The sequence below is a fragment of the Tamandua tetradactyla genome, chromosome 21 (genome assembly GCF_023851605.1).
Source record: "Tamandua tetradactyla isolate mTamTet1 chromosome 21, mTamTet1.pri, whole genome shotgun sequence".
NCBI lineage: Eukaryota > Metazoa > Chordata > Mammalia > Pilosa > Myrmecophagidae > Tamandua > Tamandua tetradactyla.
The window spans coordinates 17,266,227-17,338,315 of NC_135347.1; the positions used below are offsets into that span (position 1 = coordinate 17,266,227).

The 72,089-nt window shown below is 39.6% G+C and overlaps 1 protein-coding gene and 1 long non-coding RNA gene across 2 annotated transcripts; both read left to right on the forward strand.

Moving 5' to 3' along the window:
* The first annotated feature begins 10,411 nt into the window (after positions 1-10,411).
* LOC143665292 (uncharacterized) lies at positions 10,412-38,745 on the forward strand. Its single transcript, XR_013166840.1, has 3 exons — positions 10,412-10,613; positions 32,648-32,703; positions 38,544-38,745. It is a non-coding gene; the product is annotated as an uncharacterized LOC143665292 (long non-coding RNA).
* LOC143665755 (translationally-controlled tumor protein-like) lies at positions 36,432-37,005 on the forward strand. The gene has a single exon (XM_077139529.1). The coding sequence runs from the start codon at positions 36,481-36,483 to the stop codon at positions 37,003-37,005; it is 525 nt and encodes a 174-aa protein (XP_076995644.1). The 5' UTR covers positions 36,432-36,480.
* Positions 38,746-72,089: the final 33,344 nt, after the last annotated feature.

A 72,089-nucleotide genomic window follows, 5' to 3' on the forward strand; every position in this document is an offset into this window, starting at 1 on the left:
TTTCGTTTTATTTCTTTTTCTATTGTCTTTTTATTTCTTTTTCTAAATCGATGCAAATGTTCTAAGAAATGATGAATATGCAACTAAGTGATGATATTGTGAATTACTGATTATCTATGTTAATTTTTATTTCATTTGTTGATTTTTTTAATTCATAAGTTTTTAAAAATGTTGTCCTAGTGTAATTTTATTTCTATTTCTTCTGTTAAAAGCGAGGTTGAGCATACTTTCTAATTTTAAGAGCCATTTGTGCTACCTTTTCTGTAGTCAATGTCCTTTTTACCACAGTTTTTTTTTTTTTGTCTTTTTCTTATTTTAGGACATCTTTACATATTAGGGAAGTTGTCTCCTTCTTGGCTAGATTACAACTGCAACCCCCCTGATTGATTTCTCTATTCTCTTTCCACAATCAAGCCATACCCAACCTAATGGCCAGTATGATTTCTATAAAACAGAAATAGGATAATGTCATTACTTTCAGTGCCTTATAAAATTGCTTTTAGAATAAAATCTCAAGCTCTTTGCTGCAGTCACTAAAGCCCTATATAACCTGATGCCAAATTATCTCTCAAGTTTCACTTTGTATTTTTCCTGCTCGCAATTTTCAGTCCTGCCACACTGTTCTACTTTTAGTTCCTCCAAGGTAGTAAGCCTTTGCCTATGTCAGCCTCTTTACAGGCCATTTCTTCTGTGTATTTATTCTTCCAGTCCCTTCACATGTACAGCTCCTTTTCATCTTTTAAATCTCACTTGAAATATCATCTCCTAAGAAAAGCCTTCCCTCCCTATCCTAGCTACTGCCAAGAACTACCCTACTTGCAAGCTAACAAGTTAGCCTGCCCCAGTTTTGTGGATGCTGGCAGAAGACACTTTGTTCAGGACAAAGGACTTTATTATTCAGAGCACAGCAAGCATCATGAGCATCAGCATATATGTGTCAGCACCTGCTCTCCCTACTCATAAGGGGTGATGCAGATGGGCCCAGCTGGGTGCCTGCACATGCCATGGGTTTGCTGCAGGAAATAAACCTTGAGTTTAGGAAACTACTCTTTTTTTTCATGGGCAATGGGTTAGCGTCCCATTTTCTCTGGAGGAAGACATTATCTTTATTACACTAGACAGTAAACACACCTTCCTTTTGCTCCAGAGGAGTCACCTTCTTTATTTTCCATGGTTCTCTGCTTCAGAGGGAGATTTTTAAATTCTATGGCTGTTTATTATGTAAATATCTTTGAAAAGATAGTCTGGAACAAAAGAAAGTCATTATTTCTAATGACAAGAATTACAGAAACATGAAAGATCTGTGGAGAATTGGGATGGTCTATCCCCACCCCACTTCATTCTAACTTATCTCTGCAACTACACTTTTGGTTTTTAAATTTATAGCACTTAATTTATTTTATTAATTTATCTCCCTTCCCCCTACTTAAAATATAAGCCATAAGTGGCTGGAAGTTATGCATGTCTTGTTCACTGTCTTATTCCTAGTGTGCCTAAAATAGATTTTGATGTATGGATTGTGCTAGATTTATATTGTTGGCTGAAGAAATAATTGAAAATATAGGACTTTAAAAATCTAGTGATACTTTTAGAATTCTTCAAGTGATCTTAAAGATAACCTAGAATTAAAACCTTCATTTATGACTTGTTCGATATCACTCTTGACATGGCTAAGAAAAAAAATAAACTAGAAGATTAATTTTATGGTGTCATCATTTCAGCAGAAACCAAGTAAGGAAAAAACAACCTGGTGAGACATCTGTACATGACAATAAAAAGTAATGTCAATACATGCTATGGACTATGTTTTTTTTTTTTTTTGCATGGGCAGGCAACGGGAATCAAATCGGGGTCTCCAGCATGGCAGGCGAGACAAGAACTCTGCCTACTGAGCCACCGTGGCCCGCCCTGTGGGCTATCTTTAACAGGAAATCATCAGCAGTACCACAGCAACAGCAAGAGTAAATAATGGGGCGAGGGACAAGAACTAAGGGGAGGTATAGATTTCCTATTTAGTGAGGATGTGTTTATTGGTTTTCTTTCTCTTGGGAACAATGAAATTATCTAATTGATGGACTGCGGACTTTGGATTTTATACATGATGCTAATGAATGCAGGTGCCTGAAGGATGCACCAACTGAGAAGTAGATTGGTGAATGATTGGGGTATACATATGATCAAATAACGTGCTGCTTCAAAAAGGAACAAAGTTGTGAGACATGCAATGATGCGAATGAACCTGCAGGACATTTGGTGAGGCAAAATAAGCCAGAAATGAAAGAACAATTATTGTGTGATCTCAGTTAGAAAATGCTTATAAGAAAACAGGGGCCTAGATTGTAAGCTCTTATAGCAGGCACATTGAGTCCGGAGTGGTAATTATTATTTCTGGATTTTGAGAGGATGTTTTATATATCTACAACCTGATATTTAGAGATAAAAATGAAGCCAGTCAGGTCAGGATTAAGGTAATTCAGAACACAGGGATAAGGAAGACAGTGCCTATATTTTAGATCTGCACCTACTCTTTGAGACCAAAGGAAGAAAGGTTTATTTTGTCTGGAAGCTACGCTTTCTGTAGCATAACCTAATCCAACCTGTCTGGATAGCTCATTTGAACAACTGAAACAAGGGAATTCAAAATAAGAATGAGGGCCTTTAATCCTGTATAGCTTAATGTAATGCCTGGATACATCCTAGAACATATTAAACAGATAAGCAAAAAGTACTGGCAAAGTCTCTTGAGGGATGGGAGAAAAAATATAGAACTATTAAACTTTACCATCAGGGAATTCCTTGATACTGTGTCAAACGTTAGGGACACCCAAAACAATAGGTCAAGTCTTTGAGCTTGAGGCTTACTCTTGTGAAGCATATGTAGGTACGCCTGAGTTACTTCTGGAGGACCTTTTTTGTTGGTCAGATAGGCCTCACTCTCTCAAGCCCAACTATGCAAGTGAAATCATTGCCCTCCCCCACTACATGGGCATGACATCCAGGGGTGAAAATTTCCTTGTAGGTATGGAAGATGACTCCGAGGAATGAGTCCAGCCCTGGTTACTATGGGATCAACAATTCCATTTTGACAAAAAGGGGGCAAAGAAGTATAACTAATAAAATATCAGTGGCTGAGAGAGTTTAAAAAGAGTCGAGAGGCTACTCCGGAGGTTGCTCTTATGCATGCTTCAGTTAAACATTCCTACCTATCATAACTTGCCAAATCCCAACCAAAACCATTCCAGCCAATCCTAAAGAACACCTATGGCAATATATAAGATTCTACAAAGTTTCCATGCACTAGGGTAACTTTCCAGAAACCTACAACCTCCAGATGGGTCCCTGAACCATATAAGTCCTGAAACTTAGAGGACCCAGCCTCTCCAGAACATCCATCTCCCTACCCCATATTGGTGACAGCCATTGACCTTGTGGGGTAGCAAGATTAAAGGTGATGGTACAGTTAGACAGAGAAGGTAGGGTTTAACAAATGAATATGAATGCTGAATCATTCAATTGATATCTCTTTTAGTCTCCAGTGTCTTAAAGCAGCTAGAAGTAAAAACCTAAAATTGTGGAATTGTAACCCATACCAAACTCTGAAATGTGTTCTATAACTAATTGTTGTGCTGTGCTTTGAAATTTATTGATTTTTTGTAAATATGTTATTTTTTTACAAAAAAGAAAAAAAGTCAATTGTGATGATAAAAAAATATTTATTCCTTCTAGCCTCCTGTATTCTGGAGCAGCTAGAAGGAAAAATCTGAGAGGATCGTATGCTGGCCCATGACAAACTCTGGGAGCTGTCCTGTAACTACTTGTTGAAGAGTGCTTCGAAAACCATTGCTTTTTTCCCCTTTACTTTGCTTATATGCTATATTCTACAATAAAATTTTTTTAAAGTAATGTCAATACAAAAACACATTCTCTTTCAGCCCTTCTTTCAGACTTTCTTAGATGCCCTTAGCATCTTTTGTTTCCTTGCCTGGTTTTCCTGCCAGTTGCCTTTCCAATCAATATCTATCTTCCACTTCTTCCTTTCTAAGAGAACTATAATTTTTAGGGGGAGGGGGAGAGAAAGCATGTATAAAAATGTACAACTACTATCCCAGTCACCCTTGCAGAGAGAAGTGGCCCTGTGACTCGGATCTATCCAGAAATTACTGGCTGGACCTCCAGAGAGCAAGTTGACAAGTTGGCACATAACCTTTTAGCATTTTGCTCTTCCCTTTCCTTAGTTTGGAATGCAGACTGTACAGCAAGGCAGTGTATGAAAGACAGGCCATGAAAATCACAATCATCTTGGTGCTGACATCTTTGAACAACTGACCCATCGCTACCACCTGTCAGCCTCCAGATATCTCATTAGTCATTGAGGAAAAATAAAACCTCCTATTTATTTATCACCATTCTTTGGGTGCCTTCCATTTGCAACTGAACACTATGCCCAACTTATACAATAGGGAAGATCACTAATGAAAATATATCCAGGGAAATATTTTCACACAACAAAAAAATAAATGTGTGTACAAGGAATGAATTCACTTTACTCTACTCCCAGATTTTTCTGAGATACTCTGCCAAAGAACCACTAGCATCTTTTCTTTCCTTGCACTGCTTCAAAAATAGAGCAAATAAGCTCTTTCTGATTTGGCTGCAGCAGATACTGGGCAGAAAGGAATTTGGTATGTCATTTGTGGCAATGCCTTCTTCATCCAGGGACTGTGATGCCATGTTACATGGCTGGGGAAATACTACACATGAGTTTCAAAGGCAGAGCTAATGGTTTGGAGGTAATAGAAGGAGAAAACAACCTACATCCACAGTAGTGGATGGATAAAACTAAAGATCCAGGTATGCATTTTGTTTAAAGGCTCAGGGGCTAGAGTTGGATAAATAGTTGCATTTGGAAATTCTAGGACAGGGGTTGGGGTTAATGGTGTAGAAACAAGGGATTGGAGAGCTTTTATGGAGCTGGGTGTTTTAGTTTGTTAATTGCTGCCAGAATGCAATATAACAGAAATGGGTTGGCTTTTATCAAGGGAATTCATTAAATTACAAATTTATAGTTCTAAGGCTATAAAAATCTTCAAACTATGGCATCCAGAGAAAGATACCTTGACTCTAGAAAGGCTTATCTGGGAAGATGCATGGCTGGCATCTGCTGGTCCTCTGGCTTTGGTTTCAACAACTTCCCCAGGAGCATTTTCTTTCTGTATCTCCAAACATCTTTCTCTGTGTCAGCTCTGGGAGCCCTTTAAAATGTTTCTCCTTTAAAGGACTCTAGTAAACTAATCAAGACCCACATTGAATGGTTGGAGTCGCATCTCCATCTAATCAAAAAGTCACTTCCACAATTGGGTGTGTCACATCTCCATGGAAATAATCCAAGGTTTACACCCTGAACAATAGGTCTGCCCTGACTAGATTGGATTAGGAAAGAAAACATGGCTTTTCTGGGGTACTTAATTTCAAACCAGTACAGTAAGCTATCACCTGCAGATGAGCTTTGCCTGCTCCTGAGATTCTGGCCTGGACAAGCGAAGATCCCGATGCAAGAAAGAGGAAATTAATGCTATATCATTAAAAACCCAGAAAATTCATCAATCCATTCATTATTCATCTATCTGTTAAGACATTCATTCATCTCTCTATTCACCAAATGTTGACTGAACATTTACTCTGTGGTGGGCATCCCTTCATGGTTTTACATTCTCTCAGTGATCCATTACATTATCCAGGGTAAAAGATGATTGTGATAATGATAACAACAATGACAGAAAATAGAAAATTTTAGAGACCAGATTGGCAGCCACTATTAAATGTGGCTATTATTGAACACAGAATATATCTGTATTCTGCAGTGCTAAATTGGTTAATATACTGGATAGTTCCTTAAAAAAATTCATTTATTAATTTATGCTCTGCAGGCTTAGCTTGGTTTCTTAGAAAACAAAACCTGAGGCAAGGATAAAGGCTAATGTTTATTGGGAGGTATAATCCCAGGGTAGTGAGAGTGAAAAAAAAAAAAAGGGAATTAAAATAAGGAAGGATAGGAAGCAAATACAAATCTGGCTACTTCTTCACAAGATTTGAAGAGATACAGAGGATGGCTTGAACACGTGGGATATCTTTGGAGAATCTGTTCAGAAAATTGGTACCCTGGAATAGTCTATTGGACAGAGGAACAGAGAGAATATTTTTTTTATCTGCTCTTGTCCTTCCATCTCCTGCATCCATTGATTAAAGTTCATTCCATGAGGAGTTAAATCCCGCACAATTCCAGGCTGCATCACCTGACTTATTTGGCACTTCGTCTGCATTCAAAATGGTGTGAAAACCTAGAGATGTGGACTCGGGCCTCAGGTGGCAGTCTGCAGAGTCCTGCAACCAGTTTTGTCATGGCAGTGACTGAAGGCAGAGTAAGCTGCCAAGGCCTGGGAGATGGGTGGGACCATGAGAATCTGAGGAGGTACATAAGATTTCTTCTAAAAACCAAATGTGACAATTTACCTGGACATAAAATGGAAAAGGGATTTAACTGGGAGATGTAAAAGAATAAGGACAACAAATGTAGAGATACACAATACAGTAAGGAATTGGGATACTGCAAGATGGCATGCATACTTACTCACTTTTTATGGCTGTAAACTTCCTAGCAGCCACCACTAAAAGGAAAACCTGGTTGGGGCCACACTTCATGGGGTCCATAAGATAGTGCAGAGATTTAGAGCCTGGACTCATGGTCTGCTCCATGGTATCTGAGCTTGGTCATTGTGAGCAACAATACTCAAAATCGTCATTTGTAAAATGGAGGTGATCTTGTTATCTACCTCACCAAGTTGTCACGAGGATTAAGTGAAACTGTAACTATGAAGAACTTGAAATTGTGCATGGTGCCCAGAAAAAAATCTGTATTAGTCAGGGTTCTCTAGAGAAACAGAACCAACCGGAGAGATCTGTAAATACGAGATTTATAAATGGTGTCACACAACTGTAAGAATGGAAGAGTCCCAGATCCGCAAGGCAGGCTGTGAAGCTGACAATTCTGATGGAGGGTCTGGATGAACTCCACAGGAGAGGTTCGCTGGCTGAAGAAGCAGGGAAAAGACTCTCTTCCCCCTTCAAAGTCTTCAACTCATTGGATTATCTCATTGGTGGGAGACATGCCTTAGTTGACCGCAGATGTGACCAGTCACGAAATATCCTTGCAGCAGTGGTCAGGGCAGGGCTTGCCTGACCAGGCAACTTGGCATCATCACTTGGCCAAGTTGACACCAGAATCTCACCATCACAGAGTTAAATAAACATCAGTCTAAATTATAATAACAAATTAATTAATCAGCAGAGGCACAATTCTATCTGATGCTACCTTCTTTATAAAAGTTCTTTATAAAGGTTTTGTGATACATTTCATTAAAAAATGCCCATTTATCAGGTAAAACAGCACACTTCATACAGATGTTGATAGCAGTGACCCTGAAATGAGACTGACAGGATCATCCTAAAGTGAAATTTAGGAAAAACATTTTTATGGTGATCCAACATGTACCATGCCAAATACAAGGTTCCCTGCTAGTTTTTCATAATCTGCATCTGGAGTGGGGTACTGAACTTGGGGTGCATGGATGGTGTTCTAGTTTGCTAGCTGCAGGAATGCAATATACCAGAAACGGAATGGCTTTTAAAAAATGGGAATTTAATCAGATTCTAGTTTACAGGTCCAAGGTCAAGAAAATGTCCCAATTAAAACAAGTTTATAGAAATGTCCAATCTAAGGCATCTAGGGAAAGACACCTTGGTTCAAGAAGACCAGTGAAGTTCAGGGTTTCTCTCTCAAGTAAGAAGGCACATGGTGAACACAGTCAGAGTTTCTCTCTCATCTGGAAAGGCACACAGTGAACATGGTCAGGTTCCTCTCTCATCTGGAAGAGCACATGGTGAACACGGCATCATCCGCTAGCCAAAGGGGAGTGTCTTCTGCAATGAGTGATGCTTAATCTAATCACTGAAAGCCTTTTAAGGAGGATTCAGAAGAGGCTCTCTTCCTGCTTTGGCTGGCAAGCCTCTCCTGTGGAGTTGGTCCAGACCCTCCATTGGAATCGTAGGCATCACAGTCTGCCCTGCGGATTTTGGACTCTGCGTTCCTGCGGTCGTGAGAGACACTTTTGTAAATTTTATATTTGTGAGTGTTTCCTGTTGATTCCGTTTCTCTAGAGAACCCTAACTAATACAGATGGGTTCAGGGAGTTCTCTGTGAATAGTCTGAAGTGGCAAACAACATTTTGAGGATTGGGAGAGAGAATCCACAATATTGCTGCCCAATAGAAACATGATGAATATAATGCTAGCCCCATGTGAAATTTTCAGGTTTCCAAAATGTTGCATTTTTGAATAGCCACATTAAGTAAGAACAAAAACAAAACAGTTGAAATTAATGATATTTACCCAATATGTCCCATATTATCATTTCAACAAGTAATAAATACTAAAAATTAGTAATGAGATTATCCACACAGTTTTTTCACACTACTTCTTCAAAATTTGGGGTGTATTTTACACTTACAGCACATCTCAACTCGGAAGTGCTCAATAGTCACAGGTGGCTAGTGGCTCTCGTGTTAGACTGCACAGGTCTTTAACTTTTATCACTTTCTTTAAGAATCAGTGGTCAGAGGAATGGATGGAGTTTTTGACATCCTACATATTATTTCTTTTCTGCTAAACTAACACTTTTCAAAAAACAAAAAGAAATCTTCCTTTTCTGTTTCCACTGGCAGTTCATCATGGTTGACAAAAAATAATAAAAGTCAGATATGAACGTGGCTAGAAATTTTCACATCGTAGAGAAATTTTCAGTAGTTTCCAGCTCACTTCCAGGAAACATTTTCTGTGAATGCATGATCACTGATAGCTACATAATGAAGAGTGTTTTATTTACATAATACTAGTCACACTGCCCTGTACATTGCTCAGTTAATAATATTATCCGGGAGTATTTTCCATATTAGAATATAACACATCACTTCATCTTGCATGTGATGATATAGATGCTGATAATTTTTTAAATCAATCTCATTTTGATGGTCAGTTAAATTTGTTTCCATCAATTTTTTATGCATTACAGACATTCCTCCAAATTATTTATCACTGTTCACATGTTCGTTCATGTCCTTTCCCAGCTGGTGAATTTTTGCAAGGGACTCATAGGAAGTATGTTTTTAATTTTGATCAATTTGCCAAATTTCTCCAAAATTTTTTATGCTCACCAATAAGTATAATATCTGTCACTTTACTACACGAAATACTAAGCATTAAATTTCTTTCACTTTGCAAGTCTTATAAGTAAAATAAGTATCTCAGTTTTGTTTTGATTTATATTTTTTGTAATTTTCAGGGTGATTTTGAAAACATTTTGGCCATTAGCTTTTATGTCTCTGTTGACAGGCTGATTAGATAGTTTGACTATGTGTCTATTGTTTCTGTATTTTTTCTGAGCCCCTTTTCCGCACATGTGGGTTAATTTTTTTCCTTTTGTTATTTGTTCTTTTATTTATAATTTTTTGGCCCTATTTAAATTTTACATTATCATATAGTCGAATTCATCAATATTTATACTTTCTTTCACTTACATTTTGTTATACATTCTTTTTTTAGCAGAGGTTCAGTTGGATATTTTTCAGATGTTTTTATTATAGGAGAATAAAACAAAAAGGTTCACAGTAGAAATTTGAAAGAGGTAGAAAAAGTGATATAAGAAAAAAAGCAAGTACCTTTTTCCCTTCTCAGCTTCAAATCCATCAATTCTACTATTAGAAGAAAAGCCCTGTTTTATTGTGTCTAGTTTTTAATGTAACTATCTAGCCTTGACAGACTTCCTACGTTGAAAAGGAGGTGTGGTAGAATGATATTGCTGAGGTATTAATGTATGCTTGGTAGCTAAGATTATTCATGTATTGATTTAATTAACATATGCTAGAGGATTAATGTTTTTGCCCCTATCCTCACCCACACAGCCAGGGTTTTCCCTGCTTACCCTGACTAGATAAGGGTCCCACAGGCTGGGAGTGATGGTAACCAAGAGGAGAAACACTGTTGTGTGTCTCTGTGGGGCGGCCCTGGACCAGCCCCTTCAGAAAGAGAAAACTCCAGCGCAGAGAGGATCTGTCTTTTCTTCCCGGGGGTCCCAGGAAAGTGATGAAAGTCTGACATTCTCTCACCCTTCGTCCCGGTGTGAGAATCAAAGGAGAAGGACTCTCAGCGTGGCAGTGAAGGCAGAGAGGGTCTGAGACAGTCCCCTGAGTTCTCACAACCCAGAACGGCCAGGAGAAGCGCTGGGGGAAGCATCCGGGAGAGCTTCCGGGGCAGCATCCAGGAGAGCTTCCGGGGCAGCATGCGCGCTTATCCAGGAGAACTTAAGAAGTATCTCGTGGTCGGGTAGATTAGGCTATGCCTCTCATCGGGAAGTGGGGAGCCTAAGAGCAGACGTCAGCACGGTCCCCACATCATAGGCCAGATGGGAACTCAGCTGCCTCCGTGGATGCCAGCGAGACTGGTTGCTGACAACTGGCGACTCCTAGGAAGAAGGAAATAGCAGAGGGTGCCAGCATGGACAGGTGACAACTTTGGGCCAGATGGACCCCCTTCGCGTCCAGATGTTCTGTTAGTCTCCCCCAGCTACCCCAAGGCAAAGTGGGGAGGGAATAAAACCCTGAATGGATTGAATTTACCTGGAATTGACTCGTTTCCGGTTCTCCCATCAAGTAGAATGAGGGCTCAAGACAGAAATTAGAATCAGTAACAGAAAATGTATTTTTACATTTTTGCATAACTGCGGTTTGTGGGCTGAAATTTTAGAGCCATTATGAAGGAAGGACTGAACAGAGACATCACTTAAAGCCCTTGATAAAACATGATCAGAAATGTTTACCATCCTGGGGGTAAAAAAAAAAGTTCAATCTAAAAAGGGAGTATAAACTGTTGAAAGTTTATGGACAGAAGGAAAGCAGTAGGAATATTTCCCTTTGCTGTGTAGTTGGGAGTTTTGGTGATGCTTCTAGTAGTTGACAGAAAAATGTAGGACAAAATCAAGGTGACGCACAACAGACTTAACTTGATGCCCTAAAAGGCACAGATCTGTAATTTTCATTCAAGATTCATATTATTACAGTGAATCAACAGGAGGAAAGAGGTATCTGTAAATCCCTAATGTTCTGGTAGTTTCCATCTCTGCTTCAGAGATCCAGATAATCAAACTCAACAGCATATAAGATTTAGAAACAGGAAGGGGTGACCATACCTCTTAACCTGAGACAAATATATTCATTAAAAGCAGAGTTTCATTAAATGTGCACTAGAAACATCTGCTGAACTTCTAAAACTATTACATTCTGGTACCATCTCATCCTCAAGATTCTGGCATACTCAGTCTTAAATTAGATTGCAATAATGGAATAGTAGAGAACCAGGGAGAGCAGGAAACTTACTGTGCATTGTTATGCACTATTAGCTTGAATCCTCCTATAGAAAATACTACCAGTTGTCTTCTTATATGAATGAGTCCATTCTTTTTTTTTGCATGGGCAGGCACCAGGAATCAAACCCATGTCTACGGCACAGCTGGTGAGAACTCTGCCTGCTGAGCCACTGTGGCCCGCCCTCCATTCAATTTTTAGGTGGGTACATGGCCTCCTAAAATAAAGGCTGTATTTTCAATTGCTTTTTGCAGTGAGTTCGGGACTTTTGATTAAGTTATCCTGTATCCTCTTTCTTTTTCACTGAGAAATTAGGATGTGTTTGGCTAGAAGTAGCAGAAAATCCAGTTCATGCTGGTTTAAACAATAGGGGTTCATTTTTCTTTGATCACAGTAAGTCTGGATTTTAGCAGTCCATGGCTTAAACAGCAGCTCAAAGATGTCATCAAGTCCCAGGCTCTTCCTGTATTTCTACTTTGTCATTCTTAGCATAGTTGGCTTCTCACATCGTGGTAACATAATGGCTGTCAAATCTCCAAGTAGGAAGAAGACAGGAGGGATGGCTCCAGCTGTATCTATCCCCATCATTATTAGGGAAAGAGGAAGCTTTCATAGAACTCCCCTAGCAGCCTTCAACATATATCTCATTGGCTAGAACGGTGACCGATGGCCATCCTCAGTCACAAGAAAAGCTGTAAGTGAGTATTTACATCTTCTATCTTCTATACTGGAAAAAGGCAAGGGAAAAGGGAGGCAGGGATGGGTGCTGAGTCAGCCCTTAACAGCAGTGCCCATCATATTCATGCACCACATCTAATCAATCATCATTTCTGCTCATTCCACCTCTTGTAATAGATCTCAACTCTCCACTGCTACTTTCCTATTTCAAAACCATATCATCAACTGCTTCCACTTTTGCAAAAAAATACCCTACAAAGTGGTCATTATCTATAATGTACATTTGTTGAAGCATTAGAATGTTCAGTCCTGCTAAAAAAAAAAACAGGGTGATAGAAGTCATAAAAAGTATGAAGCATTGATAGTAAGTGAATTAAGAGCTTATGCAATATAGGAAAAACTTATAGGATGCATTAAGTATAGATAGTGATTAAGCAAGTAGCAAGTTGAAACATATGCAGAATTTATAAGATGTGTTAAATATAGATAATAAGTTACTAACCTATAAGACATACCAAGGATAGATAGAATAAATAGAATATAATGTAACAAACAAGAGTGTGGTTTACAGACAGAAAGGGATGGTCGTACTATCTCTGGGGTGACAGACATGTCATCCCTAAATCTGCCACCCAGAGGCAGTATGATACCCTGTTGCTCCCTCCATGTGTGTTGTGCCTAAGAATGGCACATAAATCCCAAAGCTGATCCATGGGCTACTTGGAAAGCTATGGCAGTGGCCAACTATACTTGCTTCTGTGTTCCCCTAACAGAGCAACTGTGTGTCTTAGGCCTCGGGCACCTCTGACTACAGGCCCCCTTGCTCCAATCTCAGCGCTGGTGATGAACAACCACCAGTGGGGAAAGCTGATGCAGGTGAGAGAGAGAGGGGGAGAGGGAGAAGGCGACGAAGAGAGGAAGGGGAAGGAAGAGGAAGAGGAGGAGAGGAGAGGGAGGTGGAGAAGGAGGAGGAAGTGAAGGAGGAAGAGAGGAGAGAACATATGAACAAGACACAGGTAGCTTGATCCCTTTACCTGCTTGCACCCTATCCTAAGCATGCTAATGTACTCTGTTTCTTTCCCCTTGCTTCTCATTGTGTGTTTTGAATGGATTTAATTCAATGATTTGAGCATTTTAATTTGGGATGTGAGCTTTCCTGTTCTGTGATCTCTGGGATTGCTCTCATGCTTGCTTGTCTTGAAGCTACATTGCATAAGGTAATTTCCCACACTACACTGTTCCTCTGCTCTCCCACTTCAATCCACCCTCTACATGCTGCCATGAAAGTGCTGTTTTAAAATTACAAATTGGATTAGGGCTAACCCCCTGTTTAAAACCTTTCAACATTTCATCGTTGCCAACAGGGTTACATCAACCTCTCTATCTTGGTGTTGAAAGTTGGGATCTCTGAGAGGCGGGCTCTGGCATGCAGACTAACATGCAGGAAGCGTATCAGGCAGTGCTCTTGGGAGTCTTTTTATCTTGCACACACAGCCCCCCACCCCCACCCCTCTGCACAATGTTGATGAGTTGTTAGTTGACAGCTGCCCCTGGAGAAGGGGGTGTGGCCTTGCGTAAGGCAGCTCTCTGCAGCTGAGGGCAATTCTCGGAGACCAGCAGCTATGGAGTAAATCCTCCTGTCCTAGAGCTGGAGTCTGCGAAGCATGGCCCAGAATCTACCACGCATGGTCCAATGAGACTTATGGGACTAGCCCCGCCTATCTCTACATTTTTATCTTTTGCTTTTTCCTACATTAAATGCAGAACAGCCACACAGACTTAGCAGACATTGCCTGCACATCCCGTGCTCTTTCTTCTTCATGCCTTTGTGCACATGGCTCCTCTTTCCTGGAATGTCCCCTCTGCCCACTGCTCCCACCCTCATGCCAATCCAGACTCATACTTCTTAGATCACATCTCTTATTTGCAGCACTCATTCCACCTGCAGGTTAGGCTTCAATTCCTGCTCTCAGCCTGAAGCTCTGAACTGGCTGGGTGGTGGGAAAAGGAGGCTGCAGGCACAGGTGATGAGTGCTTAGAAAGAGGGAGGAAATATTGCTCCACATTCTAAAATGTCTTAACTCTCTAAACATCCTCCTTCTTTCCTACACTCCCCCACCACTCCAAATCCAGTGATGTGAAACCTGGATTTATTTTGCAACAGAAAGCTGTACACTATAACTCTAAATTGTGCTTTAAAATTTTAAAAGTAGGCTAAATTGGAGAACACAGGGGGAGCATTTTGAAGATGCCCTGCCACTGAATTTGTTTTATGCCACAGCAATTTTGCTGCCTGGATGCTTCCTGCTGAAAGTAAAGAGAGTGTGCTGAAATGCCACCACTGTAAACAAAATTAGATCTGGCAAAAGCATTCTCTTGCTCTCTCTTTCTTTCTCTCTCTGTTTCTCTCTCCCTCTCTCTCTGTTTCACAGACAGACTTGCCTTGTAAGCTGCTTGTAACAGTGTTATTTGACAGGCATAGTGCTAGGAAACAAGAGGCTACAAAAATAAGAATTGAAAGGGGTGAATTCTTCAACACAAGCTTGCAAAAATGCTAGCATTGTTTGGAACTTTAGAAACCACTTAGTCCAGTTTCCAAAATTGTGGTGTGGAAACTGAGGCCCAGGAAGTTTAAGTAACTTATCCACACAGTTTTTGAGGGTAGCCTGAGCTACAATTCAGATTTCTTAGTTCCTAGCCCAGCTTTTACTCCACTACATTGTATTCAAGTTCATTATTTCACATCACTGTTTTTATTTTTGCCATGGTGCATTGCAGAGGATCACATGTAATTCTCATGATTAAAAAAACTCTAACTGTATATGGAATGGCTTCCATCACTCAAAGCAACAGTTAACAAATTCACTAATTAGGCTTCTGTTTTCATTTCTTTCCTCAAGGCTAGTTACTTGTTTAATTAAGACATTTTGCCTTGACCATAATGCAATCACATAAATATTTGATAAATCTTGCTTTTGTGCAATAAGGGTACACATATTTATGAAGTGCTTTCATTAAAACTTATGAAAACTAAACAACTAATTTGCTTTGAGATGATTAAAGTATAAACAGGAGCAAATTAATACATTTTAGAATTATTCTCTATTGGATACATTAATTCATGCAAACATAAAAAATCATAAGAAAGTTGAATTATTTGTGGAGATCATGATTTAGTACTTCTTCATGCTTTTATTTTTTAAAGTCTCCAACATGCTATTGCATTAAAACAATTTGTTTGGCATTTAATACTCCTTTCTACACATATGAAACTTTTTCCTCCCCACAGCTCAAAGTTCTACATACATATAAAGACAGTAATCCCCACTGCATATAAAGCTAGAGAGAGGACATAGCATATATAATCCTCTTGATACAAAAAGCTGAGAGGCTGGTTGGAAAATCCAGTCTGCAACTGATGTGCACGTTAAATGCATTATCAGAGTATTTGCGCACTGGTTGGAAATTGTTGTGGCTATTGGCTCTGTCTGGTCAGTTATTTACTTCTGGGCATCTTTTCAATTAAGAAAAGAGGAAATAAGAACAACATAGTATATTGCTGAGTTTAAAAAATAAAATTGCAAACTATAGATTAATGTAGGCTCAATTTACTTTGGGTATTCCTGACTGCAGTTAAAAGAATAGCAGAAGAATTGAATTTGTGGAATAAACAAATAAATAATAACAATAATGATATAATTTACTGAGTTCCTCCTTTGCATCAGATATAGTGCTGAGCATTCTGCAGACGTTTTTCTAATCCTTATAACCACCTTGCAAGATCGAATAATTCTCCCTGTTTTACAAATCAGGAAGGTGCAATTATAAGGGTTGAAAGTGTATCATCCCAAGCGGTGGAGCTGGTTAACAGGATGAGGCCAGATTTACTGCTCAGAAATATTTCTTCCTCTCCCATCTAATTATTTACCCTGTACCACATTTTTTTCTTTATTCATTCCACAAATGTTTATTGAATACATGCCATGCCAGGCAAGCACCAAACATTGAATATCAGGTCTTGAACAAAGCAGAATTCTTGCCTTCACCAAACTTATTTTGGCCAAAGCCTGAATTTCTACAAGGAAGCAGTAAAAAACAAACATAGAATTAGGTGTGAGGTTGTTACCAGACGAAGGCCATGGATTCTTCTGCCCGATGCACTCAATAACCAATTCCGGAGACATTGGGGTTTCAAAGAGAGAAAGAATTTATTAATAGGTGACTAGTAGGACAGCAGATGGCCTAACGGTCCAAAACTTGATCTCCCCGAGTTTAGGGAGTTCATGTATTTTAAGAATTTTAGCATGGGGAAATGTGGACATTTCCAATAGCAAGTTCGAAGCAGAAAAGGAACAGTGTTATTATCATTTCAATAGGAGAGGGTAAATTGACAGGAGGAGAGGCAGAGCTATCACTTCAGTACTTAAGGGTATAAGCCAAAAGAAAGGGAAACAAGTTATCTTTTAATAGTAGAGTCTAGCTGACACAATTTACAGATGTCCAGAGCTGAAGCTAGTTAGTGGCTGACTTCAAATTCTTCATTAGCATCAGGGCCTTTGCCCTCCAAGAAGATGACCAGATAGATGGGTATCAGCCCTTACAGTCACAAAGGCACAAGATAAGGGCTTTTTACAATCATTTCAGATATCAGGGCTGCTGGATTACAATTGAGGGATTTCAGGTTTTTCCCTCTGTCTACTCCAAATCCCAGAAAGCAAAAAGGAATATGATTCAGTAATCAAAATCATCCCTTAAATCCTTATTTCTCAGTTACAAGGTGATATACCTGGGAAAAGAAAATTTTAAAGGCACAAATAAAAGATGGAGACAGTCTAACCATATACTGATTTCAGTTAGGATGATTCCATCTTCCAATTCTTAGTGATTTTATTTTGCTCCTATTTGTATAACCCCAGCACCAAGTGCCTTATTACGGGAAGGAGGGGTAAAACAATTTCACAAAATGGCGTGACTGTTAGCCAGTCATGTATAATACCAAACCTTGGGGAATGCTTGAGGTTTAGGTGAAATATTGCAATCTATACACGGGGTGGTGGAGAGTAGGTAATAGCTTAGTGGTCAGCTCTGTGTGTCCCGGTGTTTCATCCACCTGGCTCCCAAGCTACTTTCCTTGTTAGTTGACAGAGCTGCCTCAGTCCCTTCTCTCCATGACCCCTGACTATGTTGATATGGACGCATAATTTCCATTGCAAGAAGGTTCAAGACAGCCCTTTGCTTGGAAGGGGAACCTGGGGTGCTTGTTTGGAAGCTATGCAAGCATACTCTTTCTACTTACAATGATGGTGTTAGGAGCAGATGAGAACATAGGAAGCTCTTCCTGATGCTACCCCAAGCACTCCTGGCCTTGCCACAGGATGGTGGGGTTTCTCAGACAAATTAGCCCTTCACCCAAAGAGATAGCACCCCATTACTCATTTCTTCTTGATGTCTCTGCAGTTCCCATCTCCCACCTACCCACACTTTGCCCGAGGGAAAGTTGGGGGCTCTTTTTCAGAAATACTGAATATTATTAAGTCTATCTTGAGAACTATTGCCAGAGTCCCTGAAAAGGGAAGATTTTTGTCCTACCAGCTCCCCAGAGGTTGAGAGATTATTATGTATCATCAGGGTAGACTTGGCCCCAACCTCCACCTGCACTTTATAATCTGGAAGTAATCCTACCTTCCCTCCTTGAATTAAGGAGAACTCATCTTGTGGTTTCTATTTCTTTCTTACTTGTGTCAAGACCTACTCTCCAGTTTATAGTGTGGATCCACACATGGGTGGGAGAGTTTTTTCTTTGTCTCATTGTTTTGCCAAACCCCTCATAACCTTACTAGTTTCACCTCCAAAACATCACTTCTAGATTTTTGCCACTCTTGCACAAAATCCTTTTCTTCATAATTGTTTGGTTAATAATTTTTACCAAAACCCTCTTCTGAATTTATTAGCATCTTCTGTGTGTTAAAGAAAATTTTTTAGATGTTCAGTTATGATCCCATGTCAAAATTTATTATCTTGATGCAAGTAGGCTGAATCATAGATGACAGAGATGGTAGAATCATTCTTGTTAGAACCATTTTATAGGCAAAGAGAATGGTTAAGTAATCATTATTAGACTAGGTAAAAAAGGAAAGAAGGCATGCTTAAAGGTCACTAGATGATTTTCTGACAGTCAGTTTGGATGGGTGGGTGGCTGGTTTCCCAGTACAAGGTTGAATTCCCTTTAGGTTTATTAGCAAATTTGCCTAAGCATTTTATCCAGGATGCTGTTTTTTCCCAGAAAGGTTGAGAATTCTATTTCACGGAAAAGGTTCTGTCCCAGAGTGGGTTTGGGACAATTTTTCTTTTACATCTCAGATCACCAAACTGTGCTTTCTGCTCTGATCATAAATTCCCTCTTTCTAACTTGCTTGCTTAAATACTCCCTTTACAATCAATGTTTCAAACAGCCAGATCTCTAATCCATTGACCCTTCTACTTTCTTGCAATAATAATATTTAACATTTATGGAGTACTTAATATGTATTCAGCTCCATTGTATGTATTATTTTATTTAATCCCCACCATCAGTCTATGAGATAGGTATTATTATCCCCAAGTTACAGACAAGGAAACAGACAAAGAGATCTGATATTTACAGACAAAGTCACACAGTAGGCAGTCTGACTCCAGACTCCATACTCTTTTTGGGGTGGGGTGCATGGTCTGGGAATCAAACCTGGGTCTCCCACATGGAAGGTGGGCATTCTAACCACTGAACTATCCATGCACCCCTTGGACTCTATACTCTTTTTTTTGGACCCTATGCTCTTAACCATAATCTTATACTGTCTCTCTATGGGGCCAACCTTTCAATCCAGTCTTTCTTTTTTCATTCTGTCTGTATCTACCTTAGATACCCTGGCCTGCCATTTTAATAACCTATTGGAAAAACCCTATAATCCCTTGCCCCTATGTTTATACCCCTATAAACATAGGACATATCCCCACATCGGGGTTGGTGTTAAGAAGAACTCAAGCAGTCATTGTGCTCTGGTCTTAGCAGAAGAGGGTGGTAGAAAAAGGCCACACAAGTGAGTAGATTGGCCCTACTCTATAGCCATGACCATCAACCTCAAATGGGCCTTCAGTACTGCCTGGTAGTCCTACTTTACTTTGTGGGTCAGCTCACTCTTCCACTCTCTATAATGGTTATTTCACATCTTTATTCATCCCCAAACCCTTCACCATCCCCCTACCTATCCCCTGCTATCATCCCTCATACTCTCAACCTTCTTGCCTCCTCTTTTACAGAGGAGTGTATGTATTAAACTCAACTACCTTCTCTTCCTACATACCAGCCCCTATTCACTTTAAGATTTTGTTGCTACGTTTAATAGCATGTTCCATAAAATTCTGTAGACTTTCTAGGTATGTGGATCTTCCCTGAGGGTGGAAGGAAGTACTCCTAACCTTTTTGTTTCCTGCTCATTGAAATACTTCCCATGGCGACTAACTCTAATAGGCAATGAACCAAAGTGCCTTTGTTCTCTTTTACTGATCCCAGAGGTTTTCCCTATTATCCACTGATGTCAATTGGGGGGCCTGAGTGTGAGCTTATATTGAGGGTACTCTTGGGAGTAGTTATATTTTGTGTTTAATAGTGAATACCTATTTAACAGAGAGGCTCAATATCACTTTAATTTATTAAAATTTTTAGTATTTAGATATCAGAGATACACATAAGGAATGTATGTATGGAGTTCCACTTCAAGTGTGGCTCTTAACACATCTTTACTCTGTGTATTTACTTGTGCCAAAGTGAATGGTTAGGGCAGCCCTGGCTGATTATAATTATAGTAGTCCTGGTTACTTCAGGCTCAGCAACAGAGATGCTGATCTGAACTCTGTCACTGTGATCCACCCCTAGACAGCTCGTGTACACCACCCCTTACAGGGCCTGGTGGGCTCTGACATCAACCTGAATCTTTTTCTTACCCCATCTGTATTAGGTTTCTCTTGAGAAACAGAACCAACAGGAAATTTCTGTAAATACAAGATTTATAAAAGTGTCTCATGCAACCATGAGAATATAAGAGTCCAAAATCTGTAGGGGAAGCTGTGAGCTAGCAGCTCCATTGAAGTCCCCAGGAGAGGTTGACTGGCTGAAATGGAAAGAGATATTTTCTTTCTTGAATTCTCCTTGAAAGCCTTTGGGTGATTAGATGAAATATCACTCATGGCAGAAGACACTCTCCTTAGCCAGCTGCAGTTGTAATCAGCCAGGGATGCAACCAAACATGCTCATGATTTAAGTCTATGAAATGTCCTCACAGCCACAGATGGGCCAGTGTTTTTACTTGACCAGCCAACTGGGCATCATCATGTGTCCAATTGACACATGAACCTGACCATGACACTATCCCAGCATTCCACTTGTTTTCAGTGTCAAGGAATGCTTTGTGATGAGGTTGCCATTTACCTTCATACGTAAATCCTCTCCAGGCTGCATCAAAGAGAGAATGTCCTAAAGGGAACCACCTGGGATCCCTCCATGGTAAGGTATAGAGATCCTCCATCCCCATGCTGCCCTCTGGTTGGTACCCATTCTTCAATCTCTTTTTGCTGGTGCTGTTACAACTTTCTACAACTCTCCTTTATTTCTTTCTCAGAGACATTTTCTTCCATGTTCAATCTACATTTCCAATTCCCCCCGTAGCACCTGCTCTGTTGTCCCCACCCCTTCAGCCTCATGCTATCTGCAAATTACTTGAACTTTTGCTACCTGATGATACACAAAGTGGACTACTCTGTATTTCTACCTTAGACCATTCTTCTTGGGTTCCCAAATGGCTCTTGCCAAATCTGGGTCCCTCTTGCAAACTCTGAAAAATTGTTTGTGGATCTTCCTTCCTCTTCAGAAATAATCTAATGTGTGAAAAATCTTTATGACTGGGAATTTGAGGGTTCACACAGGCCCTCGGATAGCACAGGCAAGGCTGTAGCATCTCCTGCAGGAGGCCTCTGGGAGCCAGTGGGGAGACATACTGCGCCTTGCCTAGTATTACTAGAATAAACGAGGCCACATGTAACAGACTTTACTCAACAGAGACAAAGATTCGCTCACCTTTACTCCTTAATTAATTCTGGCACCCATCCCTAAATTTCTCCAGGGGAAAATATTCCTCGGTGACAGAGCCTGTTAGAATGCTAGCAGGAAATTACTGCGACTCCATATGCGCACAGCTCCATTTTGTGTCTCAAGCTTACATAAGCTTTCAACTGAAACTCCTTTTTCTTAGAAAAGAAAACTGCCTTTGTTCCCCAGGCTGTATTGTTTCATTGTTTCTATTTATACATGTATTTGAGCCTGGGACTTATAAATAAGATTATGGTCTAGACAGGAGGAGAAGGAAGTAAAATAACCAGTATTAGGAATATCTTATGATGCCAGGAGCAGAATTGATGTAGTGATAAGGAGACTGAGCAGTAATTAATCAATGAAAGGATTACATTCCCAAGGAAAGGACAGAAGGCAATTTTGAAGTATAGGTGGGCAGAGAGGATACGAGGCCTGATTTTTGTTAGTATAGTGGTTCTCAAACTGTGGGCCATGGACCAGCATCATTAGCATCACCTGAGATCTCATTAGAAATGCAAATTCCCAGGCTCCATAGGGCAGTCAAGAATTGGGGCTGGGGATGAGCAACCTGTGTTTTAGCAAACTGTACAGGTGATTTTGATATATGTTAAAGTTTGAGAACCAGTGGGACAAACCTCTTATGCTAATGGAAGAATATCTAATTCAGGACAAGCAATGTAGGAGAGAGCTGGGGCAAGGAAATCAGGGGTCATGTGTTGACTTGTGTGAATTTGTGTTCCAGTTGGGTTACCATCCCAACCAGGTCTCCTGACCAAAGCTGGGAAGAACCTCTTGGAATAGAGGCCCAGGGGCCCCTGCTGACTCTTTTAAAATTCAAAGGAGTCTTCAGAGCTGAGCTGCTAAAGATTTTGTAGCCAAATTAATTAGTCTCTAGGAATTTCCCGTAAATGTGAAAGGGCTGGGTTGGAAACTAGCAACCGATTGCCCTGGTGAAGTAGGAATAAAAAGGGCTAACAGTGCTGCTGAAATACCACAAAAGTCCTTCCTCCCCAAGAGGAACTGAAGGCAGTCTTGTGTCTGTGTATTAGGCTGTGAAAAGCCCTTCCTTTACTCTGATGAGCACTGGGCCCAAGAGAGTTGCCCTTCCAGCAAGGAGCTGAGGGAAAAACAAAATGACTGCCAAAACTAAATTCCAGATCCATAGGTCAGCAAGTCCGCCGGCTTGCCCACTTTCCTTCCTTTTCAGTCCTCCCTTCTTTCCAATGTTTTCTTCCTTTCCTCAAAGTGGCCAGACGGGTGACTGTGATGGATCTTTCAGTATTGACTCTGGGAGACCACCTCCAGATGGTATACAAGAATCTGGAATCTTGCATAAGCTTGTATAAGCATGAGCCCATCTTCTTATATTCACCCTCTTCAAGACTGAATTCGGGGCTCTCTAGCATCTCTTCCAACATTGACATTTTTCAGTTGAATTTTTTCTCATGGCCAGGAGCTTAATCCCAGTGAGAAGTGAAGTGGGAAATCTGAGACCCATCATCATCTGCCCTTCAGGACTATTTCAATGGTGAGATCCAGTGCCCCAGGTTCTTCTGACCTCCCTGGAATCCTTCATTCATGCATGCATTCACGCATCCAGCAGGTACTTCCTGAGCACTGACTTTATACTGCTCTCTAATCATGGGGCTCCAGCAGCATTAGGGGTCACAGCCAGGCATCTTCATACTTCACATTGCTTATGCATCATCTCTTCCCTCTGCAGGACCACCTTCTCCTCACCCAGCTCGTGACTGGTAACTTAAGCTTGGTAGTTACGTTAAAAACTGTCTATGCGCGTCAACTTTCTCCAACTATCCCATGTTGCCAAGCGTAAGTGAAAGTCCCAGGTTGGGTGGAGGTCGGAGACGGGAAACAGAGACAGAGACAGGACACCAGTAGTGGGGGAAGGAAGGTTTGTTAGCAGAGGGACAGCATGGAGAGTTGACTCAAGAAATCAACTCCTGCCCATCTTGATTCGTGTAGGAGTTTTAAAGGGAGCTGGGGGTAGATGTTAGGCGGGTTTTTTATTGGTGGGTCCTTGGGAGCTGGCAGCATAAACGCTGCCTTGGTTATGCAAGGTTGTAACTACTGGAGGGCAGATATCGAGAGAGGGAGTTTATCCCAAGAATGCAACTGTGAAGGTTGAATAAAGGAGTTTATCACAAGGAGGTAACTGTTGGAGGGTGAGAAACGTCAGTCTGGAAAGTTCCCAGAGGAGTGCTGAAAAGTCTCGAGATGATTCTCTGTGGTGGCACTTTGCATCCTTGCTTCTTCCTCTGGCTCACCTCTCACAATAAGAACTGTTTTCTCTGTTGTGTCTCCCCATATATAATGCACAGCACCATTATAAGCACTATTTGACTTTATTCCATATATACATTTTCCCTCACCCAGATAGGCTATGAAATCTTTTAAGGCAGGAACCAGATTTTATTCATCACAGTATCCTGTGGCCTAGCCAATGCTTTGTATGAATATGCCTTCAGGCAAGTGCACTGATTCAGATACTTATATCAGCTTAAAGAAAAGGTGAAAGTCTATATCTTCTGATCTGTCTGTGGATGTTTATTTTATTAGAGAAGTTTTGGGTTTACAGAGCAATCACGCATACAATACAAAATTCCCATATACCACCATATATTAATACCTTGCAAATAACTCATTTTAAATTAGAGCAATTTTCCTACAAGTGGACAGTAAATATGACTGTAGTTGTCTAACCCAGAGAAAGAAGAGTACAATAAAAGATGAAAAATAATTGGGGTGGGGGAGGGATAGGGAAAGAAGTGGAACTAATGAAGTATCAGTGGCTGAGAGAGTTCAAATAAGAGTTGAGAGGCTACTTTGGAGGTCACTGTTATACAAACTTCAGTCAGACATTGCTACCAACACCTTGCCAACACCTACCAAAACTCTTCCTACCACTCCTAAAGAATACCTCGGGCATTCTATAAGGTACTACAAAGGCTCTATGCAGTAGGGTAACTTTCTATAACCTACAACCTCCAGATGGGTCCCTGGACCAGATAAGTCCTGAAATGCAGAGGGGCCAGCCCTTCCAGAACATCAACTAGTTCCATTCCCTTATCCAATATTATTGGCAGCCCTTCCAACATGAAAAAGTTAGAATGGACATAGCTGAACTACCCCTAAAGAGTGGGAGAAAGATCAAAGGTGATGGTGGAGTTATATAGAGAAGTTCGGGTTTAACAAATGAGCATGCGTGCTGGATCATTACAGTGATATTTCTTTTAGTCTCCAGTACTTCAGAGCAGTTAGAAATGAAAACCTAAAATTGTGGAATTGTAACCCGTAACAAATTCTGAAATCTTTTCTACAATGAATTGTTGCAATGTACTTTGACATTTATTGCTTTCATGTATACATGTTATTTAAAGAGAAAGAGGAGTATAACAGAGAAGATAGGATTTAACAAATGAGTATCACTGGTGAATCATTATATTGATATTTCTGTTGGTCTCCAGTGTCTTGGAGCAGCTAGAAGAAAAAATGAAAAATTGTGGAACTGTAACCCATACCAAACTTTAAAATCTATTCTATAATCACTTGTTAAGATGTACTTGGAAATTTGTTGCTTTTTTGTATATGTTACATTTCACGATTAAAAAAAAAGTTAAAAAAAGAATCCAGGGGATTTGAATTATCATCCTTGAAAGAAATGAATGTCTTGGGGAAATAAAAATGGATAAGTCACTTGTGGGGAAGATTGTTTTCAATCTTTGGTCATGTCTGTAGTATGGATTGAAATTCTGTGTGGAGGGTGGTGTAGATAAACATGGGTTTTGCCTGTGTAGTTTTTGTTATTCTTAACCAGTTCAGTGCATGTGCATTTATAAAGTCTGATGAAAGACTTTGTGTTCTCTGAGGCTTCATTGATGGGATTTGCTAGCACAGGAAAGTGAAAAAACAGGGATAGAAATTATTATTACTTATTCTCTACATTACAGGTTAGAATCCCAAGCTACAGGCCACTAATCTCTAGACTGCTAATTAGCCCATAATTTGATTTCTTACATAGTTACAGAGCTTTTAAAAAATGTCAATTGATGATACAAACCAAGCTAGCCACTGCATTAAGGTACATGTGTTGAAAAGAGTTATTTACATGCTTATAAGGCACTGTCAGGCCAGAGAAAGCATGTGAAAAGCCTTACAATGAATTGCTGCCTGTCAAGAAGAACCTTTGAAAATGTTAAGTACCATTCAAGTGCCCAGCAGGGCTCCTGCTAACATAGTTTTATTGTCCTCCTGAATAGCTATGGCAATATCATGCCATTCTCCCTACTGAGTTTAACATGTCATTTGCATTTACAGTGTAAAGTTGTTATTGAAGGCAGGATATTTTTGCATGTGCAAATGTTGTCTTCTCTCTTCCCTCTCTGGTAGTGGCACAGTATTTAGGAACCTGCTGCTCAACCACCTGTTCATGCTTATTACTGTGCGAACCACACATTCCTGTCAGCAGTTATAGTGTCTGCAAAGAATATTGCCCTAAACTCAGCTAGGATGACTGGCTTCAGAAAGCACACAGAGCTGGGCAGCAAGATCCCAGAAAACGTGTGTGACACAGCCTTGCTCCATCTGGAAGGATCTGCCCCTACAAGGCCGTGCACCTTCTCCCTCTTGGTAGTAAGAGCTCCAATAAGTGTAGGCGCTGGCTGTTTCTCCTCTCTGGAGCCGGGGGATTTCAGCATGCTCCTTTTACCATGCATGTGGACCATCCCTGGAGCTTTCCTTCTCTGGACCATATCATTCCAAATACCCACTGGCTGGAAAACCCCTGTGCTCACAGGTTAGTTTGACAACACTTTGATGTGGAAGCAGGGAATGTTTGGTGTGGGGCAGCTCCCTTTCACCTAGCTGCAATCAGTTCCAGTAGCAGTTTCTTCTATGTGAAGTGTGGTTAAAAAGTGAAATTATTTAGGTTTCTTTGCCAGTGTGATTCATTTGGGATGACTAGGGGATGCTGTGGGATGGTTTGGTTCCATTATAAGAAAAAGGTTGATGAAGCTAGAATCAAGGACATGAACTAAACAAAAATAAACCAGAATGGGGGCTGCAAGTGTAGTTCAGTGGTAGAATTCTTGCTTGCCATGCGGGAGACTCAGGTTCAATTCCTGGCCCATGTACCTGCCCCCCAGAACCCCCAAAAAGGAAAAATTTCAACAAATGGTGTTGTAAAAATTGGATAGTCACATGGAAAAAGAATGAAATGTGACCCCCACCATACAGCATACAAAAATAAAAATAAATAAACCAGAATGCCTCCCATTCTTGCAATCTAATCTATGCGCTCATCTGTACTGAGTTAGGCAGGAGGAAGGAATTAGAAAGCAGAGAGAGAGAGGAGGAACAGAAGGAAACAAGTGAAGAAGATGAAGCTTGGAAAGGAAAATCAGTACGAAGAGCCATCCCCAAGCTGGGCTGGTAGAACCACACTTAATAACGCAGGATTCTAACTCAACTTCTAAAAAACAGGGATTAAATACAGCCAGATACCCTGGGCCTGGTATTCTTTCTGAGCAGGAACAAAGGGGTAGGCTAAATAAATCTAATCTTCACTTACACTTCAGCCACCCTGGGCTGTCTCAAAGGGTTCTAGTTTATTGACGATTCCTAGGCTACTCAGGAGAAACTTGGACAGGAACATAGGTTTTCAGCCATTGGGATTAAGAAACTGGACAAAAGGAGGGGGAGGGGGAAGGTAAAAGCATTCCTGGGAAAGGAGGCAAAAACCATAACTCTGGGGTGGAGGACGATTCAAGGATAGGGGCTCTCCTGTGAGAGAGAGGGTTGGATCTTCGAACAAGATTGGAACCAGACTTAGTCAGATCCATAGGGACTGAGCACCAACTCCTTTACAAAGCAAGCTTTAAATCTGAAAGAGCAAGTGTTCAAAGTGTATTATTGATCAGAGTATAGAAGGAAGAGAAATCATTAAGGCTAGTTTGTAGAAAGAAAAATAAATGAAGTAGTGGATTAAGAGATAAAGTGGACAGGACACTAAGACTTCATAAAAGAACTCATGGTTAAGAAACTTGTTTTCCCACTGACTTTGGCACCTACCCTGTCACTCCTTTAAGTCATCAGCATTGCTGCCTGGAAGAAACCTTGGACTGGGAGATGGAAGAAGCTCCCCCTTCTGGTGTACTTTGTAAGTTAACCTACAATCGGAGCAGCCCAGACAGCCTGCTCTTTAAATTGCTCTCTGCCCTTGTCAGTTTATCATCACCCAAAAAATTGGGGTCCATTCGAAGAGCGGAGTGGCAATAATATAGGGAATCCAGAGCAAGGCTGCTTTTTGTGGGTCAAACAATATACAGACGCAAAGGCCAATGGCTGGGACTCAGCTTTCCAGAGTAGAAGCCCAGGCCATGCACAACAGAGCTGCTGTTGGGACAAGATCTGAAGAATGGCCTGAAATTCCTAGACCAAGTGGAGGAGTTTGTTGAGGAGTTTAGTCCGAACCAAACGCTGTTAGAAAGGTCAAGTGATGGGTAGGAACAAGCTGGAAGAACAGCAGTGAGAGTTAGATGAGACCACATGAAACCATGGGAGAAAGAATAAGGAGTTGGTAAGCCAAGGAGAGTTAGGGAGAAAGAATCTCAAGGACACTGAGCTCTGGATGTAATATTTTTCTTTTCTAGTAGGCCATTAACTTTGTGTTGAAAAAGCAAATATTATTGCAGTGAATGCCTGGTTTTTGTAATGCTCAGAAGCACTTCCCCATTCCTCTGTTTACCTTGGGAAGCTCTCCTTTTAGTCCTATGCTGGATGTCTTCCATTTACCCTTCCACATCCACCTACCTGCCTTCTGTCTGTCCTCTAAGCCTAACGGTTAACCTCTACAGTATGCCCTCAGGCTTCCAGTTAGATTTGACCGTTGAAATGTGCTAGCAGGAGCCTGGGAGAAAAGTGAGGTCAGGGAGATTGTTCCCCTGACTTCACTCCATTTAGGGTTGACTATGTACATCTACTTAATGAAATAATTCTGAAGAGTATGAGTTCTGCTTATCTTTAGTTCCTGTTTGCTAACTGCTTGACTTTAAGCAAGTTACGTAGTCTCTCTGAGCCTAGCAGGAGCCTGGTCTGTGAAATGTGAAAAATTACAGTCTACTTCATGGGGTTAGCGTGAGGATCAGATTCGATAATGTATGGAAAGCAAACGCAGCTTAGCCGAGTTCCTGGTAGCATAGCAAGTGTTCTCTAACTGTGGGTTGTTGTTAATATTATGAGCCAAAGACTGCAGTTGGGAAGTCACAGGGAGCATCTATGGAGAGAAAGACAATGGTTTAGAGCAACGTTTTTCAAACTGGGGGTTGCCTCCAATTAGTGTAGTGGTCAGGGAAATATTTAGTGGGTTTTATATATATACACATAATTCATTTCATATAATATTCGAATTAACCCAATTTAGTGGATAGTATATATATATATACACACATATATGTATGAATCATATATATATATATATACCAGACTAGAGTAGAATATCAATTAATGCCAAATGTTATGTTAAAGTTATTTTGAAAAACTTAGGATTGGGAGAGAGAAACCGACTTTGAATGACTAGTTGAAATTGGTCTTAAGATATTTGATTCCTTTTCACCTCATTAAAAGAAAGAGTTTTTTCTGTCACTAAAATTATCAGATAATATTTTCCAACAGCTGAAGTGAAGCAATATTTTTTTTAATGATGGAAAATCAAAAGATTCACATTTTTTCTGCCTGATTAAGAATATACAAAACTTTTTTTTATCATATGCTACCTAGAATTACAAATAGAGGATTGTTTCTACAATTTTGTGTGTTTAAATAATTGGAGCAAATAGGATAAAATAACATACAAGAAATGGTTATGCCACTTGTATATATTTTAAAGAATCTTATCCTTACCTAAATCAATTATGATAATGATATGTTTTGAAACATAAACTGTATGCCGAGCCTTAAAATCCAGTGTGACTCTAGAAGATATATTATGGATATGAATTAAACTTAATTGTTTATACTAAGTGAAGAAAAGTAATATTTTGTATTTTCTTTAAACAAAATATAAATTAAGATATTTTACCATGAAGAGATTGCATCTCTCCCTGAGAACAGTATAATGATCTTTTTTACTTTCTAATTCTAAATAAAGATCTGATTATTGTAAAAAAAAGGTAGAATAAAAAATAGCAGAGTGTTTTGTATAAATTTGTGTATGTATGAATGTACTATGTGACATACAAAAAATATTTTTCTTGGGTTTTTGCTAAAAACATTTAGCCATACCTGGGCTAGGGCGAATTGCGTAGCTCAGCATGTATGGGTTGAAGAGGGTAGAGTCAGCCCAAGTGTACCCACTTGTAACAGAGCAGATTAAAGTAATTATTTTCACCGTTGGCTGAACATTGTCATCACCTGAGTAGCCGTTAAAAAAGCAAAATCCTAGTGCCTGGGTCCCCGCACTGGAGATTACGATTTAATTGGACTAAGGTGTGGCTCAGGCATTAGGATATTTTTTTTTAACTCCTCAGGTGATTGTAATATGCAGCCATATTTGCGAGGTGCCGGATTAAAGCAAAGAAGCCTCTGTTCTCTGAAATCCTATGTTAATGCTCCAGAGTATTATCTAATTGCCTCTTGCCTTATTCAATTGAGCAGTCTGGATATCACCATAAATTTCCAGGTCTCATACTTTTGTTATAGACAAATATTAGCACATCCATCATTTAACCCATTTAAATCCCTGGCTAAAAGGGTTGAACCTAACCCACAAAGGTCATTAGGAGGCATATTTTTGCTAAAATACTCTTTTTTTTTCCCCTGTGGTATAGTTCAGTCATTATTGTAAGTGGGGGAGAATTTTTTGGTGGAACTCTTAAATCACTTTTTGCAGACGGTAACTAACTCATGGGAAAAGGATTTGGACTTAACTGGACATGGAAATAGAGTAGAGTACAAAGATCACTGTAGAGAAAGAACTGGCACATTTGGTGGAGGTCAGCTTTTGTCGTTCTCAATGAAAAAATTTAGTTTAAAAATAGAGGAATGTTGTGAAGAAAATAGAAAAGAAGTAGAAGTAATACAAATGAGAATTGATTCTCAGGTTTTTTGTTTGTTTGTTTTTGTTTTTTTAAAGGATAAGCCACGATATATTCAAATCACTATAAAGGGGACAAATTCCCAAAATCAGAAATAGCATAAGGAAATGACAAAAGACCCAGAGGAAATTAAAATAAATATTTCTCTCTAATTATGGAAAATAAATTGAAAATCTGTACAAAAGGGATATTTAGGCAAATATATGGAATACCAAAAATGATCCCAGAAGAGATCATAAATTTTCAACAGGTCAATGATCATGGAATAATTGTTAAATAGTTATATGGAATAAAATTTTAAATAAGTTGTTAAATGGTTACTTCTCAAAAAACCAATAGGCCCCAACGTTTTAATAGTTTCTCAAATCTTCAAAGACCAGATAACATTCATGCTTTTTAAACTATTCAAGAGTATAGAGAAGTAAAGACTCCAAAGTAGTTTACAAATATAAAATAACATTGACAACACAACCTGCCAAAGAAATCACAACAAAAGAGAACTACAGGCCATGTATCAATTCAAAAATGCTAAATGTAATATTTGTAAACAGAAGCTGGCAGAATTTTGAAAGATAGGTTTCAGCCCCAGAAAGAAAGTTAGTTCTGTATTAGGATATCTAGTAATATACTTTCCCACGTTCCTGAAAGGAGTAAAACCATCTGGTTATTTCTATTGGTGCTGAAAATTTGATAAAAGATTACATATATCCATGATCTTTTAACACTGTTCTTAATAAAATAAGAATAATTCTTTTTTTGTTGTTTCTATATTTTTATTTTTTTTTTTATTAGAGAGGTTGTAGGTTTACAAAAAAATCATGCATAAAATTCAGAGTTCCCATATACTACCCTATTATTAACATTGTGCATTACTATGGTACATTTGTTATAATTCATGAAAGAACATTATTATAATTGTAATATTAACTGTAGTCTATAATTTATAACAGGGTTCATTGCTGGTGTTCTACAGTCCTATGTTTTTAAATTTTTTATTCTAGTAACATATATACAATCTAAAATTTCCTTTTTGAACCATATTCTAATATATAATTCAGTGCTATTAATTACCTTCATAATGTTGTGCTACCATCATCACCATCCATTACCAAAACTTTACTATGTTTAAAATATCTATAAAAAACCAACATCATACATAATGGTGAGACAGAGAAATTCCTGTTAAATCCAGGAATGAGGCAAGGATGCTCACTAATCACTCTTAGTTATTACCATTCTAAATATAGGTATTAATTAATGCACAGACAAGAGAAAGGAATAAAGGAGTAAAATAACAATTAGTTACTAGAGATTTTATTCTATTCTTAGAAATTCTTATGAATTGACATATCACTGGAGAAAAACAAGAAAATTTAGTCAAGTGAGTATTATAAACATGATGAGAAAATTAATTGCTTTCTATATACAAACAGCTACCAGTTCAACATGTAAGAATGACCAGGAAAATTCTGAAAACAAAGAGGGAAACCAGCCTACCATATATTATAGATAATACATAATTTCAAAAATTAAAACAGTTTGGTAATGATGTGAATTAACAGAGGCGGGTAGCAGAGAATAAAGAATTTGGAAATGGATCCAGAAATGGTTCAGATGAACAGGGAAATTTGGCTAAAAAGGAGGCAATTCAGTGGGGGAAACGTTGGGGCAATTGGGAAACAATACATTTGGATTCCTACCCCTCTTCTTACATGTGAATAAATTCCAGATGTGTCAAATTTTGAATATAAAAAATAAGCCATAAGAGAAATACCTTAATTTCATTATAGGGAAAGGGATTCTAAGCTTGACTATGAAACTCCAAAACCCAGAAGCCCTAAAACATTACATTATATAATTTTTTTTCCTGCATGGCAAAGATGTCATAAACAAAAATGTAAACAGTTAGTAGGCTTCTCCAAAGCATTTGCTACTGGGGTTGCCACCGTGGCTTGGGACTTTGTCTGGTTCCTCAGTGACGTGGGGCTCTGTGCCTGCCTGCACATCGGAGTGTGGCCTTTGAGGCCCTGAGAAATCAATCTCAAGTCTTCTAATTGCTGGTTTCCTTCATGTAATAAGGTAGCCAGTGTGCCACGAGGCTAACACGGCACCATAACCCTGAAGGCCTTCAATTCATAAAGCTGCTTATGTACCTTTGTCCCACTAACATCACCATTTATTGCCTCTTCTTCCCATAACTGGGAAACCCAAATGGCTAGCGTAAAGTTAATTTTCCACTCATCCCTTTTTATATCTTCTCACAGGAAACTGGTAGAAACTCATAGAGACACGGAGACCCTGTAGACCTTTGCTTCTAAAGGTAAACCTGGCCCTCCTATTTGTTCTTTTCAGCCCAAATGAACTAAAGAAAAAGAAACAAAGAAAAAAATTGCCCACGTATATGAAAAAGTATATCTAAAGTATTTCTACAAACCTTGACAGAAAAAATATATACAAAAAAAATACAACCAGACAATTCACATAAAAAGAATATAAATGACTTTTAAACATAGGTGATATGCAAACCAAATTTACACTAGGTATTTGTTTTCAGATTAGCAAAAATCAAAATTTTGAAAACATTTGGTGTTGGCAAGATTGGAGAGAGAAATGAGCACTTGGACAGGTGATGGATATATAAATTGGTATAATCTCATTGAGGGGCATTTTGACAATTTTTGAAATTTTGAAATAATTTTCAACTTTAAAAATGCTCAAACCCTTTGGTCCAGCAATTCTACTTTTAGAAATTAATCAACAGATACATTTTACTTGCACATATGAGTGTTATGTGTGTATACACATATTAATATATAATTCACTGCATCATCATAATTACAAAAGATTAGACACAATTTAATTGTTTACCCATAGGGGACTGTTCATATAAATTACTGTATGTCCACATAACAGATTCACAACATGTTTTATGTTAAGAAAAAAAAGGCAGCAGAACCTCCTATATACCCTGTATATAATACGGGGTACTATCCTCAAGGTACACTGTAAGGTGAATAGCGTATAGCATGTTGCAATTTATAGTGAAAACATATGAATATTTGCATGCTGCATCTGTGGAAGGGTGCAAAAGAAACTGATTGCCGTGTTTATCTGTGAGGCAGTGAATGGGGTAAACGAGGTCAGCAGTGGAAGGGAGACAATCCTCTCTACACGCCATTTTATATTGTGTGAATTTTCTATTGTGTATATTCCCTATTACAAATAAAACATTTTATATTAATCTGGTATTAAAAAAGAATAAATTTTAAAAATGAACAAGGTAGCATAGTGTGCTGCTTACCCTGCGGTTCTTGTGAGCGTGGAAGCACATATAGTTTTGCAGGAAAGAAAGTGTCCATTTCAGCAGTGGAGCTGGCTGGATCCAGATACGGTTTCAGGAAAGAAACGAAAGCTGAAATGTAGAATCTCCCAAGCACTTAACAAAGTCTTGCCTTTTGGCACCTAATCAATGAACAAAGGCATTGGTCATCTGATAGATTGAACAGAAGCACTATAACAAACCTCTTTTGTTGCTCAGATGTGGCTTCTCTTGTTCTCTCTAAGCCAACATGGCAGGTGAACTCACTGCCCTCACCCCTACATGGACCATGAATCCCAGAGGTGTAAATCTCTCTGGAAATGTGGGACAGAAATCCCGGGATGAGCTGGGACCTGGCATCAAGGGATTGAGAAAGACTTCTTAACCAAAAGGGGGAAGAGAGAAATGAGAGAAAATAAAGTTTCAGTGGCTGAGAGATTTCAAACAGAGTTGACAGGTTATCCTGGAGGTTATTCTTATGCATTATATAGATGTCCTTTTTAGTTTATGGTGTATTGGAGTGCTAGAGGGAAGTACCTGAAACTATTGAGCTGTGTTCCAGTAGCCTTGATTCTTGAAGACAATTGTATAATGATATAACATTTATAATATAACTGTGTGATTACAAAATCCTTGTGTCTGGTGCTCCTTTTATACAGGGTATGGATAGACGAGTAAATAAGTAAGAAAAATAAATGCATAAATAATGGGTGGGATAAAGGGTAAAAGATTGAGTAGATTGAAAAACTAGAAGTGGTCAATGAAAGGGAGGGTTAAGGGGCATGGGATGTTGTTCTAGTTTGCTAGCTGCCAGAACGCAGTATACCAGAAATGAAATGGCTTTTAAAAAGGGGAATTTGATAAGTTGCTAGTTTACAGTTCTAAGGCTGAGAAAATGTCCCTATTAAAGCAAATCTATAGAAATGTCCACTCAAAGGCACCCAGGGAAAGATACCTTGGTTCAAGAAGGCTGATGAAATTCAGGGTTTCTCTCTCAAGTGGAAGGGCACATGGTGAACACAGAGCTTCTCTCTCATTTGGAAAGACACATGGTGAACATGGTCAGGGTTCCTCTCTCATCTGGAAGGGCACATGGCAGACACGGCATCATCTGCTAGCTTCCTCTCCTGGCTTCCTGTTTCATGAAGCTCCCCGGGAAGCATTTTCCTTCTTCATCTCCAAAGGTCACTGGTTGGTGGACTCTGCTTCTTGTGGCTGTGTCATTCTGCTCTGCTCTCTCTGAATCTCCTTCATTCTCCAACATGTTTCCTCTTTTATAGGACTTCAGAAATTTATCAAGACCCACCCAAATGGATGGAGACATGTTGTCACCTAATCCAGCTTAACAACCACTCTTGATTAAATCACATCTCCAGGGAGATGATCTGATTACAGTTTCAAATATACAGTATTGAATAGGGATTATTCTGTCTTTATGAAATGGGATTTTGAATAAAACATGGCTTTCCTAGGGTCCATGCATCCTTTCAAACCAGCACAGATGTATAAGTTCTTTCTTTTATTTTTATTTCTTTTTCTGGGGTAATGCAAATATTCTAAAAATGATCATGGTGAATACACAACTATGTGATGATATTGTGATTCATTGATTTGTATACTGTGTGTGAAGAGTTCTGAATAAAATTTTTTTTAAAGAAAGCACTCTCACAGGTGCTGGAACTCTTGTGGTCTTGGTGGGGCTATTGAGGTGGAAGGGCAGAGTCCTTGGCGGGAGTGCTGGCAGCTGCCTGTGGCATCATGACCCTCACCAACCCTGCTAATGGGTCTATTTTTACCTCTTGAACATTTAGTTCTTTACCATCGTTCCTTCCTCTGGCCTTTAGTGAGCTGTGATGCCAGCCCACACTCAACCCAGCACCCGAGTTTGCCAGTCGGTGTCAGTGTGTGCAGAGGGCTGAGCAATTGGAGCAGGAAGAATTGCCACTAACCTCCTGCCACACTGGTCAAAGGCACAAAGGGCGCGTTTTTGGGCAGGACAATTGCCTTGTCTCTACAGAGACAGCACAGGGCTCCTCAGACACCAGCCTCACTTCACAGTGAGGAACGCGACAGTTGCCTAAAGTCTTACACAGAGACCAGGCCGAGTTTTGGATAAAATTCTGGCTACTTGAATCTGGTGTTCAACACTGTCTGCTTATTTCTTCATGTAATCTCTAATGAAATAAACACGTGAAAACATCTATTATTCTGAGAATTTTTTTTTCCAGATCCTGGTGTGAACTATTTATTTATTAATATTTTTATTGACAAATCTTCACATACATACATTCCAAACATGGTGTACAATCAACGGCTCACAATGCCATCGCATAATTGCGTATTCATCATGATCATTTTTTTTGAACATCTGCATCACTCCAGAAAAAGAAATAAAAAGAAAAAAGAAAAAAACCTCATACATCCCATACCCCTTGCCCCTCCTTCTCATTGACTACTTGTATTTCCATTTATTCCATTTATTTTACCCCTTATCCCCCATAATGTTTATTTATTTTTTATCCATATTTTCCCCTGGATAAAAGGAGCACCAGACACAAGGTTCTCACAGTCACACATTCACACTGTAAAAAATAGAATTTTATACACTCCTCTCGGAGAATCAAGGCAGCTTTTCCGCCCGCCCCCCTCCCCCCAGCGCTGCTTGGGCGGCTGCTGAGTTGGGGCTCCTGCCACTTCCCTTCAGCCGTGATCCTGCTCCTCTGCCGGGACCTCAACAGCCACGAGGAGGTGTTCTCCGCCATTTACAAGGTTCGGGAGATGGAGGACAGGCTGTGCCCGGAGGTGGAGGGAAAGATGGTCAGGAGGACAGAGGGTGGCACTGATGATGCGCTCACTGGTAGAAATGCCTCTGCCGGAGGCGGGGAGGGTGAAGGTCCCGAAAACACGGTCCTCACCTGCGCCGCTGCTGTCATGAACCATCGCTTACAGGAAAGCGGCTTCACAAAAGAAGCCTACAAGAAGTACATCAAAGATGACATGAAATCAGTCAAAGGCAGACTTGAAGAACAGAGGCCAGAAAGAGTAAAACCTTTTATGACAGGAGCTGCAGAACAAATCAGGCACATCCTTGCTAATTTAAAAAACTACCGGTTCTCTATTGGTGAAAACATGAATCCAGATGGGGTGGCTGCTCTCCTGGACTACCAGGAGGATGGTGTGACCCCACATGTGATTTTCTCTGAGGATGGTTTAGAATTGGGAAATGTTAACAAATTTGGATCTATCACCTGTCATCATAAATGGCTGCTGCTTTTCAACCACACAATACCAGACTTCGACTGATGCCATCTCGAACTCCTTTATTTTGACTTTGATTTATTTCGAGGGGAGGCATTGTTTTTAAGAAAAAACATGTCATGTAGGTTTCTAAAAATAAGAACACATTTAAACTCATTTGAGAGAATGCCTCTTAGTTTAATATTTAAATATTAAATATTTAAAAATTAATATTTATTATTAAAAATTAAATATTAAAAAATTCATCCTGTAGTATTCCTGGAGAAGCTAGAGCCTGTTTATAGGTAACTACTTTACAGCCTAAGACTGTCTTCAGATAACATCTACAGTTAACCTACTACTGGGGCTGGAATATAAAAACAAGAACCAAAAGTAGCAGTGCCAGCATTTGAAGCAGATCTTTGTAACATTTCATCATGTACCAATAGAGGTAGTTAACTCTGGAAGAGTTTTATCAAAAAAATAGAGAGACTATAGTACTCTTGGAAGCTAAAAAAAAAAAAAAAAAGAATCAAGGCAACAGTTTCAGGTTCTTTCCTCCAGCCACTCCACTATACCATAAACTAAAAAGGGATATCTATATAATGCATAAGAATAACCTCCAGGATAACCTCTTAACTCTGTTTGAAATCTCTCAGCCACTGACACTTCACTTTGTCTTATTTCTCTCTTCCCTCTTTTGGTCAAGAAGGCTTTCTCAATCCCTTGATGCCAGGTCCTGGCTTATCCCGGTTGCAGAGAACTGTTTACAATTTTTGGTTTTTAAGTTTTAGCTGACTGTAAGGCACAATGCCAGCAGTTTGTGTACAAATGAAAGTGGAAAAAGGCCCTTGGGGTTGTGCTGGCCTGTCCCCACCACAGTTTAGGAGGAGTCCACAGCTCCTGGGCCGGACTCGCTTACTAAGTGTGTGTCCTGCAAAGATAAATGACATTTCTGGACCTCATTACCCTCTGGGTTTAAGAAAAAGAGCAGGTACATGCATTGAACCAAATATAAACAGCATCCTGCAGACGTGTTTTGTCCCATCTGCTTTAAAATAGTTTTAATTAGAAGTAAAAATTGGAATATTTCACATATAAATGTACATCCTCTGCTTCCTTTGAGAACCACCACCTGTGATAACAGGGCCAGCCTGCCCACTGCTGTCCACGCCGGGGCCGGGCGCTGCTCAAGTCTCGCCCACCCCTTCCTATAGTGAAACAGGCCTGATTGTGGGATCCGCTGGCCCAGCAGGCATCCCGTCCGCAGCTTTTGGTCATCCTGTAAGGTTTCTTTCCTGACTTTTAGAATTTAATGATTCTAAGAATTTGGTCCAGCTATCAATCTAGAAAATATATTCCTCTTCCGTGTCACTTAAAAGCCTGGGCATTTGGAGCTAATGTGGGTATAGCAAGCTCCAGCCCGATGCTTTCATTCTTTTTCCATTCACTTGTAGTGGACCATCCTTGGTTACCATGGTGATTACCATTCCTTAATGATAGGCTGCTACCACGCGGGGAATGCCGTTTTCTTTAAGCTCTGTGGAAAGCAGTGGGGATCTAGTAGTAGGTATGAAAGCTTTCTCTACCCCTCTGTCCCTCAGGTGCTCCTCTTGTCAGCACAAAGGAAAAAGACCGCGGATCCAATTTCTCACAACAAGCCAACAGAGAGCTGCTGTCAAGATTTAAGTACCTTCCCTGGGTCCCAGGGACCATGACGGCACGCTGAGAAAGGCAATTTTCAACCTCAGAAAACTGTTCTGCATCAAGTCTCAAGGGACTTAATTAAAATCATCACTTGTTACAGCCAAGGCTCTTGACTCTAACTTCCCACATAAATTGAGCATCCCCATGTGCAAAGAGGCTCCATTCACACACACCCAGAGCCAGTGACAACCAGACTGCGTGGTTCTCTTCCTGCTGGGGATGCTGTGGGCTGTATCCAGCTCTTTCGGGCCATCTGAGGACCGTGGAAGGCAATCCATGGCTCAGGGGCCTCTCCATGCCTTCCAGGCCTCACTTTCTGGGTGCCAGAGGTTCTGACCACATCCAGGGAAAAGGGAGAAGAATGAAGGGCTCCCCCTGGCCCACAAAATCCTCAGCTCACTGCTGAAAATCTCAGTTTGAGAGACAGGTTGGATCTGCTGAGTGCTGCTGTAGCGCACCAGGACCTTTGATGTCCCAGGTGCCAGGTCCCAGTTTAACATCGTGGTTGTATGGAAAACTGGGACTTAGGGAAGAGCTTGACACCAAAGAAATGGGCTAATGTACTACAGTCACCTCCGCAGGATTTCCCCCTTTTCTCCTCTTTTTCCTGCTCCTTCACATTTCCTTACAGATAAAATTAGATTGAAATAAATAATAAATAACTGAATAGGCATGTGATAAAGCAAGTGGAATCTAAGTGATAGGTCTACAGAGGTGTTCATCGTACAATTATTTCAGCTTTTCTGTACATTTTAAGAGGTAATAAAATGTTTGTACCCTCCCCTGATCCCTTACGTGAGCCCTGACTCCCAGAGATGAGACTGGCCCTGGTACTGTGGGGTCAACAATGCCTTCCTGACCAAAAGGGGGAAAAGAAATGTAACAAAATAAGTTATCAGAGTCTAAGAGAGTTCAAATCGAGTCAGGAGGCTATTCTAGAAGCTACTCTTATGCAAGCTTCATCTAGATATTGCTGATTGCTACAGTTTGCCAAATCCCAACCAACATCGTTCCTGTTAACCCTAAAGAACACCCAGGGCTCTATCTGAGATCCTACAAAAATTGCATGCACTAAGTTTACCTTTCAGAAACCTAAAACCTTCAAATGGTTCCTACGCCAGATAAGTCCTGAAACTCAGAGGGGCCACCCTCTCCAAGAGCATCAACCAGATCCATCCCCCGATTTCATACTGTCAACACCCCTTTTCAATAGGAAAAAAGTTAGAATGGGCATAAGCCCAAATATCCCTAAAGATTGGAAGAAGAATCAAAGGAGAAGGAGGAGTTGTATCAGAAAAGATAGGATTTAACAGATGAGTATGACTACTGAATCATTATATTCATATTCCTTTTTAGTCTCCAGTATCTTACAGCAGCTAGAAGGAAAAACCTGAAATTGTTGAACTGTAAGCCATATCAAACTACTTGTAACTACTTGGTGTAATGTATAACTGTAACTACTTGGTACAATGTACTTTGAAATGTATTGCTTTTTTGTATATATGTTATATTTCACAGATACACACACACACGAAAAAAGACATGACAACCAATTGCAATAGCTAACCGTGGCCTGGATCTTGTACTGGAGGATTATACAATAAAGGACATTATTGTATCAACTGACAAAATTAGAACATGAATAGTAGTTTAGAGAAAAATATTTTATCGATATGAATTTATAAAGTTCATACCTGTACTATAATATTATGTAACAGAAAAATCCCTATTCTTAGGAAATACACATTGAAGTATTTAGAGTTGTAATATATAACTTACTCTCAATTGATTCACAAAAAGATATGTATGTGCCTGTGTGTTTAGAAGGGAAACAAATGATAAAGCAAGTGGGATACAATGTTAATAATAGATGAATTTAGCTAAAGAATATACAGGTGTTCTTTGACTATTTTTATTTTTGTAACCTTTTGTAAGTTTGAAATTGTTCCCAAATGAAATTTAAAAAAATGTTTGGAAATAATTAATTGACTGAAGCAGAATTCACAAATGGTGACCCACAGGCCACATAAGGATCACAGAAGGGATTCATTGGGCCACCCAGGCTTATTTTTTTGTTAAATCTGTTGCAAATGTTTAAAAATCAGGAGATTTCACATAAAAAGCCAGACTTGCAGTTTCTCTAGAAACATGGGGAGATCTGAATTCATCAGGCCCCACATTCTTGCACTGAAACAGTTGACCAGGGCTGGGTGGTTTCTGGCCCCTGTAGATGGGACATGTCCTCTCTGCGTGAACACAGAGCCAGTAGGGATGTGTTCCTCATTTACATCACTTGAACAGCCGCTTCCTGCTTCTTAATTGATGCCACTGATCCAGAGAAACCTTGACAGGGGCTAAAAATCATAAAAGGAATGTGAGCATGCGCATGTGCACATGTGCTGTTGTGCAGGAAAATGCAATCCTGTACCTTTGTCTTTGTTTTGCATTATCAAGGGACAAAACTTCCTCCTTATAATCCACTGCCTCCCAGGACACTGCTCAGAGCCACATCATGGGTCTGGGTAAGCAGAGCAGCCTACAAACAACTCTAGGTGTGGCTACAAGTGAGAGGAAAGTCTTTGCAGACTTCTTGCAGTTGAGCAATGCAGCATTTATTTTAGAATGCTCACCTTCTTGATAAAATGTCTCAGTGTACCAGATAGCCCTAGTCTCTTCTATCAAATTGTCACCATCATCATCTATCATAAAGCTTCGTTGTTAGGTGCCAGGCAAAGTAAGCTATGAAGAACTTAGGTGCCTTGGAGCCCAAATTTGATCTGGGCATATCACAATGGGAAAATACTACCTTTTTTGTTTCTGTTTCTGGCATAAAGGAGGTTTGTGGGTTACAATACTTTCTCAGAGGAAAATGGATGCTTGTCACAGTTTAGTGTTTCCTAAAGTTGATCTTTCCCCTGCTTGTGCCTTTTCCTTGCAAAGATCCATGCTCAGAGGATGTCTTCATCGGGGTGTGCTGTTCCCTTGAAGTCCTTTCTGGGCTAGAGGTCCTAGAGTAGGGACCTCAGCTACCAAATCTTCTTTCCAAATAGTCATTGAGTCAATAGGCTGAGCCCTCTGATCTTGGGCTTTGGCCCTATGAAACTTATTCCTGCAAAGGAGAAGCCAGCCTACTTATAATTATGCATAAGTCACGCCCAGAGAACCTCTTTTCTTGCTCAGATGTGGCCTCTCTCTCTCTCTCTAAACCAACTAGGCAGGTGGACTCACTACCTTCCCCCCTACATGGGTCATGACTCCGAGGTGTGTAAATCTCCTTGGCAATGTGGTACATGACTCCAGGGATGAGCTGGGACCTGGCATTACGGGATTGAGAAAGCCTTCTTTTACCAAAAGGGGGAAGAGAGAAATGAGACAAAATAAAGTGTCAATGACTGAGAGATGTCAAACAGATTCGAGAGGTTATCCTGATGGTTATTCTTATGCATTATATAGATATTCCTTTTTAGGTTATGGTGTATTGGAGTGGCTAGGGGGAAGTACCTGAAACTATTGAGTTCCAGGAGCCTTGATTCTTAACGACGATTGTATAATGATATAGTTTTTACAGTGTGGCTGTATGATTGTGAAAACCTTGTGTCTGATGCTCCTTTATCCAGGGTATGGACAGATGAGTAAAAATATAAGGAAAAATAAATAAATAAATAAATAATGGGGTAGGGGGGATAAGGAGTAAAAAATTGGGTAGATTGTATGTATACTAGTGGTCAATGAGAGGGAGGGGTAAAGGGTATGGGATGTATGAGGTTTTTCTTTTTCTTATAATTTGTTTTTCTGGAGCGATGCAGAGGTTCTAAAATGATCATGGTGATGAATACAGCTATGTGATAATATTGTGAGCCATTGTATACTGTGGATGGACTGAGGTGTGTGAAGAGTTCTTAATAAAAATATTTTTTAAATTAAAAATAATAAAAAGTAAACAGTCATTGAGGGCAAATACGGAGCTTAATACATCCTGGTTGGTGGAAACAGTGAATTCAGATCCCATCACCCTTCTGACTCTTTCTCCAGTGCTTCCATCAAGTGTGGAATACAACTCCAACTCCTTCTTTGGCCAACTAGTCCTATTGTGATCTGACCACTGCTCATCTCCCAAACTCATCTTGTCCCTCTCTTCCCTTCCCACACTAAGCTCCAGGCTCACTGGCTTTTTCAATTTCCTACACACGCGAAACTTGTTGCTACCGTGGGCAGGAGTACTTGCTGTTCTCTTTAGAACACTCTTCTCCAGCCTGTGGCCTGCTGGCTCCCTCTCCTCCTTGGAGCTTTGGGTCCCAGGCCAGCTCCTCCTAGCTCCTTTCCTGACCACGATCCCCTTCCCTTTACACCCAATTTCCTTTACAGTATGGTGTTATTGTTTTTCATTGCACTTATCTAAAATCACTTTTATTTGTTTATTGTCTACCTCTTTCACATGAATGCAAGCTCCACAAATGCAAGGAGCTCATATCTTGTTCATCATAGAATCCCCCATGTCCACAGCAAGTGTTTAATAAATGAGTGTCCGCACCTGGGTAGGTGAGACGATTGTAATAATTATGAGGCTCGGGCTTATAGGTGAATGCTATGAAAAATCGAGTCTATACAGTCTAATTTAGATCTATCTTTAAGAATGACTTTTGGCCATTTGTTATATCTGGATGCCAATATTAAAATAGAACTGGAGACATGGAAGAGTGAGATTTGCCACTTCAATTTATTTCCTTAAATGTGGTTTTATGAGTGGCATTGACTGGCTACACAGGAGGCAAGACTGCCACCTAGTGTTTAGAGGAGACAAGCAACATCACAAATACATTTTCTTTTTTTTTTTCTTTAATTGTATGAGTCAATAGAAAACCAAACTTCTGCAACGAGCTATATAACAAACCAGAATATGCTAAGGGAGCATAATTCCCCACAAACAAAGTATCTCTGACGAGGCCCCAAATGGATCCTTTCCATTCTCATGGGCTTCTGCCAAAAGTTGAGATGCTGCCTTTGTTTTAGCTACTAAAGAAATCCTAAGCAAACAGCAGAGCTGTCTAGCTGTTTCACAAGATAGCACATTCTCCGGACTGCTTTTTCTTAAATTCCACCTGCCCTCCCCACTCAAGGTACACAGATGATAAAATAAGTGAAATGGGCGCTAAAGAAAACAATACACCTCTGTCTCAAGTGCTTTTCACCCTGGCTAGATAAAAAATGATATAAAGTCTTCAGAAACACAAACTATTCTGACTGCTGAGACGGTTGCAACTAAGCACAAGAATGACCTGCCTTGAAAAGTCTCGGTAGCCTTAGGATCAAGATTTTCCATTGCTGAGCCATGCTGAAGACCGGCAAGGCCAAAGAAAGTTGTGAAAAGTGGCAAGGATAAGGGTGGCAGCAGGGGAAAAAATTTACTGAAGAGTCTGGACTATAGGGCTCCTAAGATATCACTTTGGGAAACTGGGTCATTAGCACGGATGGAAAATGGGTGGTGAGGTGAGCCTGTGGAGGGGAATAACCGTGGCAACCGAACTATCCATTTTCTTATTATTTCCCTTTCTTTGAGACTAAAAACAGATAAAGTGTAGGCCATTTCAATCAAGCCTAGCAATGGTTTACATCTTCTATAGCTTTTGTTGGCTTAATGGAGCGGGGTGGGGGCGTGGGGGACGGGGCAGGGGGAATTTGAATAAATACTTTCCTAGCATTAAAAAAAAGTCATATACTTTTTGTTCTGATCACGTAGTCTGTGCTCTCTATATCTTAATGCACACAGTATTACGTCTTCATGCTAAAATATATTTTCTAAGCGTAAGTAAGAAATAGTTGTTGAATTATGAAGCCAGATTTAGATTGCTCTTTGGAACCTCTTAAATGCAGGAACCCTTTTGTCATCCTGAAAGCTCTCAGTTCTATTTACATCTCTTCAATGACAAGCAGCTCACTACTTCCTGATGTTGCAGTCCTGTTAGTAACTAATTGTTGGGATTTCTTTCTCTACGTTCATTTATTCACACAGCTGACATTTATTTAGTACTTACCTTGTGCCAGCATGGTCTGGGCACCAAGGACTTAGTGGAGAGGAAAATGAGCCCAGGCCCTGCATGTAGAGTTCACTGTGCTTCTCTGTAACTTTCCCGTCAATATGTGCAAACAGAGACAATAGAGAAAAAGTTTGTCTTTTTGTCTAGTGATTGTCCTCTAAATTTGCAGAAAATCTTTACATTTTTCCTTACCAGCACAGCTTGAAGGGTCAATGAGGATTTTTTGCAGCATGCAAGCCAACCCACGAACAAAAGAGGTAGCTCAGAAAATTGAAAGGAGTGAAAGAATCAGGCCTTCAAGGTGCTGCTTTTGTTTCAATTCCAATTGTTTTCAATCTTTGGTCCCTCTGATCAAGATTCACATTTTAGGGAAAGAATAACAGGTTGGCCCAGCTCAGGTCTCAGGCTTATCCCTTGGCTGGGGTGTCAGCAGAACTTCTTGTTCCCACAGAATGTACTCAGTGAAGCAAAGGGAGTTTCTTCAAAGAAAGATGTGCTGCCAGAAGGAAGAGTGGATGCTGGTGGCAAAACCAACCAATGCCCACGACAGTTGCCACTTTAATCATCATCCTTTGGGCAGACAGATCCCTTGAAGACAAGGGTTACAAAGGGAAAATGAGCTCCTTCCTTAGAAATTAACATTTGGCTGCAAGGCCTGGATCAATTTATCTTATCTTTCTGGTAATAATCCCCAGAGTTGCCTCACCTTTCTCAAGGGACACTTATCCTTGTTGGTCCTACTCAATACTGAGTTAATTTTCCCTGGGAGGCACAGGAGGAGCCTTGCCTGCCTTTCTGCACCCATTGGCAGAATGACAACGAGGACTAAACCTTTCTCTCTGCTCTTACTTTGGAAACCTGCCTGCTGGGTCCATCCCAGGCACAGATACAATCTCAATCCCTGTCTCTCCTTCCAAACAAGCACATTTGCACACCATCCCTCATTGCACCAATTTATCCACGGGCAAAGAATAGAGGACACTGTGAATGTGAATGAACCTAGTTGGTTTTCCAGCCTTGTTCTTGGGAATCAGGCATCGTTGCTAAAAGTGCACACAAGAACATCCTAGATTTTGCTGGGAATTAATGTCAAGACTAAATCTCTGTATATTAATTCTAGAAACGGGGTGGGGGTGGGGGATCTCTCTCCAGCATTCTGTTTTCTAGGAGATTAGTGAGACTCTTAAACCATGTCCACAGACTCCTTGAGTGGGTTGGAATATAATTCACTTGGGCCCAGAGTCATAAGTTCTCTTACAGCTTCCAGGGATGCTTTTCCATTTACATGTCCTTTGTGGCTTCCACCCAGTCTAATTTGAATGACAGTCTCCTTGCTAGAGAGAGAGCCATTGAATAGAGTTGCCTTGGCCTTAAAGACTGTTAGGTATTTAAAAGAGTAAGGGCTTTGCAATGAGAAAGACCTTGGTCTAATTAAGCCCTATTCCTGCCTTGACTAGTGGAGTGAATTTGGTCCTGTTATTTACCTCTTCAATGCTTCAATTTTCTCATCTTAAAAACAAAACAAAACAGTGATAATTGCATACAGTTATTGGAGAATCATATCAGTCAATAGGCTGAAATCACACCAGTTATTTTAACAGAGAATTTCCTATAAGGAATGACAAACCAGGTACTGAAGAGCCAAAAGAGCAGAAAGGAAACAATAAGGAAGTAGCAACTGTAGGATGCAGCTACATTTTAGGAATGGAGGAATAAATGGAAGAGCTTGGAATTATTCAAGTTTAGAAGCTGGGACAAGGGGCCCTGCAAAGCTGAAATCAGACCTCAGACAAGGGGCACCCTACCTAGCTGTGCTACTGCTGCAGAAGCTTGAGGGCTGACCCGTGGTGGGGGCTCAGACCTCCGAGGAAGGGGAGCTAGTTAATGCTGGGGTCCCCCAGGGGCTGCAACGATGCTGGTTCTGCGAGAATTGGGAAAAAAATGTGAACCGGAATCCACTGCGCTGCTAGAACCACCTGCCACTGCCGCCAGGGTGAAGATCCATTGTTAGGGTGGAGCTGACAGGACAGTAAGGAAAAAAGAGAAAGGAAGCAAACCAGGAACATAGTGGTTTTTCCTCCAATTGTGCTGTCTCCCTCTAGTGCTCCCTACCTGCAAAGCCTAAAAGGATCCAGCTGATAAAGAGAACTGTGGTTTGCTGCGTCCCAGCTTCTGAGTCACAGAGCAAAGCAGAGAATGGGTTTCAATCAATAATTCAATAATTGGCTGCCCCTTTGGTTACTCAGTGCCCACATGCTCCTTACTTTCAGGCAATAGATTCCATATGGATTTCCACACAAGATAAACAACTTCAAGTTTCCACCTAACAAAACATAACTTTTTTTTCATACAAATGAAGCTGTTCTAAACCTCCCCTCTAAAAGGAAGAAACACAAAGTCCCAAAAGCCATCATACCCATCTCTGGAGGACAGTCGTCTGATCTCTGAGCCATGTTACTTATACTCAAATACAGAATCTGGTCAGAACATTCTAACACTTAAAGACTCAGTTGTCTTGTGTAAAATAATACAATGAACGAGAAAAGAAAATAAATTAGTTTACATCAAGGGTTGAACAACTAAAATGGATTCTCCCATGGGGTAAATCCGAATTTAAAAATAAAATTTTATTGGAACACAGCCACGCCCATCATTTACATCTGGGGCTGCCTTTATAAATTACCATGGCAAGTTGGGTAGTTGCTACGGAGATTATATGGTCCTTGAAGGGTAAAATGCTTATTATCTGGTTCTTTACAGAAAAAATAATATTTTATTTAGATAGATACACACACACATACACATACAATAAAAGGCCCATTCCAAGTTTTCTTTGCTCTCAGCCAGATCTCAGCTGGTCAGGGTTCTTTACTTGGTGAGGGGTCCAGATTTTCATTAAAAAAGTGTCTGAATCCTTGGCAGTTCTACCTTTTTTTTTTCTTTTGTATGCTGTATGGCGGGGGTCACATTTCATTCTTTTTCCCTGTGAGTATCCCCTTTTTGCAGCACCATTTGTTGAATTTGTTTGTTTGGTTTGTTTGGGAAGTGCATGGGCCAGGAATTGAACCCAGGTGTCCCGCATGGCAGGCGAGAATTCTACCACTGAACTACCCTTGCACCCCCATTTCTGCCTATTTTTGCTTGTTGAGGTTTTCCCTTAATTTTTTTTTTTATGCTGTATGGGGGTCACATTTCATTCTTTCTCCATGTGAATATTTCATTATTGCCCCATCACTGTTGATTTTATTTTGGGGGGTGGTAGTGCATGGGCTGGGAATCAAACCTGGGTCTCCCACATGGCAGGTGAGAATTTTACCACTGAACTACCCTTGCAGCCCCTCCACTAACTTTTTATTATTGGCTATGGCTGTACTAAGATGCACCCCAGAGAATCCCCTGAATGTTAGACATGGTTTTCCCTACCTTCATTGTGTAGTGGCAACCTCAATTCCCCTTGGTAATTAGGTCAGAATTCCAGTCAGGAGAGCAATCCCCTTTGTTGCTGGTGGTTTGATGGTATGAGGACCAGGTGTCAGTCTCATCTTCCAAATCAATGGAATCATAGCTGTGTTCCCTCAAAGAAGCATTCTCCCCTTTGGTATAAGACCTCCAAGCCAGTACAGATGAACATGGCAGGGACAGGAGGCAAGCATTCTGCAAGGTTTTTGGTGTAGTGTGAATGGAGCCACTTCCACATCAACTGTTTGACTCATGGACCTGTGTATTTTTGGCTATGCAAGAAAGAACACCAAATATTGGTCATTGATTTAAAGTACATGCTGCATCCTGTAAGATAGAATCTGATTCTTTTAGGACATTACCCTTCAAAGGATGCTGTGACTGAGTTTTCTATGGGCCAGACAAACAAGCATCTGGTTACAGGGCCTTCTGTATTACTTAGTCTAAAAGGCAACAGTGCCAGTGACAGACCAGGCAATTCAGCAAATCAGGAGACATTCACTGTGCTCTTAGGACCAGAGAAGGAGGACTGCTTAGCCAAAAATCCATGGGATGGTCTCAGGCTCCAACTCTGTCTGGGTGTTCTTTGTACGTCTTGCTTTTCTTTTTCTGGAAAAGGACCTCATGGATCTTCTCTTCCTGGGCTTCTTCTCACTGCAGTCAAGGGCTTTTCAGCCCAGAAAAAACTTTCTGTGCTGGAACCTGGGAAGCTTCCAAACCTCAGACAAATTTCTTCCTGTGCAACGCATGGGCAGTGACTTTCTAGACCCCTCCAGACTTTATGACGGGTGCATCTTAATTGGCAAAATATTCCTTGGTCACTCAGCCATAGTAGGCGCTATGGGTCTGGAAATGATGTCACTTCTTTCTCTTGGGCACAGCAACTCCGTCAGGACTGGGCTTACCTAGAGGACCTGAATGACAGGTCAAATTTTGGGCCAGCTGTGCTCAGCATCGTGTCCATCCCATCCTGTCCTTTAACTTTTAACACAATGTAGTTGACATGAAAGTACATTTTAATCATTTCTGTTAAAGTCATACTAGGTGGACATAATTCCAGTAGCATCAGGATTTCAATGGCCCCAGTTAGTACATGGGATCCAGGAAAGGAACAAACAAGCAAGGTTCTGGATAAGCTCAAATACTTAAAATTTTGATTTGTAAATACTTTTTACTCTAATAAGAGCAATAGTATTTGTATGTCATAAATTCTGAATGTTTTCCCAATTTACAGTTGACTTTTGGTTATTTATAAAAAGGAGTTTTATATTTTTATTTCAGGTTAATTAACTTGACATTTGATCAGATAAAGCTTTACAAAGATCCAAATAATATTTCTTCTTTTTCTGCTAAGTTCTTGAGTCATTGTGCTGTAAAATTTGGGCAGGGCTGGCAGGAAGCCTAAAGCCAGTTCCAGCTGTGCTTCTAACATGTGACCTTGGGCTAAACCTCTCTGACCCTCAATTTCCTCGTCTGTAAAATGAAATGAGTAGATAAAATTATTTCAAGATCTTTTCATTTTAAACTTTAAGAAGAAGTGAAACCAAGTCATATGATTCCATAAAATTTGGCTGATAAAAGGTAGGGTAGGAAGTAGTCAAGATAATCATAAATTTCTCATTTAAAATCAAACTCTGGTAGAATGATTGCCTGTCATGTGGGAGACCCAGGTTCGATTCCCGGACCATGCACCCCCACCCCCCACCCCCTCAGTAAAAATCAGACTCTGTTGTGGTGGACTGAATTGTGTGCCCTAGTTTGGACATGTTCCTGGTCTTGGTCAGCACTCTCATGCGTATAGACCCATTGCAAAAAAGATCTCTTCAAGATGTTACTGCAGTTAAGGTGTGGTCCAACTGAATCAGGTTGAGTTGTAACCTGGATTACTGGAGTCCTTTATAAACAGAGTGAAAATAATACAGAGAGAGAAGCCACAGAGCAGCAAAAAGGTAGAAATCAACAGATTGCAGAGGAGAAAGGAGAAGATATTGTCATGTGTCAGAAAAGCCAAAGAACCTCAGTGACTACCAGTCAAGCAGAAGATGCCGACCCCAGGAGGAAGGAAGCCTTCTAGTCTCTGAAATGATGAGCCAATAAATTTCTATTGTTCCGCCAACCCATTGTGTGATATTTGTTTTAGCAGCTAGGAAACTAAAACAAGATTTTTTAAATGCTCAAGATAAAGCAACTATTCAATTCATATGAAATACATATGGTATATCTGATCCAGGTATGTCTCATTTTTATTTCTCCAGAGAACTGGCAAAAGATCTCTCCAATATTTACTTGTAGCAGAGAAATTTAATCTAGGTGCTGGCAGCCAGAAATGTGGTTTGTTACTATAAAATCCAAATAGCCTACTTGAATTACTCTAAAGGGCAGTAGAGCTAGAATTTGTTTGATTCTCTATCTTGTCATGGCTGGGTCAGAATCCCTCTTTAAATAATAAACCGGGACTTCCTATACTCAACACAGTCTAGCTTGAAATATGAGTAAGAGGACAGAACTGGAGAATGGTAAGAAGGGTGTATTAGCTATGGTTCTCTAGAGAAACAAGATCAGTAGAAAATATCCGTAGTAGTATAAAAGTGACTCACATAACCATGGGAATATAGAATCCAAAGTGTGTAGGGCAGGCTGCAAGCTGGCAACTCTGATGAAGTTCTTCAACGAACTCTCAGGAGAGGCTAACTGGACAACTGTAGGAATGGAAGAATCCAAAATCCATAGGGCAGGCTAGGAAGCTGACAACTCAGATGGAGGGTCTGGATGAACTCCACAGGAGAGTCTCGCCGGCTGAAGCAGGAAGAGAGCTGTCTCTTCCGAATCCTCCTTAAAAGCCTTCCAGTGATTACGATTACTGGATTAAGCATCACTCATTGCAGAAGACACTCCCCTTGGCTGATTACATATGCAATCAGCTGTGGCTGCAGCTGACATAATCACGATTTAAGTCCATGAAATGTCCTCATAGCAATAGACAGGCCAGCACTTGCCCAACCAGACAAATGGGCACAATCACCTGGCCAAGTTGACGCATGAACCTGACCATGACAAGGGGAAATTTTTTAAAAGTAATGAACATAGGGTGACTTGTTAGCCTTATGCATATATGGGGATCTGACCCAACACTTCTCTTAGGAGGTTGGACACTTATAAATGTTTCTGGAATGGGAAGGAGAGACTGGCATTAGAAAATGCAGACTATTCATTTTGTTCTGAGTTACTTGTTCATGACCAATACATAGATCTGGGGAAGCTGGACACAGAGAGCAATGCAAGAGGCACAGGAGTAACTTGAATGTATTTTGATCATGAGTCCATGTTGTTTGTGAAGGACAGTGTCTGAATCAGACTTTGTCACAGAGGAGCAGGGGCTGGCCAAGGAGACTAAGATGAGATTAGTTTTGAGGGTCTGGGTGAAGATTAAGAAGTCAAAGGTAGCAGACAGGGTCAGCTTCATGAGTGTGCAGACAGGGCAGTCATACTGGGCCCTGTGCCTGGAAGGTCCTGCACTTGGCTTAATGATCTGTGGCCACCATCTTGAAATTCTCAGAGGTTTTAGTTCTGAATTTGTGTTAAGTAAAGTTTGATGGGGCATCTACCAGGGTCTTGGAGTCTTAACTCATGAGCAGGATTGCTCACTGTCTTGGCTGCCCACTTCCCCAGCTCTGCCCAGTGACCACTGCTCCCCTCAGCCCTGGCAGGGACCTGCTTGTGGGTGAAGGAAGTGTTAGGGTCAGACATGCATGTGCTGTGCATGTGCCACCCACCAAGTTGTGTGGCTGGACCCCAGGGGACCTCTGAAGGTCTGCACTAATCCCTGTGCCTAAGGGAGTGCAATATCAACTAATAAATTTAAAACACCATCATTAGGGTAATGCAAATCAAAACCGCAATGAGATACCAATTCACAATCATATAAGATGGCTATAATTAAAATTAAAAAAAAGAAAAAAATCAGAAAATAATAAATGTTGACGGGAGAAATAGGAACATTGACATTGTTGGTGGCATTGTAAAACAGTGCAGCCACTATGGAAATCTGTTTAGCAGTTCCTCAGAAAGTTGAAAATAGAATTATCATATGATCAAGCATCCCATGTATGCAAAAGAATTTAAAGCAGGGTTTCGAATAGGTATTTGTGCATCAATGTTTATTGCAGCATTATTCATAATAGTCAAAAGGTGGAAGCAACTCAAGTATCTATCAACAGATGAATCAATAAATATGTTATATACACTCAATGGAATGTTATTCAGCTGTAAATAGGAATGAAATTCTGACACATGCTACAATATGTATGAAACCTGAAGCCACCATGTTGAGTGAAATAAGTCAGACACAAAAAGACAAATATCATATGATCTTGCTTATATGAAATACCTAGAAGAAGCAAATTTCATAGAGAGAGACAGTAGATTATAGTTTGCCAGAGGAGGTGGGGCTGGAGGTGGGGAATGCAGAGTTTCTGTGTGAAGTAATGAAAAAGTTGGGTAATGGATATTGGTGAGGATAGCACAATATTGAAATTATAATAAATATCACTGAATTGCACACTTGAAAGGGGTTAAAATGGGAAATTTTGGGTTGTATACATTTTATTACAGTAAAAAGGTAAAACAAAAGCACCATGATAAAGAAAGAGAGAGAAAAAGAAAGAAAAAAGCTTTTCGAACAAGAAGACTCACATTTTTATTTTGCACCGGGTCCCCCAAATGAAATAGCTGACCCTGGCGAGAGGGGTAGACAATGACCCCAGGAGTGAATGAGGCTGATGGCTAAACACAAGGAGGAGTTAAGGGTGAAAACCAAATCCATGGGGCAAACATAGTGGCCGGGGCTGGGGCAGTGCAGTTACAACTCTGAAGTGGGGGAGATAAGGAAAAGTTATAGGAAGTGAAGGAAAGATGCGAGTGTGCCTAGAATGTACAGAATCGTACCTTAAAGAGTGATTTTTTTTTCTTGTTTTATGTGTGCATGAGTGTCCATCTGTCTCAAATGGCCAAAAATGAGGCCCCAAAGTATTGACAATGTGCTAAGTCCTTGTTAGCCCTTGAAAAGGGAAATAAAGACAATTACACAATTTGCCTGATCCTGGAGGAGTTCGTAGAGGAATGGATTTTTTCAGCCCTCATATGGTGAAATGAATGATTATAATTAAAATCCAGTCATTTATTATGCGTTTAATGTGAATATAATTCTTGAAAAAAAAGTGATCACTACATCCCATGACATTCCTTTGTGTGTGTTTAATCTGTGGGAGCTGGGGGGTAGGGAAGGGGGACTGGGCCCTTTAACATTCTTTCCTAGATTTGGTGTCTTTAATGATACAGGAGGGAAACGTTGATAGAGGCTATTGCTCCTGATAATGAAGCCTGGAAGTTAGAAATTGTATTCTTTCCATTTAGGATGCTCAGACCTGGCAGCAGGACCTGGCAGCAGCTTCTTGCTTAGAGGTTATGACGTCTTGGCTGAAGCAGGGAAGAGGTGCAAATAGTATTCTTCACCTCCATTTACTTTTAACAAAATGGAATTTAATTAACCACAATTCATGTTCTTAATTTATTCTTCTGAAACCTTCTTAGTTTCAGTGTTGCTACTGCGCAGTAGAGATTAGTGGTAGGAAAGTTTAAAACTGTACCTTAAAAAAATAATTTACTTATTGGAATGGCAAGGGGAGCAGGGGGATTGGAAAGAAGTAAATCTGATTTGTGTGAAACTCTAAATTGTTATTTTTTTTAAATTTGAGAATTTATTTATTTTCAAACAATATAACAAACAATTAGCAATCAGGAGGAAAACATTAAATCAGACTTTAAGCATACTGAATTCACACAAAGAAATGAAATTATTGAATCATCTAGACACATCACAGAATAGTATGCTTTTCAAATGGCCAGTAGGTAGACCCAGAAACCTGATGATTTTACAAAACATGAGGTACTAAACATTACAGGATGAGAATCTCTAAATTGTTATTTATTTAACAAGCATTTCTATAGTGCTTACTACCGTGCCAGGCACAGTTCTGAGTGCTCTAAAAATACTAATTAATTTAATACTCAATGCAACCAGGATCCAGTAGGCACAGTGCCACGAGAAAAATGTTTTCATTTTAATTTCTTTTGATATGAACAAAAAAGAATAATAATGAAAACATAACAATGAATTCAGCTTTGATTATATTAATCTTTCTTCCAATGCAGTCAAAATATAATTTTAGTGTTATTTTATGGAGGAAGGGACCCATGAAGGCAAATGTGCTTACGGTCCACAAAAGTCTAACACAGCCCTGATAAGAACTCTGTTTTCTTAGTTTCATGGATGAGAAAACGAAAGCACAGTTAAGTGACTTGCCCAATGCTACACAGCCAGAAATTTCAGAGTAGAAACTCAGATCCAGGCTGATTCCAATGTTTCATAGAACATTATGCCCAATCAGGCTGTGCTATGCTGATACGTTAATCAATGAGGTACTTCATGTGAATTTTCCAATTGCCAAAAAATTAGCTCTATACGAGCCAAAAACTTGGTTTTAATAATCTTGGAGGACTACCTTCCATAATCCACTATTTACTTCCCCGTCTTACTAAGTAGGTTATCCTGAACATATTCTAATCTCTTTCATGATGACCCAGTGTTCTAATTTGCTAGCTGCTGGAATGCAACATACCAGAGACGTATTGGCTTTTAATAAAAGGGGATTTATTTTGTTGGTTCTTCAGAGGAAAGGCAGCTAACTTTCCACTGAGGTTCTTTCTTACGTGGAAGGCACAGGATGGTCTCTGCTGGTCTTCTTTCCAGGCCCCTGGGTTCCAACAACTTTCCCCGGGGTGACTTCTTTCTGCATCTCCAAAGGCCTGGGCTGAGCTGCTAGTGCTGAGATGAGGAATGCCAAGCTGCTTAGGCTGTGCTACGTTGTGTTCTCTCATTTAAGCACCAGCCAGTTAAGTCAAACGTCACTCATTGCAGCAGACACGCCTCGTAGCTGACTGCAGATGTAATTAGCAACAGATGAGGTTCACGTACCATTGGCTTATGTCCGCAGCAACAAAACTAGGTATGCTCACCTGGCCAAGTTGACAACTGAATCTAACTAACACATCCAGTATCTGTATCCATAATTAACCTTTATTGAGTATTTTTTATGTATCTGGCACTAAGATTTTTACATGTATTAATCATCACAATCTTATGAGATAGACAAATTTTATAGATGAGGAAACCAAAGTTAAGTGAGGTTATGCTACTTGCCCAGACTCCCACAGCTACCTGGTGGTAACTGAGCCCAGGTATCCTGGTTCCAGAGTCAACCCTGGTAACCAGGGCATAGTAACAGCTTTGAAATGTGCAATACAGAGTGATCATCTCAGAAGCTTTATTCCTACCCCTAATATCTTCATACTAATATGCTACTGTAAGTCTCGTGTCACGACATCTGTGGCCTCTCTCCCGTCAGGCAGTTGGCTCATTATTTTAGCTGTGCTTTGTTTGCAGTACTTACATTCATTTATTTGATAAATCTATTAAGCACCTACTATGTGCAGGTGCTATGTTTATTTTGCTCCTCCAAACTGCTTTAATTAAATAACCAGAGGGCCTGGTTTCTCAGCATTACATGTCAAGTTGTGTCGGTCTGTGCTGTGTGGAGAGGGGCCTGTGTAACAAACCTCGTAGCTCTGTGGTCTGCCCTTGTGAGGGTGATTTTGGAATCTCTGAGGGCTTCCACTGGTAACTTTCATTGATTTCTTGGTTCTCAGCTGAGTTTTCAAAAGTGAGTACTACTACATGACACAGCAGATGTTTCTATATGTAAGAGGAAAATACTTGGCATGACCCTGTTATTTGACAAATGGCTTGAACATAACATTCATTCACCTGGTGAACCACTATCTTCACAGTCTCTAACGAACAATGTTACAAATGATTTAAGCAGAAAATAAGACTCCATTGAGCTATTTTAATTATTCTTCCCTTAAGGCTTAATCTTTACTTGGCCTGAAGTTGGGTGGACTTCATTTTCCTACCAAAATATCTGCCTTCCACTTGTTTTGTTTTTTCTTAATCAACACCAAACTTTATTATTGATTCAAAAGTATTGGCAAACATCAGATATGTATTAAATATTATTTTCCTGGAGGTGTCATCATCATTTGATACAGCTCCACGAAGTGTCCATTTTCTTCTCTACCTTAGGATGTGTTTTGATTATAGAATAACAAACAGGTTTTTAATAATGTATTAGAATCATTACTCATGAAAGGAAGCCAGTTGGGGGGTAAGAATATGTCTGATTTATAACCTGGTAATTGCATGACTGTTCCTCATTTTTAATCTAGCCATAACACTCCACTTGTTTTTATGTTGAAAAAATAACCTGGCATGCCCCAACACAGACTCAGAGCCCCTTGACAAAGACTGGGAGGCTTATTCATTACAAACACTTAAGGAAATCTCTGTCCAATCTTTAGCTGGCCAGACTTCAGTGGCCACATGGGACAAAGAATAGTGACTTTACTGAAGTAGTTCAGAAAAGACACCAAATAAACAAACAATAACAATGCAATAATGAATCACAGGGAAGGGGTAGACTCTGATTTCCAGAATTGCCACATTATATTATTCAAAATGTCCACTTTTTGACAAAAATTACAAATTTTTGACAAAAATTACAAATGCACAGGAAAAAGAACCATTAATGGAAACTGTACCTGAGGAAGCCCATAATTGGAATTACTAGACAAAGACATTAAATTGACTATTGACCAATAAGTACATGAAAAGATACTTAATATCATTAATCATTAAAGAAAGGCAAATCAGAACCAAAATGAAAAATCAGTATGAAAGCATAAGTTCATAAAAACATATGTAGGGTGGGCCACGGTGGCTCAGCAGGCAGAGTTCTCACCTGCCTTGCTGGAGACCAGAGTTTGTTTCCCGGTACCCGCCCACGCAAAAAAAAAAAAAAAAAAAAAAAAAGACTTGTATATGAATATTCACAGCAGTTGTTTTGTAATAGTTTCAAATTGGGAAAAGACTTGTATATGAATATTCACAGCGGTTGTTTTGTAATAGTTCCAAATTGGGAACAATTTAAATGTTCATTAACAGGTGAATGCACCCACAAATTGGGATACAGCCATACAATGGAATGCTACTCAGCCATAATAAGAAATGAATGATTGATATACATTATGACACAGAGGAATCTCAAGATAATTATACTGAATTAAAGAAACCAGGCAACAAAGAGTACATACTGTATAATTCCAACAACAGTGTTTTCCACAATCTTTAGTTTCTTTGAATAGACTTTCCTATTTCTGCTTAACAGGATAGATCATCTTAAATGCTTTTTGGATGGATGAAAACACAGCAAACTAGGACTGAACATATGTATAAATTGATATTTTATTATATTTTTTTATATTTAAAAGGAATGGACATCAGTTAATTAATCATTACAAGTTGCTATTTTTATGTATGAACCCTGAACTTGAAAGACAAGTGTGAACTTTGCAGTACTGGTAGTTCTATCTAAAATGGAAAGCTTTTACTTTTTTTTAATCTGAAAGACTAATAAAGGGTGATTTAAAAAAATGCAAATCTCAAATTACTTTATTCACAGAAATATAAGTAAAATTTAAAATAATACATGAAATTATTAAGCAACACTATAATATAGCTTTTGAGAACATCAGATAGATCAATTTGCACTTGCACTGTGACGACCCCATTCTGAATTTCACTGAAGTGACTTCTTGTCTAGTCACTGGTTTATAGCTGAATCTGTGTGTCATGTGGATCATAGGACACAAATTTGTCCTTTTTAAAAATAAGAAATAAAATAATTAGCCTTGTTCTGATGGTGAACATGGAGAAGCTATTCTGTAGTTGTTCGGTGGAGTGTTCTATAAATGTCAATTGGGTCAAGCTTGTTGATGGTTTTGTTCAGATCTCCTAAGTTCTTACTGATATTCTGCAGAAGTATCAAAAACTCAACTGCAACTTTGGATTGGTCTCTTTTTCCTTTCAGTACTATCAGGCTTTGCTTCAGGAATTTTGGGTCTCTATTATTAGAGTCATACGCATTTAGGATTGTTATATCGTCTTGATGATTTGACCCTTTTATTACAAAATGTCTTTCTTTATCTCTAGTAATATTTCTTGTGTGGAAGTCTACTTTAATTGATACTAATGCAGCCTTATTAGGGCAGATCTACAGCAGCGTTTACTAAGACCTAACTTAGCCCCACTTCTAAGGAGCAGTACTTCTGGGGTCTCTAATGAATGCTGCGGATGTTCAGTGAAGTCTTTCTACTCCTGCTGGCTGGACTGCGAATGTCTCCCAGCACTGTGTGAGCTCTGGGAATTGTTCAGTTCATCAGAAGTTGTTCTTTGAGCAGGCTTATGGAGTGTCACCCTGCACATGCAAAATCTTGGGCATTTAGCCAAAGATTCAAGGGAACCCGATGCTGAGCTAAGTCTCTTTCTGTGTAGCTCCCTCCTCTCTAATATTCTGCCCAGAAAATTCCAGCTGTCAGACTAACCAAACTCCATTCTCTGCCCCAACAACTCAGGGAGATCGCAGTGCTCTGCTCAGAATCCCCAACCCTAAACTATGTCCGGGCAGTACAGCTCCAGGCAGAAAGTTGGGACATTCACAGGGCTTGCTTTGTTTGTAACCCTTCTGTCAGGCAGTACATTACTGAGCCATCTGTTGTCCAATATCTACTATATTTTGTCCAGTTTTATAGATGTTTATGGCTGGGGGCAAATCTGGTCTTGGCAGTTGCAGTGTGAGGAATTTATGACCGGCACTGTTGCAGTCGTTGTATAACAATGAAGGAAAAGCCAAGAGGAAATCAGAGATTCCGGTCAAAGCTAACATTGTCTCCATTAGTAAACACTAGAACCATCTACTCATGGGCTTCCTATTACGTGAAATAAAAACTTCTGTTTTAAACATCAAATTTTTCTTTTGGGGGTGGGTGGGAATTCTGTTATTTGGAGGCACATTTCTTAGCTGATTCAGGGATGAAAATCCATGTATTAGATGTGGGGGGAAAGGGGCAGGAATAAATATATATATGAAAATCTCAGCTCTTATAGTTACTGCAAATGAACATTAAATTTAACTTCAAAATAAAAAAGGTATATATTAGGGGCAACTTAATTCTTTTTAGTCAATAAAATAGTAAATCTTAACAGACTCTCCTTTCTGGAGGGAAAAGTCTAAAAAGCAGTCTTATTATACAGGCCTTTATTCAAGAGTCTTAAGAATCATGGAAGCTTAGATGTTGGAAGACATCCCCAGTAAATTAGTAGTATCTAACACTACAAATGCACAACAACCGCCTATGATTATTACCTGTTGAGTAAGGTGTCCTTTTACTTCCTCAGTGGTTATGGTCCTGCAGAGTAATTTTCTTATTTGTGATGTGGCTAATAACACAGATATACAAGGGCAAGATAGATTTATCGCCTATTAAATTTGCCACACTGAGCAAACCAAAATGGGATGAAGTCATTGTAGGTCTTCAATTACTCCCTCTGATGAGACACATTAGAAGATACTTTAAGACCTAACTGAATCCCATCATTTCCTGAACAGCAAGCAGATCACCTTTGTCTCCCATGTTATAACTGACATCTGGACGAGACCCTCTTATTTTGGCGGAAGCATGCTGTACGGCCCTCAGGTCAGGACTGGAGAAATATTTATAGGCCATTACATTGTGGCAAAATAGCTTTTCTTCTCTGACTTTCATTTTTCTCACTTGCAAAATGGGGATAATAATAGTTCCCTAATTCATAAAGCTGTGCAGGGCAGATGGGATAATATATGTAAAAGAGCTTTGAAAAATCAACTTGCACGTAGAGATAGCAGCGTGAGGCTAGTGGAGGTGTTTGGTGTGCTCATACAACTGAGGTTTCTCTGCAGACAGAGCAAGGAAGATTCCAACAGGGTATCCTTTAATATTAAGTACTGAGTAGTGGGGAAGTCACTGAAATCGTTGGAAGGAACACAAATGGGGATCCTAGATGAAAGTAACAGCCATAAAAATGAACACTGGGTCAACTTTGGCTTTGAAATTCTTAGGTTTCTGTGTGCATTGGGATGTCAGAGCAGGAGAAGGGATAGGATCCTCATAGAAACTGTCCAGAAATAAGGGCTGGATAGAAAGGGCACAAGCCCAGTTCTTTCTGATTTCTTCAATTTATCTGACAAAACTTATCTTTTTGAGAATAATCTCCATTCAGAGGCAAGTAAAATATCTAAAGCTAATCACAGCCCTTTCTGGCATTTGTCAAATTGCTTGGAATCCCCACAAATCGTATTGATGTCTCCCCAAAGCATCTACCTACAAGAGCAAGGAAATACTTTAAGGAATAATTTAGTGGATTAAGTGCCAGAGGCACGTTCTTGCAGCATGCATTCCTCTTTGTTGCAGCATGCATGCCAACTTTTCTTCGTTGTGAAGAACTATAGATTCTAGTAGATTCTAGCTTTTGTCTAAAGCTCAGATTAAGTATCCACAGGCTGGCAGTTCAGTCTCTTGTGCTGCAGAATCCAATACAGTTCAACTATGGAGGCATATGCCATTTAACTTTACAAGTAGTATTTTGATTCTTAAAACTGTTTAGCCTCTTTAGCTCTAGTCTCTTGTGCATTTAAATCCTCCCCAGCAAAAAATGAATTAGTATTTTCTGTAAAACATATGACAGATGCTGTGGTTGTATGAGTTATGATAAAATAGGAAAAGTACTAGAAAATAAGCCACAATAAACATAATTTAGCTCCTCATTTAAATGACAAATACTAGTGGTCTCCTTATAAGTATACATTGAAGGCTAAGCCTATTAGTTATCATAAATCTATTGGTCAATTTAAGTTTCCTTCTGAATAGCCTTATCACTTCATTATTTCATGTTCTATTTCTAACTGGTGACCATAAATCACCTTCTGTATATTAAGGATTCTGGATATAATGAATGTGTCAACCGTCCCCTGAGTCAGTAAAATGTTCTAAGGTATGCCAGGTTCTGTCAAGGTACTTGACTAGCTGAGTGTGACTCATTCTGCTTTTTACTTGAGAGTAAATTTTTGTTAAATCAGACATTTCTTTTATATCTGTGTTTACCATTTAATCATTAAAATCGTTATTGGTAATGTTTCTTCTTCTTTTGCTAAAGTCTATTTGGGCAACAAATAATTTGCAAGTCAGGCAGTGCCAAATCATAAGTGGCAAGGGGCTCTCAGTTACTGGTAACTTTCATTTAAAAATAACTTTCAGTGAAAAATAAAATCACTTTTATTTTTCCTCTACTCATGTCTCAGCAAATAATTATTTAATTCTAAGTATTTAAATGAAATTAGAAAATGGGATCCAAATGGTTTGCTCTTCCGACATCCAGAAAAGCGTTGTCAAGAGCAAAGCAATGGCATAGATCAGTGTTGAATAAGTGATTTGATAATTGTCTCCTTTATCTTCTAATTTGCCTGCCTTACACTGCAAAAAATATGTTAAAGAATAAAATAGAAAATTGTCTTTGGTATTTGACATGTGAGTCAGCTGAGTTTTGGTGTTTCTTGAAGTTATTTACTTTGCTGCATTTCGAGAGTCTTTTTCTTCCCCAACCAGCCCACTTAACTAGTGGTCCCAGAAAACCCATCACTGGTGTCTCCCTCATCCTCCCCAAGGCCCTAGTTGGAGCTACCGGGGGGTGCAGAAAACTGTGAGTCTTCTGGCAGGCAAGCAGCCTGAGCACACATCCCACAAGCCTAGCCCTCATTTTTGCTCTTTGCTTTTTAAAAGACTCCAATCAAAGAAACTGAAATTCAAAGCAAAATCAAGGTGACCTTGATTGGGACAAGATTGAGATAATAACCTCCAATCTAGAGCTACTTTCTTAGCAGACTCTGTTGAAGGGTCTGCCAGGAGCATGTCAGCTTACCCAGTCACTGCAGGTTGTTATTAAGACAGAAGATCCTATCCTCCTGGATCTTAAAAACATTAAAGAAAGAAAAAAGTTGAAGAGCTAGATCAGTCAGAACCTCAGGAGACTAAAAATACTTGTTGAGAGATGACCAAGATTTCAAAAGATCACTTTTATTCTCACTTAGCTCTGCTGCTAGGCTCTGGAAGCTCCTCCTGTGATAGGGTTTCCCCAGCTGGGAGGGGCTCCTTTGGTAGATTTGGGGGTTTGTGCCTTTTCTGCCACTATAAATGCTGTTCTTCAGTGGACCCCTATGGGCCACTGTCTGCTGCCAAAGGTCTAGTAAGGATGACCCAAATGAGTCACGAAAACATTTAATTTAGGGTGAATCTAATTGTTAAATTGATGCACCACTACACTCCTTTTCTGATAGGAGATACAAGCGTGATGCCAGACCTGCTGTCCTTGTCCCCAAGCTCTGAAAGTTGGGCGAAATGCCCTGCCTGTGACCCTGTTCATCCTCCAGAGGGAGTCTGGAATCTAGATGTTGGCCCCAAATTATTATAAAAGTCATCCTTTACTGTTTCACTTCCTTTCTCTTATCAGATCTTTCACATTGTATTGTTGTGGCCTAACAATTCACAGTTTTGTTTTTAACACTAAGCCAAAATGATACTTCCCTTGAAGGACAGAAAAAATTAACTAGAACCTTGATGATTGAAGAGGGATTCTATTGAGTGCGACACCAAAATCATTTGCCATGGTTGCACAAGGCATCCTCAGTTTGTGACACCTGGGTCAAAATATCTCTCTGGACTCTAGGTTCCTCATCTAAACAATGAGAAGTTGGACTACATAATTTTTTTTAGTTTTCTCCCACTTCTAATACTTTTTGATTCAAAAATTCACTGCTTTATGAAAGTTTATAATTAAGATTTTTGAATCACCTATTTGTTTAAATTGGAGACCTCTTATCACTCTCCATCCTTGTTGGTGTCTCTTGTGTTAGAAAATGACTTTTTAGTAATTTTACAAACATTTCTTAAATGCTTCTTATGGACCAGGCACTTTCATGGGTACTTAAACTACAAACACCCTGCCCTCAAAGAGCTCGTGGACTAGTTAACAGATTTACTCATCTCTCTTACTTTTCCTCTCTGTCTTGATTGAGTGCTCTTCCTCCTACTTCCACTTTTAATTAATCCTAAGGATACATCCTATCCTTCTGTCCTTGTTTGCCTATTATACTTTTCCCCTAGGAGAGTTCTCCTAATGGGCACAGAACATATATCTTCAAAAATACTCATGCCCTGTCATCCTCTGACCCTTTGTCCCTACTGAGCCATTCCATCACACCCACATGCCAGGCCAATAATGCAGGCACAGAGGATGCTGTTCTAGTTCTCTACCAAAAGATTCCTCACTTCTCTCTTAAATGGCTTTGGCCCATTTCATTTTCATCTGTTTCCCAGTTCTTAGTTTTGTCTCTGTTTTTGAATCCTCTCCCATCTTTCACACTGCTCATTGAACGTGGTTTCCCTCGCATGGCCCTTGGCAAGCTGATGGCTTTGTCCCAGACCATCGCTTTGTACTCCTAACCTTCTTGGGCAAGAGAACCCAATTTGGCTCAGTTTCCTAGAAACCAACCTCTAGCATCAACATGAATGGCTGGTTCTCCAACAGATCCTCTTTGGGACTCTGATGACTAGTATTTTACACTAAGGAAATAATCTCTCATAAGGCAATAGCCATAGGGTGGAAATGAGCATTGAGGTTTTATCCACATTGCCAATGTTGCCTAGAAATGACACCGGGGGAGATTGGTCAGTTAGGATATATTACCTGCCTGTTAACACCACCACTAAAAGCTAACTTATGAAGACTTTAGAATGTGAGGAATACTTGCAATATAGTAAGTTGAAAAGATTGTAACTTTATTTTCATTATGTGAAAATAGCTTGTGGACCAATTTTGAATGAAAATATACAAAAATAGAAATTGAGGCATTTTTTATTTTACTATTTTCTCGGTTACTGTGATAGCATTGCTACAATAGAAACATAGCTTTAAAAAGGAAAACTAGATATTTCGTGCTTTCTGTTAATGATCTTATGTTTTCCACCATCTTTTGGATATTTTACCACCCCTTGGAAATCTCGCCATCTAGACTCAGCCCTACGGCATAGAAGTTCATGGGGAGATTCTCACACAGCCAGTGGCTGAGGTGTTAAGGGTTCTGGGCTCTGAAACAGCCATCTTCAGTGGAGGAACAATGGCTGAAAATGTGAACATCAATTAGAGGAAGCTGTAGCCTTCAGAGCACACACATGAGGCACCACTGTGGGCTGTGAAGTGATCTAATATAGCAAGGGCATGTTATTACAGCACCAGACAGCAAGACACCTGTTTTCAAAAGCAGCACTGTGTGGCTGTGACGCAATGGCAGCTGAAACCTGGGGCTGCTGGCAGACTAATTGGTTTCTTCAGTGGTCTTTTTTTCTGATGTTTGCAAGTTGGATCATTTGACTAAGACCCTGGGGTTCTTGGAAAACATATAAGCCCTTCAAGAGGGAGATATCGGACTTTCTGCCAATATACTCTATTCAGCTATAAAGTATTTAATTAAAGAAAAAAAGAGAGAGAGGTGATAGCACTTGTGCCCCAAGTTGGTAAAGGGTATCATACAGATTATACTTGGAAATGTCGCTGTTGTCTATTTCTTTGCTTTTATTCTTATTGCAACAATCTTCAGTCAGTCTTCATTTCTTCCCCACTCTATACCTGGATTGCTACAATAGCCTTTATGCTCTAGCAACTAGACATAAGCTCCACAAGAGCAGGGACCATGTCATTTATGCAACAGAAAGCATGTGTGATGATCATTTTTATGTGTCAACCTGGCCAGGTGATAGTAGCCAATTATTCAACCAAACACTAACCTAGGTGTTGCTGTGAAGGTAATTAACATCTATAATCAGTTGACTTTAAATAAAGGAAACATAACATTATATGCATGGCCTGTTTACATTATTTCCAAGAAGAGAATTATTTTTAAAACTCATTATAAACCAAATTAATTGAGGGCTGCATCAATCTTTCTTCTTTCTTTAGGATAAAGAAATCCTTCTTTTCCCAGGATTTCTTTAAATGATAGCATTTTGTTCATCAAAGGCTCTACATCAAATACCTCTTCTTCTTTCTTTTCCTCTTTACTGGAGAAGTTGTGGGTTACACGTCTCTTCTTAAATGATACATTTTGTAATACCACCAGTGAAGCTGCCGATATCAAGTTTGATCCTTTATTTCCTTAGAATTTGCCGTGATTGCTACCGAGGAATAAACAGATGTCACTGAACTATTGTGGATTGCAGACACTGCGGAAGTTGACATCATCTGGTTGCACTTTACAAAACACTTGTAGTTTTGGGTGTAGGCTTTAGGGTGGTGGAAGTCATGTTTGTTGAAACCCCTAACATTGTCATTTTAGATACTGCTTTTGATGGCGGGGGGGCGACTGTCACATTGCTGAGAATGAGGAAACTGGAGGTGTTGACTGTTTCAAAGTGCCATTGGCAGGTTCACTTCTATGATTGGAAGGCACTTGTGGGACATTCCCTGTTGAGCTGGCACTGGAATTTCATAGAAGATAGAATTCTCTGAGTTTGTAGATTCTGAAAGGTCTGCTGCAGTGCCCACAGCAGTCCCCAGCAGCACTGGCACAGTGCGGCCCCTGCTCCTTGCATGCCGAGTCTCATTGCTCGGAGGGCAGAACCCAACAGCCACATGTCCCCAAACTGAGACGTTGGCAGTGGGGGGTTCCAGATGGGGAATTCTATAAAATAGTTAAAAAAGGAAGATGAGTCTACTCTATCTTTTTCAGAAAATAGAAGGGGAAGAAATACCCACTACATGGGACGTGACCTCCAGGGATGAATGTCTCCCTGGCAGTGTGGGAGATGACTCCCAGGGATGAGCCTGGCCCTGTCACTGTGGAATTGACAATGCCTTCTTGAACAAAAGGGGGAAAGAAATGAAACAAAATAAGGTCTCAGTGGCTAAGAGACTTCAAATAGAGTTGCGAGGTCATCCTGGAGGTTACTCTTAGGTAAACTTCAGCCAGATATTGCAAATTGCTACAGTATTCCAAGCCCCAACCAACAATATTTCTGAAAGCACTAAATAATACCCTGAGCTCTATCTAAGACTCTACAAAACTTTTACTTATTGAGTTTATTTTTTTCAGAAACTTAAAATCTCCGGCTTGTTCCTATCCCAGATAAGCCCTAACAGCCAGAGGTACCAGTCTCTCCAAAATATTAACCAGTTGCATTCCTCTATCTCGTAGATGTCAACACCCTCTTTCAGCATGACAAGATTGAAATAGTCATTGCCCAAATACCTCTGAGGGTTGAGAGGCCGACCAAATGAGAGGAAGGAGGTATAATTGAGAAATTAGGATTTAACAAATGACTGTGACTATATAATAAATAATATATAATTTTTAAAATATAATATTTCTTTTTCATATAATGCTTCTAAGTATTTCTTTTTAGTGTCTAGTGATTTAGAATAGCCACAAGGAAATACCCAAAGTTGTTGACATGCAACCCAGTAGTAGATCTTTGATGATGAGTGCGTAACTATAGTGCTTTTATCTTGTGACTATGTGATTATAAAAACCTTGTGACTGATAACCCTTTTATCCAGTCTGTGGCTAGATGAATAATATAATAAAGACATGCATGGGAAAAATGTAGAATATAGGGTACCTAGAGATAGACAGAAGCTAGAGAAAGGGGAGGGAGGTGTTACCTAATATGTGCAGAATTGTTAATGAGATTGAACTTAAATATTTGAGAATGGATAGAGGTGATGGTAGCTGGTTCTTGGGATTATAAGATACAGTAACATATTGTAGGTGAATTTAATTGAAAGCGATTGCTTAAAGTCATGAGTGCAAAAAAATTCTTGCATGGATTACTACAAATGTAAAAAACAAAATAATAGGGGGATATAAGGCAAAAAACATAGCTATTGCAAACTGTGGACTATAGGGAACAGTAATATTTTAATATTCTTTATCAACAGCACTACACCAATATTATGGGTCAACAATAGGGGGAATAAGAGGCAGGAGAGTATTTGAGTTTTATTATTTTATTCTTATTTCTGTTCTGGAGTAATGAAAATATTCTAAAATCAATATGAGGTTATATGAACAACTATGTGACTGCACTGTGAGCCAGTGATTGTATATTTTGGATGCTTTGTGTGGCTTGTGAATATATCTCAATAAAATTGGGGGAAAATATCAGCACATGAATATTTATGGCAATTTAATTTATAATCGCCCCTAACTAGAAACAATACACATGTCCTTCAACAAGTAAGTAGTTAAATTGTGGAAAATTATGATACATCTATACAAAGGAGTAACACTCAGCAATAAGAGAACTATTGATATATGCAACAACCTAAGAAAATGAATCTCCAGAGAATTGTGCTGAGTGAATAAAACAATCCCAAAAGGCTATCTACCTACCGTATGATTCTGTTTATATATTATTCTTGAAATGACAAGATTATAGAAACGTAGGGGGTTGCCAAAGGTTAAGGAATGGATAGGCTCAGGAGGAAAGTGAATACGGCTCTAAAACAGCCACAGAAGGGATCTTTGTTGTGGTTGCAGAAATGATGAAAATGTTCTGTATTTTGACTGTATCCATGCCAATATCCTGGTTGTGATGATGTACTTTAGTTTTGCAAGGTGTTACCAATAGGGAAAACTGAGCATACAGGATCTCTCTGTATTATTTCTTACAATGTATGTGAATATGCAATTATTCCAAAATAAAAATTTTTATTTAAAAAATTTATTGTGTATCATCTTCTCTTCTATATTGTTCACTGTTTGTTCTAGGTGAGATCATCTTGTATCCATAATAGACATTAAACTATTCGAAAGTAGGACTATCTCCGTAATCTTGTCCCTGGCATTGTGCTTTGCACAAAGTAGGCGTTCAGATAACACTCACTGAATAGATGAGAACTGTTTCCCTGTGCTTTGCATAAATAGATATAAGCATATGGCTCGAGTTCATTTGTTGGGCTAAATGGAGAGAATTGGAGGTTTCCTTTTTTGTTGTCCAAAATCCATACCATTTCTCCCAAGAATAAAAAATAGGAAACAAATCAACAGAATAGTTACAATAACCAGGCCAGACAGACCCCTTTTCAACACTCTCCTATCCCGTAAGAATATCTCAATGATCTTTCTTCTGGTTGGATAAACATCAAAGGAACATAGATGTTCCTATAGAATGAGCAGCAGGGAAGTTTATGTAAACGTGGCCTTCTAACTTGGAACTGAGAATAACAAAGTAGGAACTTCTCTGTTATCTCGCACTGCAACTTCCAAATAAAGTGATCATGGATACTGTGTGCCTCCTGGGCCTGGAAACAGCTCCTTAAAGGGAATGGAAGTAAAATGGATTTAAAAATAGAACATTTTCAGGGCATAATTAATCAAATCCCTTCTTTTGATTCATATTTTTGAAGTTCAATTCAAGGAAAACATGTATTTCTTTGGTTGGTTGTTAATATTTTTTCATTTCTCATTGCTTATATTTTTTACTGTTCTTTTAAAAAAAATTTTTAAATTGTGAAATATAACATATATACAAGAAAGCAATAAATTTCCAAGTACATTTTAACAAGTGGTTATGGGGCAGATTTTAAACTTTGGTATGGGTTCCAGTTCCACAATTTTTCATTTTTAAGTCCAGCTTCTCCAAGACACTGGAGACCAACAGAAATATCAATATAATGATTCAGCAGTCATACTTATTTGTTAAATCCTATCTTCTCAAATCTACTCCTCCTTTTATACATAAAAGCAGTGAATTTCAAAGCACATCACAACAATGGGTTGTAGAACAGATTTCAGGGTTTGGTATGGCTTACAATTCCACAATTTTAGTCTCTGTTTCTAGCTGCTCCAAGATACTGGAGGCTAAAGGAAATAGCATAATGATTCAGCACTCATACTGATTTGTTAAACCCAACTTTCTCTGTAAAACTCCACTATCAACTTTGATCTTTCTGCCACTCTTTAAGGGTATTTGGGCTATGCTCATTCTAACTTTTTCAATGTTGGAAGGGACTGTCAATAATATGGGACAGGGGGATGAAACTATATAATGTCCTGGAAAGGTTGTCCCCTCTGCATTTCAGGACTTATCTGGTTCAGGGACTTATCTGGAGATTGTAGATTTCTGGAAAATTACCCTAGAGCATGGATCTTTTGTAGAACCTCATATAATGCCCTAGGTATTCTTTAGGATTTCCAGGAAAGGTTTTGGTTGGGGTTTGGCAAGTTACGATAGGTAGCAATGTCTAACTGAAGCTTACACAAGAGTGACCTCCAGAGTAGCTCCTCACATCTATTTAAATTCTCTCAAGCCACTGATACCATATTTGTTACAATTCTTTTCCCTGCTTTTTGTCAAGATGGCATTGTTAATCCCAAGGTGCCAGGACCAGACTCATCCCTGGGAGTCACTTCCCATGCTGCCAGGGAGACTTTCACCCTTGGATGTCATGTCCCACATAGGGGGGAGGGCAATGATTTCACTTTCAGAATTGGGCTTAGAGAGAGAAAGGCCACATCTGAGCAACAAAAGAGGTCCTCTGGAGGTGACTCTTTGGCATGCTTATAGGTAGGCTAAGCTTCTCCACTACATACATAAGCCTCACAAGAGTAAACCCCAAATTCAAGAGCATGGCCTATTGATTTGTGTGTCCCTAATGTTTGGCACAGTATCTGGATTTCCCCAGTGGTAAAGTCAAATAGTTCAATGATTTTTCTCCCATCCCTCAAGGTACTTTGCCAATACTTCTTGATTATCTGCTTGATATATTCTGGGATGTATCCAGGCATCACATTAAGCTATACAGGATTAAAGGCTCTCATCCTTATTCTGGGTTCCCTGTGTTTGGGTTGTTTAAATGATCTATCTAGATGGATTGACTTAGATTATGTGCTACAGAAAATTTAGGTTCTGGACATAATAAAACTTTCTTCCTTTGGTCTCAACGAGTAGGTGAATTTTTAAAATACAGGCAATGTTTTCTTTACCCCTGAATTCTGAATTATCTTAATCCTGACTCAATCAGCTTCATTCTTATCTCTCAATATCAGGTTATACATATATAAAACAGCCCCTCAAAATCCAGAAATAACAATAACCACTCCAGACTAAATGTGACTGCAATAAGAGCTTACAATCTAGGCCCCAGTTTTCTTATAACTATTTTCTAAATGGGATCGTACAATATTTGCTCTTTCGTTTCTGGTTTATTTTGCCTCACCAAATGTCCCACATATTCACTCACATTGTTGCATGCCTCACAACTTTGTTCCTTTTCATAGCAGCCCTGTGTTCGATCATTTATTTACAGCCTCACTGGCCAATCTACTTCTCATTCAGTGCATCTTTCAGCCATCTCTATCTAGTGGGCTTCATATATAATGTTCAAAGTCAACAGTCCATCAACACTCTCAATTTTAGATAATTTCATTGTTCCCAAGAGAATGATAGTCAATAAACACACCCTCATCAAAAAGAAAAACTAAACTTCCTCCTAACTCTTGTCAGCCCCCCATTATGTACCCCTGGTATTGCTGTGGTACTGTTGTTTTTCTGTTGAACATAGCCCATAGCATGCAATAACATTTTTCCTCTATACCCCCAAATTATACACTCTTTGTATAAGATTCATACATTTGCAGTAGTTCATGCAAGAACTTAATTCTATTTGTAGTGTTAATTGGTGAGACACATGAGTCTATACAACCCTTTTCAATCATGTTCACCTTCAATATAGTAATACTTATAGAGTCACTAGTGAACCACCTTTACTTCTATCTATTCCCTTACAATTAAGTTCAACCTCATTAGCAAACTGTTCACCATCTCAAGCATCTGTGTATCTCTAGGTCCCCTATATTCTGTATTATAAGCTTCTGATTTTACCTTTACCACGGTCATAGAAGTGGAATCATACAGTATCTGTCCTTTTGGGTCTGCTTATTTCAGTCAGCATTATGTCCTCAAGGCTCATCCATCCTGTCATGTGGTTCAGGACATCATTTTGTCTTATTGTTTAAAATATTCTGTCATATGTATATACCACATCTTGTTGATCCACTCATCTGTTGATGGGCACTTGGATTGTTTCCATCTTTTGGCGATTGTGAATAATGCTGCTATGAACATCGGTGTGCAAATGTCTGTGTTCACTGCTTTCAGCTCTTCTGGGTATATACTGAGTAGTGGTATTGCTGGGTCCTAGGGCAACTTGATGTTTAGTTTTCTGATGAACTGCCAGAATGTCTTCCATAGTGGCCATGACTTTATGCATTCCCACCAGCAGTGTATAAGTGTCCCAGTTTTTCCACATCCTCTCCCACATTTGTAGTTTCCTGTTTGCTTAATGGCAGCCATTCATATAGGTGTGAGGTGGTATCTCATTGTAGTCTTGATCTGCATTTCTCTTTTGGTTAATGAGAATGAGCATCTCTTTGTGTGCTTTTTAGCCATCTGTACTTTTCAGAAAAATGTCTATTCATATCTTTATCCTGCTTTATAATTGGGTTGCTTGTTCTTTTGTTGTTGAATTGTATGATTCCTTTATATATACAGGATATCAAACCTTTATCTGATGTGTGATTTCCAAATGTTTTCTCCCATTGAGTTGGCTGCCTTTTCACCTATTTGATAAAGTCTTTTGAGGCACAAAAGCATTTTTGAGGAGTTCCCATTTATCTATTTTTTCTTTTGTTGCTTGTGCTTTGGGTGTAAAGTTTAGGAAGCTACCTTCTATTACTAGGCCTTGAAGATGTTTCCCTACATTTTATTCTAGGAGCTTTATGGTACTGGTTCTTAAATTTAGATGTTTGATCCACTTTGAGTTAATTTTTGCATAAGATGTAAGGTAAA

Excerpts from the sequence above, each read along its gene's own strand:
- LOC143665755 (XM_077139529.1), top strand. The coding sequence starts at position 36,481 with ATGGAGGACAGGCTGTGCCCGGAGGTGGAGGGAAAGATGGTCAGGAGG.